The sequence below is a fragment of the Acomys minous genome (assembly GCF_964271855.1).
Source record: "Acomys minous genome assembly, chromosome: 5".
NCBI classification, from domain to species: domain Eukaryota; kingdom Metazoa; phylum Chordata; class Mammalia; order Rodentia; family Muridae; genus Acomys; species Acomys minous.
The window spans coordinates 29471529-29543617 of record NC_140494.1 but is presented as its reverse complement, the minus strand read 5'-3'; positions in this window follow the sequence as shown (position 1 = coordinate 29543617).

Here is a 72089-nt window from a genome sequence, read left to right as displayed (position 1 = left end):
TGTGTTACATATACATATCGCATACAACTCTCACACTGCCACTCCCGGGTGCAGAACAAATAGGCTGTGCGTGTACTCAGTAAAGCCAAACAGTGCCCAAGGAGGAGAAAGGCACTAGGAAGTGCCGGTGCTGGTCTGCCAGGGGCTTTGGAAGCAGAATCCAAGCTATTTCTTTATTGGAGTTGGATATCTTGAGGGATTAAAGATAAAAGGTTTATACCTCCAGCTTCTCCAGCTTAAATCAACTGAAAGCACTGGTGCCTTCAAAAAGAGAGAGAGTGAGAGAGAGACTGTGCTGTCCTAATACTTAAAGTTATTATTCGTCAGAAAAAGCATGCTTATTGCTCTGCTCAATGCCAGCCTTTGTGTGGGTGCACGCATAATAGGATAGGTGTCTGAGAAGTGAAGAGCACACAAAGCTGCTTTTGAATTGGGGATTACTCAGGAACATCCATAATCCCAACTTACTAGACCCATGTCTGTACTAACAGCAACAGGAAATCTTTATCTGCACTGTTTGTCTTTAAATAAACGAGGTGTATAAGCAATGTCGTCGTTTGATTTCTTATGAGAGTATTTAATTTTATTTTCACTGACTAATAACTGTGACTTTATGGGCACCATAGGATGTTTTAGTGTGTGTTTACCACGAGAAATGAGTGGTTCGGCTTAATAACCAATTCCATTAGCTCACACTTGGTAGAATGGCTGTTGTGGAGAGTGAGTGAGTGGTAGTGAAGATGAGGAAAAAGGAAGTTTGTGCACTGCCTGGAAGACAATGTGGAGGTTTCTTAAAAGACAAAGCACAAGACTCCTGTGTGAAACATCAGTTGGCCTTTTGAGTGTACCTGAGGGAGTGCGAGTCAGTAATTCACCTTTTTTGCACACACACACACACACACACACACACACACACACACACACACACACACAAAAACCCGGATATGAATCATCATGCACTCTTCCTCCAAACCGAATATTAAATGACTTATCTGTCTGTATACTTGACATTTCTGCCTACCTTGTTCTTGACCTGTCAACCTGTCAACCAAGTTATTAAATGTATAAGCAATTAACAGAAGTCTAAAAACAATGAGGAATTTTCTGCTGTTCTGGTCAACTCAGAGAATGGGGTCTTTTCATCATTTCTTTGGGATGTTGGCTCCCATACTTTCTTTAACTACTTCCTGTCTCCAATTGTCCACCTTCTCAGTGTTTTTCTTCCAGTATATATTGAATAATAGGTTTATAGCTTAGTATTTTATAAATTTTACTTTTGATGCTATTGTTTTATTTCTTCATAATACTAATGAATAAAAAATAATTAGCCTGTATTTAAGAAAAAGTTCATAAATGTGTATAAAGTCAATATAACAAGGCTCAATTACTCTACCATAATATTTGGAGGGGCAAATTGAATGACTGGAAAATATGAGCGTGGGCTAAAAAGGTTTCATATTATTTATTTTTGTTGCACTCTGCATCTTAAGGTGGTAACAAGATAGTGCCTTGCTGTTGTAGCATGGCTGCTTCCTCTGTACCATGACCATCCCATTGCCACTATGGTGTAGAGATAACCTTGGCCCTGGTGGCTGACGCAGCCAAAGCAGAGTAACAAAAGTAGGTAGGGCTATGGTGTGATGGTGCCAGAGCTGGTAACACTGGGGAGGGCAGGGTTCTTCTTGGTCCTATCAGGTGCAAGGACATGTAAGAAGTCCAAGATTAACTAAGAAGAAGGGCTCCATAGTGCGATTTCCATGAGGTTGGAATCCACAATAGGGTGGGACTTAGTGGTGACACAGCTGATTTGTACTCTTTATGTAAGCATTATCCGCATCCCTATGAGTAGTCCCAACTCAGGCTTGTACGTAAGTGTATTAATTTGCTTTCTATTGCTAAAACACCATGACCAAAAGCAACTTGGGGGAAGAAACACGTTATTTCACCTTGTAGTTTATATCATAAAGAAAAGTCAAGACAATTACTTGATGCAGGAACTGAATCAGAGGTCAAAGAAGATCACTACTTGCTGCCTTTACTCTCTATGGCTTTCTAAGCTGCTGTCCTATATCATCCACGATTAACTACCCTGTAGCGCCATCACTATTATGATGGTCCCTCCCATGTCGATCATAAATTTAAAAATTTTTAAATGCCCTACAGACATTCCCACAGGGAAATTATGGGATTTTTTCCCCTCGATTGTGGTTCTTCTTCCCAGATAATTCTAGTGTGTATCAAGTTGACAAAAATCCAACAAAGACAGTAAGCTACATTGGAATTGAATGGAATCCTTACTTTGATCTGACCTCAGTACGCTATGTGAAGTGAGGCATTTGTTCATATCCTCCCAAGAAAACATAGCCCACCACAATGGGAATACCATTTTTGAGGAAAAGAGAATATTTTGTGATACAGCAGAGCACTGGGCCCCCATAGGCTTGAAAATAATCTCTTGGAAATTTTCAGCATTAATGAGCATCACTACCTTGACCTTAGTTCTGTTGCTGAAATTTTTCTATATAGCTGCATAGAAGCCGCAAAGAAAAAAACATTATTTTTCAAATGGGTGGTAACATTTTCATGTTTAATTATCTTCAGGGAAAAAATAAAAGGAAATACAATAATCAGAAACAAGAAATTTTAGAAGTGGAAAGTAATTCACAGATCAGTGGTCAAGAAACCCTTCATTTCTTCTTCTGTGTATGATGTGTGCATACGTGTGTGTGTGTGTGTGTGTGTGTGTGTGTGTGTGTGTGTGTGTGTACATGGTTGTATGAGTGTGAATGCAGGTATGTGTGACAAAGCATGGAGTATGTAAGTCAGAGGACACAATATGTTAGTGCTAATCTGCCATATCTTCTGAGAAAGGCTATTTCTTTTTGTTGTTGGTTGCTGGAGAGGAGATTATAGGTTCTATGTTACTCACATGTAATTCCATGTCAGCTTAGCTGGCCTGAGTTTCTGGAATTCTTATTTCTCTCACCCTCCCATAAGAAGATTGAGATTATAGATGTGCAATGCCACACCCTGCTTTACATGGCTTCTGGTGATTAAACTAAGGTATTTGGATATACAAGGTCAAGTGGCTTACCAAAAATTACACATTTAATGAATGTAGTATCTCAAAGCAAAACCACAGACTCTGGACTGGGGAAAAGAATACTCTGGAAAGCAGCAGTTTCCTCAGGTGACTATTGACCCCTGATAAGAAGAAGGCCCCGAGAAATTGCTATTATTCTTCCTCCAGCTGCACTGGGGGCTAGAGGGTCCCTTGGGAACCCACAATAAGCTTTAGAAATCACATGGCTGTCTTCCTTTCTAATGCATTTTGAAGAAAACACCTGAAGCTAGAATTTGTAAACGAATGTGCTGTGTTCTGAGGTTTGCTCTAGTTCTTTTTGCATTGCTGAAAAGAAGTAAAATCCTTCCAGATATTAGTCTCTCAGGTGCATTTAAATATTGTTATTTCTAAATTCGGCAGAGCAATCACTCAGACTTCTATGACTTTGTCATCTGAATGTTAGTCACATGATTATGAGCAGGAATTGACTTGGCTCAGCTGAGGTAAATGAGTGGACTCCCTGAATAAAACACAGTTGTGTATTAGTACCTCAACAAAATAAGTTGATCAGGCTGAGCAAACAAATATATCCCAGTACTAAAAGCAGGATTGAACATGTGTCTGTTTTCAATAATAGAGGAAAACAGAAGCTTTGCTTCTGAAATTGTTGATCTCAGCCAAAAGGCGATTGGCCTGCTTCTCCCATACACTTCTTTCCAGCTGCTGTGGAATGGCCTTTCCTGCCTTGCCACCGACCATGTGCCTGCACCAGTTCATGCACAACTCTGTGCAGTGCTTTTCCTTCCCCGATTCTTATCTATAGCTACAGTGACTTTGTTAATTATGTAAATCTGGTCATGAGCCCTCTAAGATTAAACTCTTCTTAGTTTGGGGTTTTATTGCTCCAAGGAAACACTGTGACCAAAAGGCAAGTTGGAAAGGAGAGGATTTCTTTAACTTATACGTCCACACTGTAGTCTATCATTGAAGGAAACCAGGACATGAAGTCAGATAGGGCAGAACCCTGGAGGCAGGAGTTAATGCCGAGGCCATGGAGGGGTACTGCTTACAAGCGTGTTTACCATTGCTTGCTCAGCCTGCATTCTTACAGAACTCAGGACCACCAGCTTATGGATGGCACCATAACAAGCAATACTTCCCCCCCTCCCCCCCGTGAATTACTATTTAAGGAAATGCCCTACATACAGACTTACCTACAGCCCAATCTTATGGGGGCATTTTCTTAATTGAGGCCCCTTCCTCTTAGATGGCTTTAGCTTGTGTGGAGTTTACATAAAATTATTCAGCACAGACTCTTCAAACTCATGACACATAAATTCACTATAAATTGTTTCTCTCTTCAGATACATCTTCCTTTTATTTTTGCCTCATTTAGTAAGGTTGAATTCAGTTGTACAAACCTATCATGTATTCTTCTTCCTTGAAAGCCAGCGATGAGCATCTGCTTTACTTTGTCTTGCCAGTTCCCGCTCACTTGCCAGTTGCAGATTCTTTGTCACTTTTGAGGGAGGATTTTCTTGTTAATCTTGTTCACTTGTGTATTATCCTTTAGTTCTCCTTCATGGCACCTGTGCATTTGTTTAACCATTTAACCAGTTTGGGTTAAACAGATTGCTACAGACAGCTAAAAACAACTTCTCTCTTTTTGACCAAATAATTTTAATGTCAAACACATCATACATTCCCAATAATCCTTCTCTGAAAGTTGACTTACAACAAGTCCAAAGAATGAGAACAGCACATGAGAACTTAACAATACAGGTACATTCAGGACGCCTGGCCTAGCTTAGTCCTTCTTGTGACTTGAATGTGAAATATCTCCTCATACTCATGTATCTAAACATGTGGCTCCCAGATTGCGGTGCTGTTTTAGAGGGTTGTAGAACATTTAAGGAAAAGAGTCTTCCTGGAGAAAATGGTTAATTGGGGATGTCCCACTTCCTGACTGCTTTATGCTTTCTGACTGTGGAAGAAATGCAACCAGTCACTTCTTAGTCTCACCACAGTTCCTTCTCTGCCACGATAGACTGCATCTCTTTGAACTGGGAATCAGACTGAGTCACCTTTCAGGAGGGTTGTATCTTGACAAGAATTTGCATTCAACAAAATGTATACTATGGTTTCTGAAGCAATCCTAGAGCTTAAAAAGATCATCTGTTTCCTAGACTGGAATTCTACTAATTGCACTGAGACTAGCCCCCTGAGGATCCATCCAGCACAAATTGTTTGGAAAACAAAAAGTATAAACTTTCAAAATTAGAGAAATACAAATCTGGTTTCGTATTTTTTTTCCATTCAATACCAATCCAGTCAAAATTTGCAAATTTCATATCCATGATTATAAAGAAGACCAGATGTTAAGATATAACTGAATAACTATATTATACAATAATAATTAAATCCATGACATAAACACAGTCTGAATTATGTCATAATTGATGCATATCAAAATGTAGTTATCACACAGAGATACACTATCTAGAATGTGTTCCATTTAGATCCAGTTTAATACTCATGTGATATGTGCTGTTGATATGTTATCCATGAATTGATACACAGCACTTCTTATGGAATGTTCATTAATTAAAGTATACTTCAATCTAAGTCACTAGTGTGCGGAATGGCACATGATCAACTTTCTTTATTTCTTTCTTTTTAGTTATTTGTTGTTACTATGGTGCTGAGGACCAAATCCAAGGTGTGTGTGTGTGTGTGTGTGTGTGTGTGTGTGTGTGTGTGTGTGTGTGTTCAGGCATGCATGAGTTATAGAGCACATATGTGTTAGTCAGAGGACCAATTCAGGGAGTCAGTTCCTACTTCCCACTTTTCTAAGTCAGACGTCTCTGGTTTCTGCAGATGTGATGCAGCCACCAGGTTGTGAGGCTCTGAGTGATGCTCTTGCCTCTACCTCCCATCTTGTTGCAGCAGCTATTGGCTTACAGATAAGTCTCATTGCAACCAGCTTCTTTACATGAATTCTGGGGATTAAGCTCAGGTCATCAAGTGCTTTTACCTACTGGGATATGTCCCTAAAACACAGATATAATATTATTTTCAAGTATATTGACCAACGCTGTCAATGAAACAACTCAATTAAAGAATTGAACCACTTAAACAATCTCCTTAAGCTTGATGAAATGAAACTGGAACTCACAAACAGGAATGTCTTCAAGTACTTGAATTTCAACAATACTTATTAAAATTTATTTTTAATTTATATATTCACTGTACATCCTGATCGTATCCCCCCTCCCTCCTTTCCTTCTGGTCCCTCCATCCCACCTTCTCCCTCCTATCCCCGCCCCCCTTGCCCGCAGAAAAGGTGAGCCACTCCACCAACCCACCCCAGCATATCAAGTCACATCAGGACTGAACTCATCCTCATCCACTGAGGCCAGACAAGGTAACACAGTTATAGCGAAGTGATCAAAACAGGCCACAGCATCGATGTCATAGACAGCACCTGCTCAACTTACTAGGGAACTCACAGGAGAAACAAACTGCCCACTGGTTACATATGTATAGGGAGTCTAGGTCCAGTGCATGCATGCTCTTTGGTTGGTGCTTCCACCTCTGTAAGCCCCCATGAGTCTAGGTTAGTTGACTCTGTTGGTCTCCTTGCAGTGGTCTTGTCCCCTCTTGGTCCTTCTATCATTCCCTCCCACTCTTCCACAGGACTCTGTGGGTTCTGCCTAATCCTTGCTTGTGAGTCTCAGCATTGAATTCAGTCAGCTGCTGAGTGGGGCCTCTCAGAGAATGGTTAAGTGAGGCTCCTGTCTGTGAACATAGCAGAGCATCGTCAATGATGTCAAGGATTGGCGCTATTCCACAGGGAGGGTCTCAGGTTGGGCCAGGCATTGGTTGGTCATTCCCTCAATCTCTCTCTGTCTTTATCTTTGCACCATCTTGTAGGCAGGACAAATTTTGGTTTGAAGGTTTTGTAGGTGTGCCACTCCTAACACTATAGGGCCTGACTGGCTGGAAGGTGGCCTCGTCAGTCTCTTATGCCATGTAGCTAGAAGGTCCAACTAGATCTGCATATTCTCTCTGTAGCCTGTCCTGTCGCAGGTCTCCAGTTATGTCATGGCTTTCAGTTTCCAAGCCCTCACACCTCACCTCCCCACTGTCCCCACTGTCCCCACATCTAATCCACCCTTCCCAATTTCCCTCCCTCCAGGCTCTCCTCTATAGTTCCCTCTCTACTTGTTCTTCCACTGTCTTTTCTATTTCTCCATACAAGTGAGATTCAAAGAGGGATTCTTTGGGTCCATAATTTTTAGTCTGATTATCCTGTATTATATGGCTAATATCCACTTATAAATGAATACATACCATGTATGTCTTTCTGGGTCTGGGTGATTTTGCCCAAGATGATCCTTTCTAGTTCTGTCTACTAGCCTGCAAATGTCATGACTGTCCTGTTTTTAATAGCTGTGTGGTATTCAGTTGTGTAAATGTACCATATTTTCCTCATCTATTTTTGGTTGAGGGACATCTAGGTCATTTCCAGTTTCTGGCTATTGTGAATAAAGCTGCTATGAACATAGTTGAGCAAATGTGGAGCATCTCTTGCCCAGAAGTGCTATAGCTAGGTCTTAAGGTAGTACTATTTCCAATTTACCGAGGAAATGCCAGATTGATTTCCAAAGTGGTTGTACAAGTTTGCACTCCCACCAGCAGTGAAGAAGAGTTCCCCTCCCTCCATATCCTCACAAGAATGTGATGTTATTTGAGTTTTTTATATTAGGTATATAAAATGGAATATGAGTCATTTTGATTTTCATTTCCCTGATGACTAATGATGTTTAGCATTTCTCTAAGTGTTTCTCACTCATTCAACAGTCCTCTGTTGAGAATTTTCTGTTTGACTTCTCTTTTAAAGTGGATTATTTGGTTTGGTGATATTTAATTTCTTGAGTTCGTCTTTATATATTTTGGATATTAGGCCTTTGTCAGAGATAGAGTTAGTGAGATCTTTCCCCAATATGTAGGCTGCTATTTTATTCTGTTGACAGTGTCCTTTGCCTTACAGAAGCTTTTCAGTTTTGTGGGGTCTTATTCATTAATTGTTGATTTTAGAGCCTTAGCTGTTGGTATTCTATTCAGGAAGTTTTCTCCTGAGCCAGTGATAAGGCTGGTTCCCACTTTCTCTTCTAATGTATTTAGTGCTTTGAATTTTATGTTGAGGTCTTTGATCCACTTGGACTTGAATTTTATGCAGCCTGATAAATAAGGGTCTATTTGCATTTTTCTACATGTAGACATCCAGTTAGACCAGCATCATTTGTTGACCATGCTTTTTTTTTTCATTGTACGGTTTTAGCTTCTTTATCAAAAACCAAATGATCATAGGTATATGGGGTTTATTTTTGGGTCTTTGATTCTATTCTGTTGATCAACTAGTATGTTTCTATGGTAATACCATGCAGTTTTTATCACTATTGCTTTAAAGTACAGCTTAAAATCAGGCATGAAGATATGTCCAGAAGCTCTTTTATTGTATAGGATTATTTTAGCTATTCTGGATTTTTTTTTGTATTTCCATATGAAGTTTAGAATTGTTCTTTCAAGGTCGGCAAAGAATTGTGTTAGTGTTTTGATGTGGATTGCATTGAATCTGTACGTTGCTTTTGGTAAAATGGCCATTTTGACAATGTGAATTTTAGCAATCCATGAGCATGGGTGATCTTTCCATCTTCTGATATATTCTTCAATTTCTTTTTCTTAGAGACTTAGTATTCTTGTCATACAGGTCTTTCACTTGTTTTGTTAGAGTTACACCAAGATATTTTGTATTATTTGTGGCTATTGTGAGTGGTTTTGTTTCTCTAATTTCCTTCTCAGCCCATTTATCATTTGTATACAAGAAGGCTATTGATTTTTTTAAATTAAATTTTATATCCTGCCACTTGGCTTACAATGTTTATCAGGTGTAGGGGTTGATTCTGTGGTAGAATTTTGGGGGTAGCTTATGTATAGTATCATATCATCTGCGAATAGGAATACTTTGATTTTTTCCTTTCCTATTTGTATCCCCTTGATCTCCTTTAGTTGTCTTATTTCTCTAGCCAGAACTTTAAGTACTATACTGAAGACATATGGAGACAGGGGGTTGCCTTGTCTTATCCCTGATTTTAGTGGAATTCCTTAGAGTGTCTCTCCATTTAATTTGATGTTGCTATTGGCTTGCTGTATATAGCCTTTATTTTGTTTCAGTATGGACCTTGTATCCCTGATCTCTTCAAGACCTTTATCATGAAGGGGTGTTGTATTTTGTCAAAGACATTTTTTTGTATCTGATGAAACAATCATGTAATTTTTTTTCTTTCAGTTTGTTTATATGTTTGATTATATTGATGGATTTCTGTATCCCAAACCATCCCTGCATCCTTGGGATGAAGCATGTATTTGATGTGCGCTTGGATTCAGTTTATAAGTTTATAATGAATATTTTTGCATCAGTATTCATAAAAGAGAATTAAATTTCTTTTCTTTGCTGAGTCTTTGTGTGGTTTAAGTATCAGGGTGACTATGGGTTCATAGAATGAGTTTAACAATGTTCCTTCTGTTTTTATTTTGTGGAATAGCTTGAGGAGTATTGATATTAGTTCTTCTTTGAAAGTCAGGCAGAATTCTGCGTCAAAATAATATGGCCTGGGACTTTTATTTGTTAGGAGACTTTTGATAACTGCTTATGTTTCTTTATTTATTTATTTTTAATTTACAGAAGTCAGTGCACATTACTTGTATTTTTAATAGCCATGTTTCTGCTGAAGTTATAAACAAACATATTGTTCTGTATACATTCACTAAAAATATATTTTTAAATTCTGAACAGAAATAGTGGATAACGGCTTTGCTGTTTGCATGCAGACTTAATTAAAGTGCTGCTTGAGTCATTCGGTAAACAGCTGCATTATTTGGCTCTGGATCACAATCAGTGGAATTTTTTATTATATTTCTTTCTTAAATATACATTTATATTATTATACATAAATAAAATAAACTACATACAGCAGGGAGAACCATTAAACAATCAGAAATGATATAAATGTTATATTCATAGTGATTTGGCTATTTGTATTTGTCAAACTAGAAGAAAACATCTTTCCTATCTTCGTGAGCCTAAAATTCTGAATAAAAATCAATATCTATCATATCTCATCTCTACTAACTTAAAATATATATCAACCCTGATGGGGTTGAAGACAAAATAGTTTAGTCAGCTTTTTTTTCTTTAGGGGTTATAGGATTTTTAAAGTGTTTGCCTAATCTTGACTTAACTTTGATAAGTGAAATTTATCAAGAAAGTTGCCCATTTTCTTTTTCTTTTTCTTTTTTTTTTTTTTTCAATTTTGTAAAATACAGCCTTTTGAAGTAAGACCTAATGAATCTTTGGATTTCCTTGATGTCTGTTGTTATTTCCCTTTTCATTTCTGATTTTGTTAATTTGAATACTATCTCTTTGCTTTTTATTAGCTAAGGGTTTGTCTATCTTATTGATTTTCTCAAAAAGCTAGTTCTTGGTTTTATTGATTCTTTTATTGTTCTGTTTGTTTCTAAATTACTGATTTCAGCCTTGAGTTTATTTTTTACTGTCTACCCCTCTTGAATGTGTTTGCTTTCTTTTGTTCTAGAACTTTTAAGTGAGCTGTTAATTTACTAGTATGAGATCTCTCTGATTTGTTTATGAAGGAACTTAGTGCAATGAACTTTCCCCTTACCACTGCTGTCATTGTGTCCCATAAGTTTGGATTATGGATATGTTGTGCCTTCATTTTCATTGAATTTTGGGAAGTCTTTAATTTCTTTCTTTATTCCTTCCCTGACACCATGGTTGTTGAGTAGAGAGTATTTCAGTGTCCATGGGTGTGTAGGTCTTCTCTTCTTTCTATCATTGTTAAAATCTAACTTTAATCCATGGTGGTCTAATAAGATACAAGGGGTTATTTCAATTTTCTTGTATGTGTTGTGGATTTCTTTGTGACCAATATATGGTTACTTTTGGCAAAGGTTCCATGAGGTGCCGAGGAGGCTGTGTATTCCTTTCAATTTGTATGAAATGTTCTTTAGATATGTGTTAGGTCCATTTGATTCATGGTCCACTTAGAGTCTCTGTTAAGAAGTCAAGTATGATTCTCATAGGTTTGCCTTTATATTCTACTTGGTCTTTTCCTCCTGCATATTTAAATATTTTTTCTTTGTTCTGTACATTTAGTGTTTTGGTTATTATGTGGAAGGAGGAATTTCTTTTCTGTTCTAATCTATCTGGTGTCCTATAGACCTCTTGTATATTTACAAGCATCTCTTTCTGTAGGTTGGGGAAATTATCTTCTATGATTTTGTTGAAAATATTTCCTGGGCCTTGGAGTTGGGAATCTTCTGTTTCTTCTATTCCTATTATTCTTGGGTTTCATCGTCTCATAGTATCCTCAATTTCTTGGACTGTTTTTATGTCAGGAATTTTTTAGATTTAACATTTTCCTTGACAGATGTATTGATTTCATTGATTGTATCTATACCTGAGATGCCTTTCTCCATCTCTTGTACTCTGTTGGTGGTGCTTTCCTATGTAGTTCCTGTTTTCCATCGCATTAATTTTCTTCACCTGTTCGTATTTTCCTGTATTTCTTTAAGTGATTTATTCATTTTCTCTTTAAGGACATCTATCTGTTTTATTGTATGTTTTTTTTTCTTCAAGGGATTTATTCATTTCCTGTTTAAAGGTCTCTATCATCTTCAAACACCTAGACTTAAGGTCATTTTCTTGTTTTTCAGCTATTTTGGGGTATCCAGGGCTGCTTGTATTTGGTTAACTGGGTTCTGGAGGTTCCATCTTTCCCTAATTTTTGTAGATTGGGTTTTTACACTAACTTTTAGCCATCTGGTTGTCTCTAGTGTTGGCAGATTATTTGGTGTCCCTGGAAGAGCCCTGGGCAGGAGGTTGGATCTTCCTTGAGCAGCCAGGGTGATGGGTATGGATGTGGACTGGCTGCTAGATCTTAGGAATAGCCCACCATTCTTCAAGGTGGTTGTGTCCCAATTAGACCTATAGACAGGGGATTGGAGTGGGACTGTCAAACCTGTATGATTCTGAGGACCAGCAGCTCTCTCAGGAACCCAGCATCCCTCCTCTTGCCTGGGGAACTTTCAGAATCAGCAGTCCTGTCAGTCACTGATTAGTTGTGTGGTCTCTGAGTTCAAGCTTCTTAGACACCATTAATGCTAGATGCCACCATTTTATAGCAAGATCCTGTACACTCCTGAGGTCTGACTGGTCTCCTCTGGGGAGATGGGTAGGGCTGTGGACTGGAGGCTGGGACTGTGGCTCAGAACCTGGTAGTTGGGTGGCTGCAAGCTGGAACCATGTCCCCTGGAGCCTGGGGACTTTCCTCAGGAAGGTGGGAATACCTGGATGACTAGAGGCTGGAACTACTTATTTTTGGCACCTGTGTGCTCTCCTCTCACCTGAGAAATACAGATACTGGCATTTTGGAGTCAGCAGGATGGCCTCTCATTTTCTCTGCAGTCACTGCAGTCCTGCTACCTAGAAACTGTGCACATTGGGCACTGCCATCTTGGATCTCCCCTAAACAGCATTTTTTAAACAACTCATGGAGGGAAAATGACATTATGTTTTAAATTTTGGTTCCTATAAGTTCTTTGTTTTAAGTGATAGATGAAAAACAAGTGTAAAACGTGAGTGTAAGGAATAAACATTTAGTAAGAATGAAGAAAATGTTTTAAAAATGAGCGTAGGTGGAAGCAATGAATAATTCAGGGCCATTTCTGTATCTCCTATAGTCATTAAATGATTGAATGCACAATTTTAAAAATCTACAAACACTACAGTCACAAATCAACTTAAATGAAATCAATCAATTCTTTGAAAATTTAAAGTTACCAAACTAAATAAAAATAGAAACCAACCCAATGACCATCATTAAATGAGTTCAGTTTGAAACTCAAAATTTTAAAGCAAACTATGGTCATTTTGAGATGCCTTTCCTGGGGAATTCTAGCCTTAAGAATCCCCAACACTAATCTCATATAAACATTTTTTGGGTGGGAATAAACACTTGTAAGATTGTTGAATGAAACCTGACCAGACTCAAAGATATTCTGCAAAACTACAGAAGCAGCTCTCATAAGTGAAGTAAGGCAGATAATAGCAAATTTAATCTGAACATGTCCAAGAGGGATTATACATTACAAATAAGTGTGGTTTATGTCAGTTACTTTGACATTCTTACAAAAATGTTAACACTTGCCTCAACAATAGGCTAAGTAAAAAAAAATCACACAATTATGCCAATGTATGCAGAGAAAGCTTTGACAATTTCCAACTATAATTACTAAAAAAAAAACAGAAACAAACAAGCAAAATCAATTTTAATTAAACCAAGAAAGAGAGCATCATCATAATAATAAAGAGCAGCCCACCTAATTCCCAAAATAAATCAGCACAAAATACAGATAACAAATAGAAACTATAATAGAGGCTTAGCTAATTGCAATAAATAATTACAATAAAAAGTATGTTTCAATAAAAAAATGAACTAATAGATGTACTGCTTAGGACGGAAAAAATAAGCTGTTTGGAGAAGGTATGACTATTTATATAGAAAATCGACAACAATAATACATTCTTGGAAGTAAAATGACAATTACAGCAAAATGGAGAATGCAAGATGAATATAGGAGACAATTCTTTTCCTATATTCTACCAATGACTGTAGTTCAAATTTAAAAGCATATTATTATATATTCTTGGAACAATAAAAATTAACAGTTACAGTTAAATCTAATAAAATGTGCACAATATAGACAAGAATAAAACTGAGATTTTTAAACTGATTAAAATATTAACTATCAAGCGTCAGTTCTTGTTGACCTGACCTTTTGATTCAGAAGAGCACATTCCTAGCAAGTTACTATGTGGAGATTGTACTCATTATAAGGTTTACAAGGAAAGACAAAAAGTACCAGTCAACTCAATATTGAAAAAGGAAAAAATCCAGAGAATGGAAACTTACCAACTATAAAGTTGCAAGTATCTAAACAGCAGGGTATTACTGATGGCAGAAATGTACAAAGAAAATCAAACAGAGACCCTGTAAATAGACTCAATAATGTATCGACTCATCTTTGACAAAGGAGCAAAATCAATAGAGAAAAGATAAGGTTTTAGCCAATCATCATGAACCTGGACTTCTACAGAGATGATCTTACACCCTTCACAACTTTCACTCAAAGTAAGGCATGATCTTCAATGTAGAGAGCAAAAAACATGAAAGTCGGAAAAGGGGCAAAGTGCTTGACTGGCGTAATGTAATAACACAGTTTCCATTGCAGCACTGCACATGCTGAGCACGGAGGCGCATGCCCATAATGCAAGCCCTTGGAAAGTGGAAACAAGAGGGACCGAGTTCAAGGCCATCACCTACTGCACATGTAGTCTGAGGCCAGGCTAAGGTACATAAGACTCTGTTTAAAAAAGCAAAGTAAAGCAGAACAAAAACCTCTTGATAGATAACAACATGGGTAAGTTCTAAGTGACATTAGATATAGTATTTAGAGATATTTTTAAAAAGAACATTTATAGAAGAAATAAAACAATAAATTGGATTGTGAAAAAGACATAGACGAATACATCGTTAATATATGTGCTACATTTCACGATTCCAACTATATGAGATCCTAGAAACGGTAGAACTGTGGTGACAGTAGGAGGAACATTGTGGCCAGGGGCCAGGGGAGGAGAACGGGTCACCAGGCAGAGCGCAGCAGTTTGTGGCGCAGGGAAATGATTGTCCTGTGTTGGCACGGCGGGTAACTACGGAACCTATTCCCACAGTCAATGACGACCGAGTGTGGACTTCAGATGGCCACAGTGCATTAATGCCAGTCTGTTGTTGCCAACATGGGAACCCCTCTGGTGCAGGAGGCTGACGGCTGAGAGGCTCTGAATATGTATTACTGCGTTTTTGCTGTAAATTTAAAACTGCTCTTAAAAATGAAATTTATTAGTTATTTAAAAAAAAAAGCACAATTACACATCCAACAGAATGGCAAATAGCAGTGTTGACAGTAAACGCTGGCAGAAATCAGAACCTCCCATGCACCGTGCTGGGAATGTGGGAGGGGTAAGGTGGTCTGGGAGAAGTGCAGCAGAAGCTTTAGCAGAGAGACTGCACACACAGCTGCCATGCTACCCCACGGCCCCAGTCCTTGCTTTCCTAGACAAGAGGGAATTAATGTTCATACAAACTCATATGCACTGATGCCCTTAATAGCTTTAGTCATTATAGTAAAACTGGAAAGAACCAACGTGTCTCACTTGAAGAATGGTTTGATAAACCGAAGCTCATTCTTATAAAGTATTGCTCAGCAATAAAGAGGCACACACTTGAAACAGAACCCAGTGTACACAGGTTACCAATGAATTGTGCTTGGGAAGACGTCCATTAGAAATCTTTGCACAAAGTCTGATTTCATTGATATAATAACATCTGACAAGTGACAGGACAGAAATGGAGGAGGGATGGATTGGCAGATTAGTGCTGGCTGAGGCCGGAGGGAACCATGTGGCAGGGGGAAAGAACTAAGTGGTGGCTTGAGGGGAAGATTGTCAGTATAGTGGTTGCCGTGCAAGCCAACAGACCTGAGCTCAGTCATTAGAATCCACATTAAAAAGCAAAAAAGCCAAGCATGTTTGGCGAGTGCTTGTGATCCCCGCTGGGGAAGGGGAGGCAAAAAAAATCTCTGGCTCACAGCAAACCCAATTTTACCTAATCTTTAAGTTCCAGGCCAAGTGAGAGATTCTGTTTCAAAATACAAAGTAGTCAGCACCCAAAGAACATTTGAGATTATTTTCTGGACTCCAAGTGCCCATGTACCAACAACATACACACACACACACACACACACACACACACACACACACACACACAATTAGCCAAACAAGATAGCCTCTATATTAGCAAGTTGTTTATGAGTGATTACCACAAAATTCAAATTTTATTATTGACAGATGTAGATTTGATTCAATGTAGTGCTTTTAAGTGCATCGTAAGTAATCAGACTTTGAGGCATTTACAGCCTGCTTACTTTCTATAGCCCATGAAACTGCATCTGATCTGTTAGGAGTGAAAAAGATAAGCCCGTGCATTGTGAAGATCACAGGCCACTGCTGCCTTGGAGGGATCTGTGACTACGAGACTCTTGTCTGTTTTACAGATGGATTTTATCCCAAGACCTAGGCAGTGAGCATTCCATTCTTCCCCAGCAGTCTTGTGCCACCCTCCATTTCTCTGGCCACACCATGCCCTAGTTTCTGCGCATGTTGGATCAGCTTGCTGCACAGGGCTTACCTATGCCCAATAAAGCCTCTAAGGGCAACCTGCCTGTGACCTTGGCTTTTTTCTTGGGCAACCACAGGATCAATCTGTGTCTCTCTGCCTTCTTCCAAGGTCTCTTGTAGCCCAGGCTGTTCTCAAATTCAAAATGTAGCTAATGATGACTTTGAACTTCTGATCCTCATGCCTTCACCCCCGAGTACTGGGGTCACAGGTGCACACCACCACACCCAGCTTATATAGTGCTGGTGGTGGAACTCTGGGCTTCCTAGACACAAGGGGACACTCTACCAACTGAGCCAAAACTGTAGCTCAGTCCCTAGCTTCCTTATGTATCCTTGAGTGTAGTCAGAAAAAGAAAAGGTCACCAGGAATCTACTTTGAGTCTTGACTATGGAGGTGGTAAAACTTATAAAACTATTAAAATTATATGGAACTGAATAAGCCCAAGACTGAGTGTGTCAAGGGCTGAATAGGTCAGAGCAGGTTGTGGGGCCTGAGCTATAGTGCACTGACAATTGTAATAGTACACATTTCACAGTGCTATTTACCAAACTACACAAGGAAGGCATAGGTTTTCCATTGCTGTGTTTGGTTTTTGTTTGTTTGGGGTTTTTTTTTTACATGTGCTGGTAAATGCACAATTAGGTCAAAATTAAAGTTTCATTTTTAAACGTTGCTATAAGGAAGCTCTGGAAATACTCTGTATAGTTTGTGTTAGCTTAACTTTGAGGAACATATGTTGGGAATCCTACAATGCTTTCAGGATTTTAGGCTATCTAAATGTCCTGATTCGGTACTGGGATGCGTAAACAATACCTTAGAAAGTGGGGGAGAAAGAAGTATATATACAATCCAGGGGCTCTGCCCCAGTGGCCCAGATGCAACAGTTAGCAGATCCTCGGAGCAGGTGGAGCGGCCACTTCCAGTCTCTGGAAGACTCCAACATTCAAGAATTCTTCTTTTCCCTTCTTGTCATTTCTCTTTCTTTTCTTGTCCACTATTGTGGTCATGATCTCTTTCTCCTTTGTGCCTGCCCTAGAGTTTTCCAGAATTAGATGAAACTTCTTGTCATTTTAAAAGCAGTCCCACCATCCCCTCTTTGCAGCAGTCTCAGACTAAATTTGTGTGTCATTTTTCACGTGACAGGCTCTGAGACAGTCATTTCTCTGGTCTTCAGTCCCTCGGCCTCACACCTGCCTCCCCAGAAGGCTCATAAAGTCAGAATGCCCATTTGGCTTTCTGAGCTGAACCCTTAGAAGACACCCCATCATTCTCTTAGTAGAGAGAAAGCAATGCACATCTACACAGAAAGATCCCTGTCAGTGAGCTGAGGTGTTTTCAGGAGAAGACAAATAAGGAAGTCTTGATTACATAATGTGCAACCATAGAAATGTCTAAAATCAGTGGCACAGCAAATGCTAGCAAAGTGGCATTTCAGTGGGAGCGTTAAATACTATGGCTACTTAACATCTACGCTAGAAATGTGAGGACTATCTTCTAAGACAAAGCAGAGAATGAACAGTAAACAAGGAAGAAAGAGCTGCATTGGTAGCCAGGCAGCAAATGCAGGACCAGTGTGCATGTGGAATCAGGACGAGAGTAAGCCAGACAAAGTACTAAGGACACAAGGTAGAAGACCTCACAGCCAGTGCTGACTTATGCCCACTGCCTGGAGAGAGAGAGTGACATAAGTGGGGATGAAGGTGGTGAGGGAGAGAGAGTGCCCAATTTGCACCTAGGGACTGCTTCTCAAAGGGGACTGAGGGACTAGCTAACATTGCAGGAAGCAGCCTAGCAGTGAAATTCTTGCCTTTTCATTCTATGCTCTGAGTATCCCAGCTTTTCTGTTCCAGTGGCAGCCATGGGTCAGAACAGAATTAATCTGTGGCTTTCAAGAAGGAGACAAAGCCAGTGTGCCTACAGAATAAGAAACTACCGCTGAGTTGAGGCAGGAGCCAGACTAAATATGAGCTTGTAGTTCAAAGAAAAGAGTTTGTGCTTTATTTCATTTGTGGTATGAATTTACTGGCAGGGTTTAGGCAAGGATAAATCAGGATCTAGTTCATACATTTACACTAGGGCCAAGAATAGTGGGTTATGACTGTAATCCCAGTGTACAGACTGAGCCTGGAAGGTGGTCAACTCCAGACCAGCTTGAACTGCATAAGGAGATGCAAGGAGAAGAAAGGAGAGGGGAGGGGAGGGGAGGGGAGGAGAAGGGAGGAGAAGGGAGGGGAGGGGAGGGGAGGAGAAGGGAGGAGAAAGGAAGAGAGGGGAGGGGAGGAGAGGGGAGGAGAGAAGAGAGGGAGAGAGGGGAGGGTAGGAAAGATGAGGGAAGGGGAGGAGAGGGGAGGGGAGGGGAAAGGAAGAGAGGAGAGGGGAGGAGAGAAGAAGAGAGAGAGAGAACAAAAAAGAAAAAACCAACAACATAAGTATAACTGTAGAAACCCAGCAGAGAACAAACTTGTTACCAAAAGTAACTTGGAAGTAAACATACAACGGACATTCGACATCATGTCACCACAGAAATGCAAATTAAAACATTGGAGAGGACTCAGTTGTCAGAGTGCCTGCCTAGCACATTAGAAGGCCTGGGTTCAGTTCCCAGCACTCCATACAAGCATGGTGGCACAGGCCCGTAATGCTAGCACTCAGCGTGCAAACTCAGGAGGCTCAGCAGATGAAAGTCACTCTCTGCTGTACACTTCTTAAGCAGTTACAACTTGTAACACTGATGGAAACTAAATGCTGCAGAGGAGGCAGAGCAGCCAGTTATGGAGAATGGTTATTTACAAAACCAAAGCAACTTCTTACTACTGTACAGCCCATTAACTCTGCTGTGTTATATGGCTGGTCTACCCAGGAACACTCAATCCATTAAGATCAAACTGATTTTTTCCTTGACAGCAGCTACTGATTGCAAATAGTTTCATAACTTCTTTGAGGGGAGACTTCATGTCCACTTCCCTCTTTCAGTCCTGGTAGCACATATGGCTTGAACTTGTTCAGGTATTGTGTGTGTTGTCGTCATTTCTGTGACTACACGTGTGCATCAGTGCTATTGTAGCTGACAGGCACTGTTCTCTTAGAGTCACTCACCAGCTTCGGTTATTACACTTTTTCTGCTTCCTCTTCCACATAGATGCCTGATCTTTGGAGGAGAGGGGTTTGGTGAAGACATCCCATTTAGAACTGAGTGGTCCTAAATATTTCACTCTCTGCCGATTTTATAATTGTAGGTCTCTGTGTTAATTTGCCTGTGCTGCTGAGGCAAAGACAAGCACACAGGAGGATCTTCAGAGCCTACTGGCCAGCCAGTATACATGCTTGACAATCCCCAGGCAAGTGAGAGATGTCTGAAAACAAAAGCAAAAACAAAAACAAGGTATGCATATTCTGAGGAGCAACTGCCAAGGTTTTTCTCTGGCCTTCTTATATACTTGGACATGTATATACACACATCTACACACACACACACACACACACACACACACACACACACACACACACACGATATCAAGACAATAAAACAGTAAAAGCCGGAGCAACCTTAAATTGCTAGGTGAAAGAATCCAAGCTGAAAAGACCATGTGTCTTAGTTAAGGTTTTCATTGCTGTGAAGAGACACCAAGACCACAGCAACCCTTATAACATCTCATTGGGGCTGGCTTACAGCTTCAGAGGCTTAGTTCATTGTCATCATGGCAGGAAGCGTGACAGAATCCAGACAGATATGGTGCTGGAGGAGGCGAGAATTCTGCCTCTTGATCCAAAGACAGCCAGGAGGAGGCTGTCTTCTGTAGGCAGAGAGAAGAAGGTTCCCACTCCACATGGGGTGTGGCGGAACATGCGCATAGGAAACCTCAAAGCCCACCGACATAGTGACACACTTCCTCGAAGGCTACACCTACTCCAGCAAGGCCACGCGTCCTAATACTGCAACTCACTGTGGGCCAAGAAGACACACCCAGGGGTCAAACATATTCAGTCCATCACATCCTGCCACAAAAGATCAACCTTACACAGGGGACATAGCACAGGATGACCTCATCTTCCTAAGGTCAAGGCATCCTGATTCACTCTAGTCAGTGATAGTGAGAAGCAATGATAGGATGGAAATAGAGAGGCTCTAGGGCCATTAGTCCCTGTGAAGTATGTGTTACTTGTCTGACCCCATGCAATGTAGACACCAAAGATAAACCCAAAGGCAATCTACAGACAAGACATGTAGACAAAATATGGTTTCAGGTGTTGTAATCAATACCACACTCTGGTTATGGATCTTGACAATGGGAACTACACCCATGACAGAGGGTAGTTAGTAAGTCTCTATACCTTCTTCATGATTTGGGTACAAAGCTAAAAATTTCCCCAAAATATTTTTAAATGCACAGTTCTGTGGCTTTTACAGAAAATGTAGAAATGGCTGGAGAGAGGCTTGGTGGTTTCCAGTCTTTGCTGCTGTTGCAGAGGACCTAGTCTTCTCAGCACTCACACGAAGGCTCTCCACTGCTGATAGCTCCAGTTCTAAAGGAGCCTATGCCTTCTTCTGGCCTCTGAAGCTCCTTAGATATACATGGTGGGAATAAACTTAGGCAGGCAAACACACACACACATTTAATGAACAAGTAAAGCTTTAAAAAAAATAAGAAAAGAAATAGCTGAGATCTTGTCAGTAGTTTCCAAGTAGAAGTTGAGTGTAGACCATGTGATACATGAGATGGAAAAAAAAATAAGAAAAGAAATAGCTGAGATCTTGTCAGTAGTTTCCAAGTAGAAGTTGAGTGTAGACCATGTGATACATGAGATGGAGAAAAACGTAAAGATTAAAAAATGAATTGGGATGAGGTACAGGTCTGTGACAAGAGTGCTTGCTTAACATGTACAGGCCCAAGCATTAATACCAAGATCAAACAAAAGAAAGAGAGAGAAAGATGCAGAGGGCGGGAAGGAGGGAAGGAGTGACGGAGGGAGGGTTAGAAGAAAGGGGTGGGGTTGGCTGTACTTAGATTTTACAAGAGACTCTAGGTGGTAGGTGTGAATTGTATGAATTGAGGTGTACAGCACAGAGGCAGAAAGATCAGGAGCAGCACAAATACATGAGCTCTGTGTAGAAGCCCCTGCGTGATTAAGACAGTTCCTCTTGAGGAAGAGGTTAGCAGTGTCTCGGGGTCATGTGCTTCTTTCAGTCCCTTTAGAAACGGCAAAGTTGTTCTGCAAAGTGCCTGGCCTGTTACCATCCCAGAAGAATGAGCTGCAAAGACAACGCACTTGGGCCCCGCTGTTCCGAACAGCCCTCTCTCAGAGCCGTCCCTTGATCACAGGCTACACTGGCTAGATTGGAACCTTGATTACAGGGAGACTTTACATGTAACTTAATGACCTGGCCCAGGTTCACTCCCCTCACTTGGGAAATTTAACAAATTCAAAAGCATTAGTGTCTCTGCTTTTAGGGGTAAGGAGTGAATGTGAGACACGTGAGCACTTAGAGAATTGCAAGCCACTTAGGTAAGTGCTTAAGAAATCATTATTGGGTCACAGGGGGGAATGAATGTTTGATTATAAACTTCCTTAATCTCTGAGCGTAAGTGCGCTGTGCTCACTTATTTAGTTCTCCTTCTTTATGTACTCACTGGAGTAGCTCCTACGTCCCTCTACCTCTGTCTGGTCCCCACCTGGCCAGACCCCTTGGAGCTTCTCTTCTGCATCTATTGATCCTTTTAACTCATGTTTGTCCTGCTTTGTTCTCCTAGTGGCCAACGAAACCAACTTACTTTTGCTTTAGTTTTGCTCTTCCATTCTTTCCTTAGGCCTAGTATGAGACACTTTGGCAATCATGTTTGTTTCCTAAGAGGTCATATATGTATTTAGTGGGTTTTAAGTACTATATTTGGAGTTACGATGTATTCTAGCAAGATGTATGTAGATTATCTGACCCCCCCAAACTCAAAGGGTTAGCCCCTTTTGTAGTTTGCTCTGCTGTTGCTATAATAAAACACTCTGAACAAAATCAACTCAGAGGAAAGAGTTTATTTGGCTTACACCCCCAGATCATCATTCAAACACATTGGAGCAGGAACTCACGGTAGGAACTTGAAGCAGAGCAGACTGATTACTGGTCTGCTGGCTTGCTTATGCTGAACTCCTTTTCTTATATAGCTAAGACCATCTGCCTAGAGATGGCATGTCCCACAGTGACATATCAATCAGCAGTCAAGGTCTTCTCTCACAGACATGGCCACAGGCCAGTTTGATTAAAGTGAATTCTTCAGTTAAAGTTCCCTCTCCCCAGGTGACTGGAGGTTGAGTCAAAACAACAGTACAACCTAAGGAAGATTTGTTCAAGGCAGAAACTTCTCCTAAGCTACCCTTAGATAATCAGGATCCCGCCCCACCCCCCACTCCCGGAACTGCTGACCCAGAATCTGCACTAGAGCAACATGCCAGGCAACTCATGTGCAGCGAGCACTGTGAACATGAAAGAATAGTCTTCTCTGATGGTTCCGTCTGATCATGACTGGATCCTAGTCCACATGCTGCCGTGTGTGCAACAGGAAGCTATATTTGTATGTCCTGGCTAGTATTGCGTCAATTTGATACACTCTAGCATCATTTGGGAAGAGGGAATTTCAATTGAGAAAATGCCTCATTAAGACTGGCTTGTAGTGAATTTTCTTGGCTAACAATTGATGTGAGAAGCCCCAGCCTACTGTGGGCAGTGGCACAGCTGGGCAGTGGTTATGGATGGGATAAGAAAGCAGGATGAACAAGCTATGGGTAGCAAGCTAGGAAACAGTACTCCTCCATGGCCTCTGCTTTGGTTCTTGCCTCCAGGTTCCTGACTTGAGTTCCTGTCCTGACTTCCTTCATTGATGGTTGGAGATCTGAGAGTTATAAGAATAAATCCCTTCCTTTCTGAAGTTGCTTTTTTGCCATGATGTTTTATCACATCCATAGAAGCCCTAACTAAGACACCGCAACTAAGATACCATGGTATTGTGAGTGGCCTCTGTCCCTCTAGACTCTGCCTTTGGAAAAAAAATGTCCCTGCTATGGAAACCATGTGCCCCATAGTACAGTGTTCTGTACAACTGTGTGGTACAAATCTCTTTCCCCCCAGTTGACTACAGGACAGAAACCATCTTTCCTCTAGCACACTGTAGTCATGTGGTAGTCATGTGCTCATTTCTTAAATCAACGACCAAAGGAACACCCTAGTTAGCTAGAAAATACAGGAATAGGGAAAATTAACTATTGAATATGTACTCAAATTAGCTAATATTTGTGGGTGATAGTGTATCTATTTTGTGTTCCATTCCACCCTATAACGATATTAAGAGCAACACTCTATATAATATTGCCTTAATGAGTAGCTAATAAAAACAAGTTGAATGGTATTTTGAGGATAAGCATCTTTGAAAGGATAGGAAGGATGCAAGGCTTAGAGTAATGCTGTTTCCAAACAATGACTTGGTGTAGGCTGGTGGATGTGGGGACGGTTTAACAAGAGGGGTGGGAAGGCCACAAAATCCTGGCTCAGAGACATTCTAGCTTTGCCCGCATGTGGCTAGGGGGTCACCATCCAGAACAGATGTTTCCAAGTTCTTGATATCTTTTTCAGAGAACTGAAGAAGTACACCCAGATTGGCAGGGAGCAGTGCAGAGCAGAATCAGTTCAAAACAGGAGTGGCTCGGTGAGTTAGTTGGCTTGAGGGACATGGTTAGTGCTCGGGGCCACTTTTATGGGATCTGATCTGAGAGGAAGAGGAGATCATTGCTCGGAGTGGACAATAGATGGTCTTCCTGTGTTGATTATGTGCGCCTTAGCTCACTGAGTTCTCCTTCCTGTGGTGCAACTGATTTTGATTATGCATAAGCATAAAGTGATAAATAGATAATTTCCCCTATAAGTTCACCTATAAAACAGTTTACTTTACTGCACATATACCCAGGCTCAGTTGGGCCCTGTGCCTCCCATTCCCTTATTGAAACATATTTTATCGAACTTGAGTACTGCCATTGTTTGCAGTGGGGTGTATGCAGATACAGCTCTATACAGCTGAGAGTCCAAGGGGTCACATGCATTGTAGGTCACAACTGCAGCTAAATACTCCTGAGCAGCTAAGCTTTGCCACATTTCCATGAAAAGGTCCCGTGTGTGCAGTAAGGGTCTCCAAGCTATCTTCCCCAGTACTGTGTTCTCTGAAGCAACAAACCTTCATCCTTCCTTCCCTGTCTCCCTTCCTCACTCCATCTTTTCCCTTCCTTTCTCCCTACATTCTTTCCTCTTCCCTTCTCTACCTCCTTCCCCTCCTTCATTTGCTCTCTCTCTCTCTCTCTCTCTCTCTCTCTCCCCTAGTTCCCTCCCTCCTTGTGCCCCTCGTCCCCTCCTTCCTTCCATTCTGTCCCTCCTGGTTTTCTTGCCATCCCTCCTTCCTTCCTTCCATCTCTCTTCCCCCTTCTCTCCATCCACCCATTCTTCCTTTCTCTCTCCACCATTTTCCTTCCAACTTTTTTTTCCTCTGTGATCTCTCTCCCTTCCTCTACCCGCTTCCTGCCTTCCTGTCTCACTTTAAAATACTCAAAATTCTCCCAAACACCCTCCTCCCAGGATTGTACTATAATCTGTTTCTGCGTTGAACATATTATTCATTTTTATTTTAACTTTCACTGTAAGTGAACTCAGACACTGCTGACCATGGGTTTGTCATCTGCAGTGCACCCCATTATGTTTTAATGGCTGCTTTGCCATGAGGTAATATCCCTGTTTTCCTCCTCTGGGGAGACACATTATGGAAGAGTCTGGGAGCTCGGCCTTCTCAGAGTATTTTTCTTCCTCCTGTTACCCTCATCGTCTCACCGTATTTTCAGTCATCTGCTCAGTGTTCTGACTCTACGTGCCAAGGTAAATAAATAATGCTTCGGAAAATTTGACACCCCAGCTGAATAACCACAGTCACCAAATGAGAGAAATGCTAGCTATTTCCCAGACACAGAGACGCGTGTTTTCTTCCCTTTCTTTAATTTCCGTAGGTCTTTGGCAGTTCAGTCTGGAAAAGTAAAAGTTCTTTACCCAGAAGACACTCAGTAATTTAAAACTCCCCTTTCAGAAGGTCTCCAGTGGGAGAAGGGAGGGAGTGGGAGGTAGGGAGGGCTCCCACTCCAGCTGTTAACAGCAATCTTGGCTTGCTGGCAGGCCTGTAATCCAAGCACAGCTCACTGAAAGGCTGGAGCACCAATGTCTACGAAGCAATTCCGCAGCCGCTGAAACGCATGCTGCCCAGACTTGAGGCTAGTTCTCGTTCTTGTTTCTCTGGCAAGGGGCTCCAAGAAAGGTTTGGAATTTATGCAATCTGACACACTGTGGGCAATGGCTGGGCTGTCCCTCTACTTTCCATTCCCTGCCTCCTGCAGGCAGCAGCCCTCAGCCCCGAAAGCCGGGACCCACTGGAAACTCTCGCATTTAAGCAACTCTATTTTTCACTTTTCTTCTTTCCACTGTGCTGTCAAGAACCAGGCAGGCTTTGTGGGAGGTGCCCAAGGGGTTGCTGATCCTGCTTATTATTTTCTAGAAACAGAAGCCAATGTCAGGCCACCCCTGCCAAAACCTGAATAGTTAGCACATTGTATTCTCTAAAAGCTCAGGTTAACGTCTAAAAAATATATTTTTTAAAAACCCACATAATTAGAGTGTTTGGGCAGTAAGTCCTTGAGTTTCACTGTCTGTTTCTTCTAGCAGCTGCTTTCCAACTCCTCTGTGATAGCCAACACTGCTAAGGGGAGTCTCCAGGGCGCAGCTAGGATCCAGAGGAATAGCTGCTTTGACAGAGATCCAGGAGACCTTGGCATCATCCAGGGGAAATGCATTTTTTTTTTCAGATAACTGCAGCCAGCACAGATGGAAAGTGCATCCCTTCCCTCAAGGGTCTGACAGAACAGCACACATCCAGGAGCTGCACTTTTTCCCAGCTCCACCCAAGCAGCCTTACTTGTTCATACACACACACACAGAGAGAGAGAGAGAGAGAGAGAGAGAGAGAGAGAGAGAGAGAGAGACAGAGAGAGACAGAGAGAGAGAGACACAAAGAGAGAGACACAGAGATGGAGACACAGAGACGGACAGACAGACAGACAACAGACAGACAGGCAGAGACAGAGAGACAGAGAGGCAATAAAGAGTAGAATATCTTTCCCATGCAATCCCTGCAGTGTCTCTGACAAAAGAGAGAGAGCTCAAGCACTGGTACCAGGAACAGACAGAAGCAAAGAAATGAAAAGCTGTGTGGAAAATTCTGCCTAGTCCCAGAGGTTGTTGACAATAGAGTCTCTGGGATGACAAAGACTGGGATCCAGGATCCAGGACTGACAATCAAACATTTGTTCTTGGCTGCACAGCAGATGTTTGCCTTCTGTGCTTGCCTCATATAGGCTTCAAAAACTCAAGGTGATTATCCTATGTAATTTGTGCACTCTTTCTCTCCTCTTTCTCTCTCTCTCCTCTGTTTGCATCTGTATCTGTCTCTCTCTATCTCTTTTTCCCTCCTGCCATCCCTCTCTTTCAACTTCAAGCAGCTCATCTTCCATAGGATGGACTTGAACACTTGGTGTCTCTGTTCCCACCTTCAGGTTGCTGGGGTGGTGGGTATGTTCTAGAAAGTGAATTTGTGGATTTCTGTACTCAACCAACTGAGTTGTACCCCTAATCCTGAATGACATTCTGTTAAATAATTTTAAGTGTTTAACCAAAGTCATAAAATATTCATCTAGCTAGGCCAATATCAAATCTGAGTCAGCTCCACTTGATCATCAGACGTTGCTCCTGGAGGCAGAAGTGAGCCTTCCCATTTTTAAGCAAATGTAATGATAAATCTTCTTAAAAATTGTCCTTAAATCAATTCACTATAGTCTTGTATTGTTTTTTATAAGCACTATGAAACATGAATGGGGTGATGCCATACACGTGTGTAGGGAGGCAGGCTTGATAGGAAAGGATGTGTCCGTGATTCTTTGACCCCATATTTACCCACACAGCAACAGGAGCCCATACCACAGATATTGCTAAGATCCAGGGAAGAAAAGGCAGTGAGGAGTAATTTTTCAATTCCAGTTACTACACTTACAAAATACAAAGCTAATGTTCTCCTCTCTGTCCATTGTCCCGCCAAGTAGCTCTTAACCAGACTTCAGTTTGACAGCTTTAAAACTCTGTCTCATTTCTTGCCCCCTGAAGCCGAGGCAACTAATGAGCAGAAAAATGGCCAGAGAAGAAAAAAAAAAAGAAGAAAATCTAACTAAAGGGATGATGTCAGAGACTGTGACACACAACCTACGATGTGGAGACACTGGACTGCCCAGGGAGTTTCGCCAAGAACTAGAGGAGACTTGATTATTATTTTAGAAGGTTTTCATTTGCAGGACCTTTTCCAACAAGGAGGGGGGCAGTCAAATTGACCATTTTACCCATTAATGTCAGAGAATTAAAAATCAGAAGGGAGAAAGGAAAGAGGAAAAGAAGGAAAAAGGGAGAGAAAAGAGGAGGGAGGAAGGAAAAAGAGGGAGGGAAAAAGGAGGAAGGAAGGAAAGAGAGGGAGGGAAAAAGGAGGGAGGGAGAATGGGAGAGAGGAAAACAGAACACATAAAGAAATTTCTGGGCATTTTCTGCATAGACAATGGGTGGTGAGGAAAAGAATGTCTCTAAGCCTTGAGTGCTTGCAAGGCAGGGTGTCTCAATGTGAGCTTCATATGCTACCTTTCATGCTGGCCTCACTGAGCATCCCCTGTGGTTTCTGTCTGTCTCTCCTCTGCTGTGGTATCTCCTAACATCTGTGGGATCAGCTTGTATACTATTAGAAGGTGAGAGGACCTTTAAGAGACCAGACCTAAAAGAAAAATCTTAGGTCATTGAGTGTACCCTCAAAAGGAACTGTGGGAGCTCAGTGCTTCCCTCTTTTCCGCCTTTGCTTTTGGCCATGGGATAAGTGACTCTACCCCACCACAGCTTGTTACCATGCCTCCCTTGCCACAGGCCATTGCCTCAACTGGGAGCCAAAATCAACCTTTCCCTGTTGGAAGTTGATCAGCTCAGACACTGTGATAGTCATGGAAAACTGGCCAGCACAGCATGTCTCTCTGAGCATAGCCTTTGTCAGAAGATGAAGGACTCACATTCTGGAGACCTTTTTCTTATTCTTATGACCAAACACTTGATAAAAGGCAACTTTGGAGCAATGATTTACTCTATCTTGTAGTTTAAGAAGGAATCCCATCCAGCCTGGTGAAGAAGGCAACGTAGCAGTAGGAATAGCGTACCTGTAGTTAAAGAGAGATCTGTGCAGCCAATGGGATGTGACACCATGTTGGGGTGAAGGAAGCCATGAGTGACTGTGTAAGGAGTTCATGGAATTTTGAGTGAATATGTACAATTGCAAGGACTCTAAGGCCTCAGACCCATAGCAATTGGCATTGTCTTCCCTTGGTCTGTGTGAGGATGTTAACAGTGCAAAAGCAAGCAACCTCAGTCTCCTCCTCCCACAGGATTGAAACCTGAGACTGCTCGCTACAGAGACCACCCACTGAAAGGAGCTAATCTGTCTCCTTATGCTGGCTGAACATAAACACACTGCCTTTTGTTTCTAGGTTGCTTTTTGGTAAGTACAACTCCAGCAGTCAGCACAACCCACCCCCATCCCTGCTTTTCTGTGTGTCTACTCTTTCTCTGTTCCTATCACCTTAGTCAGGTTTCTAGGACGAAGCCATGCAGAACATGCCACACCCACACTTAAGAGTGTGTCTTCTTTGCTCCATTAAAGCTTTTGGAAACACTCTCTCAGACTGACTCAGTGTGTGTTTCCATGTAATTCAAATCCAATCAAGCTGACAGTGAATATGGACCATTGCAGATGGTCTTTGAAGGATCTGTATGGGGTTTATGATGCAATAATGCACTACCCCCTTTGCCCTTACTCTGCTGCTCACAGAAATGACCCCCTCACCAATTGCCACAGAAAAATCATTTAAGGTCACTGAAACTTGTACACTCATGGCAATGACAAATTAGAGTGGCCGATTTGCCTAATGGTTTTGGGTTACGTCACCATTTCTCCACTTCACACCTTTATGAAATCCGTCTGTGCATGTCCACAGATTGAACTTAGCGTGTGGGATGATGTGTAAAGACTGAGTGGGGTTGGAATTCACTGGGGGAAGACTTAGGTGAAAGCAGCACCTTTCGTTTTTACATAATCCTCTTCCCTGGATCAAGGATAAGACCCGGAAGCAAGTCCAAGGAGTGCAAACAGTGCCCACATCCCGAGATAACACCTAGGAAGACGCTAAAGTATGGCTGCATGTGTGCGTACGCACATGTGTGTGTAAGCGTGATGGGTGCACTTTCCCATACAGACATGACGTCTTCTTCTATTGCTCTATGCCTTAAGTTTTGAGACAAGATCTCTCATTGAGCTTCGGTTCACTATTTCAGTGACTGGCTAGCCAGTGAGGCCGGTGTGGGGCGGCGCACCTCTCTTGCCCACCCCCAGGGTGGGACTGCAAGCATTTAGCCACCATGCCTGGTTTTTATGTGAGTTCTGTGAATCTGAACTTAATCCTCATTCTCGAGCAGCAAGTGCTTTACTTTAGAGCCAACTCCCCAGCCCATGAAGGGTGTTTTTTTTTTTTTTATAGCCCCTTTTCAGTCTCAGGAGTTTATTGACTGTACTTACCATACCTTGCTAAGAGCTTTTACTTTGATGAATGATAGTGCTCAGATTCATAAGCAGAGTTTATGGGATTGACCACAGGGATTCTAACTTATTCCACTGTCTCTGATTTATTCATCATCATCTAAAAATTGCACAGCAGATATGAAATTGATCGTGAACAATGGGAGGATATCTGTGTGAGTTTAGGGTCACAGTGTTTTGGAGTGGTGCTAGCTAAACCCAGTGACAAAGATTAGAAAGGACCTTCTTCTCCCAGAAACCAATGCCACATTTTATATGTGGAATAAAGCAAGAATATGTGGCATTTTCATATCTAAGCAGTGGTTACAAGTGACAACCCTGGATAGAACTCAGATACACAGGAGTACACCCTATATCTACCTATGGTTCACTCCCGACAGCATATAGATCCCTAATTGAACTGAAAATCCTCTTTTTCATAGAAAGGCTTTTGTTGGCAGATTTATCTATATGATCTTGTACCTCTTACTGTCATGGACACATATGTTGGCATGCAGTGAAATTCCAGCAATCAGACTAGCAAAGCTAGTGAGGGACTTCTAGGGAACTTTTCCTCACATAGCCACACAAGATGGAGGAGGCACTTTTTTTTTCCCACTCTGGATACTGGTAGAAGGCAAGTACAGAGCCTTCAAGAGCTGCAGCTAGGCTCTTGGATGAACACAATTAGAAGGAAATTAAGTAACCCAGCAGCATTTAAATTTGTGGATGGACTAACCAAAATGATGTGTTGTTATTTTGAACTACTTCCAGCAGACAGGAAAGGAAAGGTCTAGGTGGTTGAATTGTCAAAATGTTGGGTGAGTGTGACAGTAGATATAAACATGTCACGATATAATCTACTGTCCCATCCTCACAATGTAGAATACAAATTTTTAATGTGCAAATGATAGGAGGGAAACTTGGCTTAGAGGTATTAAAAGAGTTATCCAAGCTGAAACTGCTACTGTGCTGCCTAACACATTCAAGTCCGTGTTGCCTGGTACAAAATCTAATGTATTCTTTGGTTTCTTTGAACCACTTAGAGATAGCTATGTACAAATAGTGATGTATAAATAGTAATGAACTGCTTTCATTACAACAGTTCAAATGGTAACTCAGTTGCAGAGGATGCTTTACAGAGCACAACTCTGGAGTCTTAACATGAGAGGGAAGGTAGGGGCTGTTACCCTATTGGTAGAATACTTTCTTAGCATGGAGGATGCTCTGGGTTCAATGTGCAGCAGAGCTGTTCATGAAACAGCACACCTGTCACTGTAGTTACCGCTGTAACTGGCAGCATAAATCTGGGAGTGTAGAGCCTAAAAATGAAGTAGACTTAAGTCTCATGCAATAGCCAATGCTATTAAGGGCATCAGTCACTTATATTCTGCAGTTATTTCTGATGTCTAAGCAAGGTCACATGAGCAAAGTTCACATGAGTTCAAGCTTTATACAGTCATGAGGGCAAGGAGTGTTCACCTAAGTTTTAGCTAGTATACAGTCATGAGGACAAATCATGCTTGGGTGCATCATCTGAATAGTAAGATAACCCGAAGCCCACTCCTACTTGCTACTGACTTTGAAGGTGCATGAAAGCACATTCCCAGAACAGCCCTATGCTTGGAAGGCAGAGGTCACAGGACTCTTGTCCTGTTTTCCTAGAGTTCTGACGCAAGCTCTCAGAATTCTCCTCACACAGCTCCATTCATGGACCATGTTCTAATGGTCATGGAATCTCATATATTTGAGATTAACCTGGAGTACATAAGACTCTTTCTCAAGAAATAACAAACAAGAGCCAGAGTGATAGCCTAGTCAATACAGTCCAACCATGAAGACCTGAGTCAGGTCTCCCTGCACTCACATTTTTTCTTTTTATATCTTTTTTATTAATTTACTAATTTATTCATATTGCATCTCGATTGTTAGCCCTTCCCTTGTTTCCTCCTATTCCTCCCTCCCTCCCACTTGCCCCATTCTCCCCTCCCCTACGTCTGTGATTGAGGGAGACCTCCTCCCCCTATATATGCTCTTAGAGTATCGAGTCTCTTCTTGGTAACTTGCTATCCTTCCTCTGAGTGCCACCAGGCCTCCCCATGCAGGGGATGTGGTTAGAAAAGGGGCATCTCCACTCACCAATGGAGAATATCCTGTCCATTGGCTAGGTCTTGGTAAGGGTTCGAAGTTTACTGCCTATATTCTCCTTGGCTGGTGCCTTAGTTTGAGGAGGACCCCAGGACCTAGATCTGCCTGTCATAAAGTTCTTCTTGTAGGTTTCCAGGACCCTGTAAGTGGCCACTCGTAGGTGGTTTATGCTCCAGTGGATGACGCTACGTCAGTGAACACTCAGAACTAATTGGATGCAATGGGAAAGAAGAAAGTAAGAAAGGAAGGAAGAAAAGAAGGAAGAAAGAAGGATAGTTGGTAGATTTATTGAATATAGACATAGTTGGAGGGTAGATGTGGAGCACAGATATGATTATATAATACATGTCTTTAGAAACCAAGCATGGCTGCATCCATCCACTTGTAAGCTCCCTGTGTCAGGAAGGCAGAAACAGGTCAATATCTGGGGCTCACTGGCTAGCCAGTCTAGGCTATATGGCACTGATAGACTCAATCTTAAAAAGTAAAACAAAACACAACAACAACCAAAAACAAGAAAACAAGGTAGATGGATCCTGAAGAATGACTCTCAAAGTTGGCCCTTGCCCTCCAAAGAGCACAGGCACACATGTATAAACATAGAAACTACATACATACATACACACACACACACACACACACACACATACACACACACACAATGAAAAACAATTTCTCTGTCAAGTGATTAGCCCAAAGTTCAGCAACAGCGGTAGCTAGGACAGCTTCAAAACCTAGCATCTGCTGGGGAAATGAGATTGCCAAGCAGGTCAGGACTGAAAGCCACTGATTAGCTGTCTCAGGATGAATGGGAAGCAAGGTGCCCCTTTGTATAGCTAAGGGGAGCACCCTAGATCTCCTATGAAATAGATCTCCTAAGAAATAGAAACACAAGTACAACGCTAAAACCTGTCCCCTCTCTTCTCTTTATAGCAGAATGCATTTCTGTTCACTCCCATAACACAACCATCTGGAATTAAAGGAGACAATGATTTAGGGGGTTGGGGTGACTCTGGGTGGGAAGCTGATGGCTGCAGCAGGCCATGGAGCTGGCAGAGCAGCCTAGGGGCTCTGATCCTCCTGCTTATCAACCATCAGAATGGCAGAGCCGGAGGGACACTCTGCCCTGAAAAATTGGAATAAAAAAGAAAACAAAACAGAGAGAAAACACAGAAAAAGCAGGCTGTTAAAAAAAAAAAAAAAGCTGGCCTCCAGGAGTGGCTTCTACCTGCCCTATTTCACCACAACCCTGGGAGACTTTTAATTACTTGGCTCTTTTACAAACAGGGCTGACTATTTTGTCAGAGGGTCAAAGATAACAGCGGGATTTGCCCTTTCCTTATGCTTAAAGGGACACCAACCCCACCCCCCACACAGTTTCAGGGAAACCCAACCTAGAATGGCTTGTCAAGAAGGGCAGGCATTTCATTCCTCCCACTCCCCAAGTCTCACTGGTTCAAAAAAAAAAAATACACCTCTCTTGGAGGCTGGGCTTTCTCAGTCTAGGAGAAATCAGCAGGATCAGACACCATGGAAAAAAGCCAGAATAAGACTTTGTCTGAGGTGCAGGTTTGGTGCTCACACTGAGCAGTTCTGGAGAACAGAGATGGAGAACACAAAAAGAAACCCATGAACAAATGCTCATCATTAAAAAGGACTGAATTTGAGGATGGTGGGGAGAATGAGACAGGAGGTGCTCTTTTGTGCTTATTCCTCTCAATTTAGGAACCACATCCTCTTTCAGGATGGTGTAGACTGCACCTTGCTCAGGCTCACATATAATTAAGCAGTCACTGACAAGCACCAGTAACATTTTCCACTGGAGGAATTTAAAAGCTAATTGACAAGATTACCTCCAGTGGAAGATCTTGGTCTCTACATTGTGGTTAAATATGGTGACCAGGACTAGAGAGATGTCACAGTCAACAAAGTACCTAGAACCAGAGCTTGAGACCTGAGTTCGATCTCCAGCACCTACCAGAAAGCAAGAAGCTAGGGCTTGTGCCTGTAATTTCAGCATGGGGGGGAGGGGGGGAGGTGCAAATCAGAGGATCCCTGGAGTACAGTGGCAGCCAGCCTAGTCAATCAGTTCTAGAAGGGAGAGTGGCTTTCCTACTTAGGGCTTGTCTTTAAACTTTCATATTTTGCTTGTCTCCTTGACTGCAAATCTTTAGCAGTGCAGGACTCCAATCACAAAAAAATAAAAAAGCCAATCCAGAGTCAGTACCACAGAAGAATATCACTGGCTGAGGCCCCAGATTTTTCTGTATCTCTGGTGAGTTGCTTTGTAAAACTTCCAGGAAGTTCAGAGAAGCTGCCTTGACATCACTGAGAAACCTTGGAGAAGCATCACCAAGGGAAAGACATGTTCTGGGTGCTGAAGCTAAGATATTTGTAGCCTCTCTCGGTATTGATGGATGTTACAGTCCTTCTTTGAGCTTTCTCCTTGTATGCCGTCACTTTAATGAAGGCATTTAACAGCTTAACCCACCTTGCTTTATCTTTCCTCTGAGTTTTCTCCACTCGCTCAATTTCTTTATCTTTATTCAGATAAACCCTTGTTGGAACAAATAATACATAGTTAAGACATGGGGAAACAACTGAACTAAAGATTTGGCTTTACTTCCCAAACAATACATGCTGTCATATCATGTAACCAACCCAAGTGATAGATTTGGATACAGAATGACAATGACTTGTTTTTCATGCTTAAAATTATTATGATTTAGGTGGCTCCCCTATCCTACTGTAAGGCAAAGTTGTTTCAAATAGTTCATTTAATCACATTCACTTCTTTCCTTTGTTTGCATTTTGAAGAATATGGACATTCACCTGACCAGAACTCCAGGAGTTTTTAAATAATATTAAAGACATATTTGAATAGCAAATGGCAATCAAAAATATTTTTTCTGACAGAAAACAGACACCCTCCTTTCAAATGTTAGCTGGAGTATGTAGTCCTAGACAGTTTTATGTCAACCTGACACAAGCTAAAGGCATCTGAGAAGACAACTTCAATTAAGAAAACATCTTCATTAAATAGAGCTGTAGGCAAGCTGTAAGGGCATTTGCTTAATTAGTGATTGATCAGGGAGGGCTCAGCTCATTGCGGGTGGTGTCATCCCTGAACTGATGGTCCTAAGTTCTATAAGAAAGCAGGCTGTGATCCAGCTGGGGCATAGCCAGCAGAGGTGAGCTGCTCGTTGTCTCTGACCCCCATTGTGTACCATTCCAAAGAGGACTATGGATGGCCCCAGCAACATTCAGCAGAGGACCCTCTCTGCCTATTCCCTACCAACCTGATTCACCTGAGCTACACTTAGTTGGTGTAATCTACACGCTGTCCCCGACTCCCATTGCCCACCATCACAAGAAAGCCTAAGGGGGAAGGAAGAAGAAAGACTCAGCATGGAGCCCTCACTGCATACTATCTACCTACCCGATCCACTTGGGGTACACACAACAAAGGTTTGAGGGATCCCAGGAACATTCACGTCCACCAAGACACAGCTACCAGAGGAAAGCAACTGGCTATTCCCTAGGTTCATTTACAGGCTAAAGGCTTTCCATGAGAAGTCCTGCATTAGGAACATTTACACAACACCAAAGATAACCAGATGGCCAGCATAGAAACAAATCAACAAAAGCCATGGCAGTATGGAACCACCAAGTCCAGCTATTCTAACACATAGGTAACCTAACACAGCTGAAGCACAAAAAGATGACCCCAGATCCAACCTTATAAAGATGATAGGTGCAAGTAAATAGGAAATGAATAAATCCCTTAAAGAAATAGAGGAAAATACAATCAAACAGGTAGAGGTCTTTAAAGAGGAAATAAATAAATTCCTTAAAGAAATACAAAAAAACACAATTAAATAGGTTAAGGAAAAGAATAAAACTGTTCAAGACCTCAAAATAAGAGTAAAAGAAATGAAGAAAACACAGACTGAGGGAATCCCAAAATGAAAAATCCAGGGAACAGAACAGGAACAATATACTCAAGCATTACCAACAGAATTCAAGACATTAAAAAATAAAAGAATCTCAGGCATAGAAGATACAATAGAAGAAATTGACACAACAATCAAAGAAAATGTTAAATCTAAAAAATTCCTGACACAAAATATTCAGAACATCTGGGATACTATGAAAAGATTCAAGCTAAGAATAATAGGAATAGAAGAAGGTAAAGAGTTGCAGCTCCAAGGACTGGAAAATATTTTCAACAAAATCTTAGAAGAAAATTTCCCCAACCTAAAGAAAGAGATGCCCATAAACAAGCAAGAAGCATACAAAACATTAATTAGATTGGACCAGAAATGAAAATCCTCCTGCCACATAATAATTAAAATACTAAATCTACAAAACAAAGAAAGAATATGAAAAGCTATAAGGGGAAAAAGCCAGGTAACATACAATGGCAGAACTATGAGAATTACACATGACTTCTCAATAGAGGCTCTAAAAGATATGAAGAACTGGACAGATTTCTTGCAACCTCTAAGAGGCATGAGATGCCATCCCAGACTAATATACCCAGTGAAACTCTCAGTTATCACAGATGGAGAAAACAAGATATTCCAAAAGAAAACCAAATTTAAACCCAGTCCTGTAGAAAATACTAGAAGAAAAACTCCAAACTAAGGAGGTTAACTACATCCAAGAAAACACAGAAAGAATTTCACAGTAGCAAAATAAAGATTTGAAAGCACACACACAATAATATCATCAACATCAAAATAACAGAAATAACAATAATCATTAACATCTCTCAACATAATTGGCCTCAATACCCCAAGAAGAAGACACTGACTAACAGAATGGATACAAAACAAAATCCATCATTCTGCTGCATACAAGAAACACACCTCAGCAACAAAGACGGATACAATCTCAGAGTAAAAGGCTAGAAAATGGCTTTCCAAGCAACTAGACCAAAGAAGCAAGTTGGAGTAGTCATTCTAATATCTAATAAGATAGACTAGCAACCAAAATTAATTTAAAAAGATGGGGAGGGGCACTTCATACTTATTAAAGAAAAAATCCACCACTCTGAACATCTATGCCCCAAAATACAAAGGTACCCACATTCTTAAAAAGAAACATTACTAAAGCTTAAATCACACATGGAACCACACACATTAATTATAGAATACTTCAAAATCTCGCTCTCACCAAAGGTCATATAGACAGAAACTAAATAAAGAAACAACGAAACTAACAGACATCATGAATTACATGGCCTTAACTGATATCTACAAAACATTCCATTCAAACACAAAAGAATATAACTTCTTCACAGCACTTCAATGAATCTTCTCCAAAATTAACAACACAGGAGGCCATAATACAAGATACAAGATACAAGAAAACTGGAATAAATAATTCTATCTTATCAGATCACAGTGAATGATGAAGGACTGCAATCGCAGCAGAAAAATCATAAAGCCTATAAATTCATGGAAACAAAGCAAGTATCCACTCAATGACTTAGTCAGAGAGGAAATAAAGAAATTTAACTCTTTCTAGAATTCAATTAAAATGAAGACACCATATACCCAAACTCATGGGACACAATAAAAGCAGTGCTAAGAGGGAAGTTCATAGCACTAAGTGCCTTGATAAAGAAATTGGAGAGATCTCATACTAGCAACTTAAAAGCTCACCTGAAAGCTCTAGGACAAAAAGAACAAACATACAGCAAAGGAGTAAAAGACAGGAAATAAATCAATAAATTAGAAACAAAGAGAATAATGCAAGGAATCAACAAAACCAAGAGCTTGTTCTTTGAGAAAATCAACATGACAGAAAAATCTTTACCAAAACTAACTAAAAGACAGAAAGACAGTACCCAAATTAACAAAGGAATCATGGAGATCAGGCCTGGGAGTAACAGGGTAGGAAGACAGAAGGCTCGTAGAGAGAACACAACACATGGGTAGGGGCATCACTGTGACAAGCTTGAGAGCTAAAACAGGGTAGGCTAGTGGAAGAATATGAGGGGGACTCCAGCTGAGAATCCTAGTATCAGGGGTCATGAAGACTGAAGAGGCAACCCTCTAACTAGTGAATAGTGCAAATGGAGGGAAGAGAACACTACCTTACCCACGAAAACTTACTTATCCTACCTATAAGATGTGCAGGGATTAAAAAAAAAAAAAGAGCAGATAGAACAGAGACTAAGGAAATGTCTAATCAACGCCTGGCCCAACCTGAGATGCACCCCATGAGAGAAAGCCAACCCTTGACACTATTAAGGATACTCTGCTTTGCTTGTAGACAGGACCCTAGCATAGCTGTCCCCTGAGAGGCTCACTCAGCAATGCCTCAAAACAGGTGCTAAGACTCACAGCCAAACATTGGGCGGAGTGTAGGTTGTCTTGTGGAAAAATGCAGGAAAGGATAGAAGGACCTAGAAGTAACAGCAACTCCACAAGACCAACACAGCCATCTAAACATGGCCCAGAGGGGCTTGTGAAGACTGAATCACCCAACCGAAGACCATGCATGGACTAGTAGGCCCCCTACACAGATATAGCTGATGGACTGCTTGGCCTTTATGTAGGTCCCCTAGTAAGAGGATCAGGAGCCATCTCTAACAAGGACTCTGTTGCCTGTTTTTTTTTTTTTGTTTTTTTTGTTTTTTTTACCTTCCCCAGGCAGAGCTACCATGCCAGAAGAGGTTGTGCTCAGTAACTTGATAAGCTGGGTTTGGTTGGTAGTGTAGGGCTCCCCTTTTCAGAGGCTCATTTGGGTGGGTCTGTGTCTGCTTTGTGAGAAGCCAGTAATGAAAGCTCACTTGCAGTTCTGAATCTGAGAGAGGTAGAGGCAGGAGCTCAGTTTTGTTCTGGTGGACAAAAGTGACTACTTCAAGAATAGCCAGCTGCTTGCTGCTGCAGATGGGCACTGCAGTAGGCAGAGCAGAGCTATAAAGATGGTGGCAGTAGTCCTCATTGACAGGCCAGTGAATGGTAGAAGCTCAAGGAGGCCAGCAGCATGCAGCTGTCTGAGAAACAGTTAAGCCCAAGTCCAGCAATAAATTCTTGAAGGAAGAGGAGAGCCCTTCCTTCTCCAGAATAAAGGATGAGTTTCAGATGATCATGGTGAAATAGACGATGTTGTTCCCCCTTTAATGTGTATGAAACAGGGATTTATAAATCTTGGGCAGGGAGAGGCATTTTAAGGATGAATGTGCTTGATCAGCTGGGGCTAGGGTGCCAGGGATAATTCATTTACATGCAATAGCTCAATCATCTCACAAGAAGGGGGACACAGTACTGAATTATCCTATGGGTGCAGGAAGAACCCCAAGTAGGGTTCATGGTCATTTGCTGAAAGCTAAGGTCTCATTAGCATAAGGTGGGGGTATTTCCAGGAATTCCCCAGGTGTTTGCTGAACAAGTTCTACAAGGAGATAGGGATTTGAACATGTTTTTCCCTTAAGGCTTAAGTGACATTCCTCAGGTAGAGGCTGTGGGGATTTCGGGCTCCCCAGATCAGGCAGAGAAGAGGGAGCCCTGCTGACAAAGGAAGTCCATCACTTTTGCACCAAGATCAGGAGCTGTCTGCTAATGCCAGGTTTTCTCCTTTACGGCAGAGTCCCACAGCTATGTACTCATTTATAAGTGGATATTAGCCACAATGTACAGGATAAACATGTTACAATCCACAGGCCCAAAGAAACCCAGGAGGGCCCAAAGAGGAGGGCCCAAGGATGACTCTCACTCAGAAGAAGAAATAAAATAGACATCCGAAGTAGATGAATGGAGGGGACTGGGTTGGAAAGCGGGTGGAGAGGGTAACAGTGTGGGGATCACGTGTGGAAAGAGCTGAGGGGTGGGGGGGTCAAGGACTGGGATAGAGATGGAAATCAGTGAGGGGAGGGGCTGCAATCTGTGGGACATAGGAGGCTCCCAGGAATCTCTAGGAGTGACCCCAGCTGAGATTCCTAGCAGGGAGGGTTAAAGAGCCTGAAGTCACCACCTCCTGTAGCCAGGTGAAACTTCCAGGGAAGGGAGTGGGACACCAACCCACCTATAAAACCTTCAACCCAAAATTCGTCTTACCTAGAAGAAGTGTAAGTATTAAGACGGATCAGAGATTGAGAGAATGACAATGCCTGCCCCAACTTGAGATGTACCCCATGAGAAAGAGCCAACCCCTGTCACTATTAGTGATACTCTGCTATGCTTGCCAACAGGTGCCCAGAATAACTGACTTCGGAGAGACTACATCCAGCAACTGATGGAAACAGATGCAGAGACCCATAGCCGAACAGTAAGCAGAACTTGGGAGTTCCGTGGAAAGAGTAGGAGAAAGGATAGAAGGAGTAGGAGGAGTCAAGGGCACCACAAGAAGACGTACAGTGTAAACTAACCCGGGCCCATGGGGGCTCACAGAGACTGAACCACCACCCAAAGAGCAAACATGGGCTGGACCTAGGCCCCCTACACGTAGGTACAGATGTGAAGCCTGGTCAACATGTGGGTCCCCTAAGAGTGGGATTCTATTGCCTGGATTCCTTTTCCCCTAGCTGGGCTGCCTATCAGGCCCCAGTGGGAGAGGATGCAGTTAGTCCTACCGTGACTTGAGGTGAGAAGGAGAGGTGGAAATCACAGAAGGGATGCTTGGAGGTGGGATTGGGAGGAAAGGTGGGAGGAGGCTGGGATCAGGTTGTAAAGTGATTAAATTTAAAACATTCAACAAAAAAAAGGAAGTAAGAAAGAAAAAAAGAAAGAAAAGGAAAAGAATAAAGAAAGCAGGCTAGTAAGCCACTATGAGAAAGCCAGTAAGCAGCTTCCATGGCTTCTTCATCAGTTCCTGACTCCAGGTTCCTTCCCTGACTCCCTTCAATGATGGACTGTGGTAAGTGTATGCCAAGTAAACCCTCTCCTACCCAGCTTGGTTTTGGTTATGATGTTCCTCATAGTAATAGTAACCATCACTAGGACATATGTGCTGTGTTTATAAAAATTATATAAACTTAAAAAAAAACAGAATAATGGACTGGTGAGATGGCTTAGCAGGTGAAGCTTACTGGTCTGATTTTGATCCTCCTTTCTCCACAAGCATGCTATGGATACTTGCATACTCGTACACACACACACACACACACACACACACACACACACACACACACACACGCACACACACGCTAAATATACAAAAATACAATTTTTAAATTAAAAGAATGTCAAGCATTTGCTTGTTAGAGTTTTTAATTGTAATTGAATTTTTAAAGATTTTTATTTCTACCGCTTTTGTAGGAAAGTGTCATAGATCACAAATTCAATCACCTGAAGCATGGAATTCAACGTATTTCTTCATCTTCATGTATGAGGTATGGCCAGCCATCATCTGGGCCAGGCATAGGGCATTTCCATATTCTCACTGAGAAAGCTAGTACCTCCTAGCTAACTCCCTTCTCATCAGCTCTCAACCCTTGGGAAACAATCAACCGTCTGTCCCTATATTTTTCTCAGCTCTGGACATTTACTTTGAATGAACTCAGGTAACAGATGAGGTGTGTGTGTGAGTGTGTGGTGTGTGGTGTGTGTGTGTGTGTGTGTGTGTGTGTGTGTGTGTGTGTGTGTGTGTGTGTGTGTGTGTGTGTGTGTGTGTGTGTGTGTGTGTATCTTCTTTCACTTAGTGTGATATTTTCAAGTTTACCATTGGTCAGCATGCACTTCATGCCCTTTTAAGACTGAAGAAAAGACATAGTTTTCTAAGTTTAAGTATTTATGTTTTCTATTAACTGGCTTAAATGGGATTCTAATAGTCATCATTTTATCTTGGTGCAGAGTGACTTTTCTTAAAAAAAAAAAAAAAAAAAAAAAAAAGCTCCAGGCATGGTGGTACACACCTTTAATCCCAGCATTCGGGAGGCAGAGGCAGGAGGATCGCTGTGAGTTCGAGGCCAGCCTGGTCTCAAAGAAAGTCCAGGACAGTCAAGGTTACACAGAGAACCCCTATGTCAAAACAAACAAACAAACAAAAACCCGAACCAAAACAAAAACAAATATCAAAGTCTTCTAAATGCCCAAATGTTTGTGTTATTTCATATGTCCCAATCTTTTCCTTAAAAGATTGATGTAAATTATCTTATTCTATAGATATTTAGGTCCATTTACAAGTAGTCACTGGAGTTTTGAAGAATTAATCATAAACCCTTGCCCACCTATCTACCGTGTTGGTTTTACAACTGATTTCAAAACTTGTTAAAAACATAGTGAGTACACTTGGCCCAAACACACTATTCTGTGTGCCAGTCAAGGTTGCTGTGAGAGTTCCAAGCCTGGATACTGTGGATTGAAGCCATTCAAGCATCTACATGGAAGTGCTCAGAACTGCAGCTGCCGGACACTGTGGAAACTGCTATGCATGCTCCTGTTTATTAACCCACTGTGCATCTATCTCACCATCAACAGATCACAATTCAAAGTCTCTGCCAGTTAACACTTAGGAAGAAAGAAGCTGTGGACAAGAATATCCAGGATGCGCCTCTGGTGTGGGGTGGGGGATAGTGGGGGGTGGGGGATAGTGGGAGGGTGGGGGATGGGGGTGGGAGAAGTTGCTCTGATGTGCTGTGTATTCAGATGCTAATTTCTGTGCTCATCTCCCACATGTGCATTGTCATTTCTATGAAGAATCTCATGTATCAGTAATGTAGACACTGCTCCCCAATTATCTCTGATTGGTTAATAAAGAACCTGAGAGCCAATGACTGAGCAGAAAGGACAGTGAGGCTAGACTTCAATTCTCAGTCTTGGGGGCTCTCAGAGAGAGAAAGAAGGAGGAGGAACAGGGAGATCAAAGATGTACCTGAGGGGCTGGCCTTAAGGACTGACCTGGTGGAGCAGAAGCAGCCCAGGCTGGACCAATAGGGCAAATATTTCAGGGTGTGAGGCTGAGAAGTGGCCAGAATAGCACAGAGGGTATAATAGATCATATCTGCCAAGCCCCAGTGCTTTAAACCTCACTGAATAAACCTAACAGGCCTCCATCTCATTATTGGAGAGCTAGAGAAGAGAGCTAGAAAAAGCCCTCCAAAACGTACCATATTTTTATCCTCTAGATTCCACAAGGACAAAGTGAGAGCCTACTTCCTAACCTTAGTTTCAAAAGATGAGCTTAACTCTTGTTCTCCAAGTGTAAGTATAAAAATTCTCCCACACCTGCAAACACTGTACGGTGCAAAATGCCGCATCAATCTAGATTCCCTCAGTACATATTGTTTACGTTATTGTTTATCTATTTACCAAACCCTTCCCCACCTATCACCCTATGTTAATTCTACAATTGATTTGAAAGTTTGTTACAAATGTAGTACACTTTCCCAAAGCACACATTCTGCATACCATAAAACTTTAGCGTGGTTTTGTAGGCTTTTGTTTCTGTTTTTGTTTTCATTTCAGGTAAAATTTACAATAAAAAATGTCTAACTCCTTTGAGTACCAAGAAATGCATACATTATAGGCCTGAGGTTCATGAGAGAACCATACTTATGATGTCTGACCTCATAAAGTAAAAAATTTTACCTACATGAAGTAAAAATTTATTCTTGTGATTTGAAACTCCTAATTAGACAATTGAAGATGTCCCACAGATGAGAACTTTAGAACTGCCATTACAGAACCTTGAAAGATGGGGCTGGCATTCTTTTATAGCCAGAATCTCAGATCAGACAATTCACCTGAATACAGCAGCATTTATACAAAGATAAATGTCATAATTTTCTTTCTGCTGCTGTGATAAACTCCATGACCAAACAAGTTGGGGAGGAAAGAGTACACTTTGTCTCGCAGGAACTGAACTAGAGACCACGGAGAAGCACTGGCTTGCTCCTCATGACTTTCTTAGCCTGCTTTTTAAATACAAATCAGGACCACCTCCCCAGGAGTGGCACTGCCCACACTGAGTTATACCCTCACACATCAATCATTAATCAATGAAATGCACTGCAGGCTTGCCACAGGCAGCCTGATGGAGACATGTTCTCCATTGAGTCCTCTTCCCAGATAACTCTAGTTTTTATCAGGCTGACTGGCTAACCAGAACAATGAAGGAAGATGATTATTAAGAGCAGCACTGAAGCCCTAGCCCAGGCTCCACTGTCACAGCTTGAAGCATAGCTCACTACCTCTCACTTGTTTTCTTCTGTCTCAGGCCAGTCCTCAGCTCCTCGCCTGTAAAGCTGAGACAACAGTACCACCACAGAATGTAAACCTGGGCACAGTACTCTGGACTTCATTATCATGCATCTTATAATCTAGTTTTGCTTCTATGAACCTGAGTTATGATGTAACCAGAAAAGCTCATCAACAGTTGTGTGAGACTTTCCAATATAGTCTGTAAGCATCCTCCTAGAAAACTGTTCGTTGAAGACATTTGCCCTAGACTACTGCAGCTGGGATGCCATGTGGAGCCAGCACAGCTGAGGCCGTTCTGGGCCATCAGCCCTTGGCCAGCAACTGACCACAGACTCCCCAGGGAGCTCAGATGAGCCATGGACGTATCCAGATTGAATTACTAACTCACATAGCATCAGGAACTAAACTAATGTCATTGTTTTATGCCAGTGAATTTTGGGGTTCACAGCAATAGAAAACACATACATGTACAAGTATGTGGCTGTGTGACGGTTTAAGAAGATACTACATACGAAGTGTTTCGAACTGTCCCAGCTACTAGAAATTATTAAGAAGAATCAACTGCCCTCACGGCCACCATCTTCTTCATCACAATTAAGGCACAGAGTGCTATGGTTTCTGCCATCTACCTTTCTCTCCCAGTTTAATGTCTGCCCCTTTTCTTCCCAGAGCATATTCACAGTGTAGCTCAAATGACGTCCTCATCGAGAAGCCTTCTAAGACTCTCCTGTTTCAAAGCTTTATTATTCCCAGTCTCTTTCTCCTTCTCAGAGTGTGCATGTGCACGTGTGTGTGCATGTGTGCGTGCGTGCCTACGTGTGTGTCTGTGTGTGTGTGTGCGTGTGTAGGTATCACAAAATGTTTCGACATGAAGCGTTCAGCACTGTTTCCACCAAGAGGACATCTGTCAGCATTCACAGCACAGTCAGAAGCCAGAACGTGTCTCACACGCTGACGTCGGCAATTGCGCAGGACTCGTCTGCTATTTATTTAATAAATAAGTAAAAATTGGCCTGCCACATTTTCTATCAGGAGCACAAACAGCACACTTGTTTTGGTGTCCTGTTTTGTTCATTTCAGAATTGCCTTCACTGGTTTAGTTCTACTTGTTTTCAAAGCAAATCTCGTTTTCAAAATCATGGCATGGGAATTCTACATCTGTGCTTGCAACTCTGCTTTCTTAAAACCACCTCAGCCCACCTAAAAATCCACATCAGTTCTACTCCTGCTTTAAGTCACCTTAGTTACTTTCCTTGCAATATTTATTATGCAAACTATGTCCTCCACAGTCTTATGGCACCAATATTCTCATATGGATTTTCTTGAAGCTAAGCATGGCAGAAGGAAGGCTCTAAGGCAGGTTCCCGCTCCCAGGTTGGCTAATTGCATCTGTGGTTTCACGTCACACCTCTTAGTCATCTAGCTATTCTTGCTTATCCTTTGGGATTTGTCTGGATTTTATATCTTCCCAAGAAAACCATCTTCCAATTCTTCTGGGTCAAACCAGCCTATCTCCCAGCACCCTCTGCTTGGGTCCAATGACACTCTAATTGTCTCCTTTTAGAAAAATAAGCATTTGGAGGTAGATGAAGATTGTTTCCTAAGCTGAGTCAGGGGAGGGTCCACAGTGTCTCTACCTGGCCCTGGGGAATGCAAGCTTGGTTGGGACAAATGACACACTCAGCTATACAGTCATATTGCTTCGCGTAGCAGCTGTCCTTGCTGATGTTGACCCGTTGCCTTGCTAAAGGACTTATTGTTCAAATCTAACTGTGGCAGGAGCTAGTAGACATTTACTATAACGTTTTAGAAGATATTTAAACGTAACGAGTCCTAAAACTCTAATTAGGAACTGGAGTTTTTGTTTAAATGTACAAATTAATTATTTAACGTGACTCACTTTATTTTTAATGTAGGTTATTGACTGGTGAGTCAGTCAATGAGGTCAATACTATTGCTGTAGGTGGCAGAATCTCTGGGTCAATATGCAGCTCTGATTTGCAATTTACCCAGAAAGTGGACATACAGCATTGCTTGCTAGAGAGCAAGACAAAAGAAGCGTGTATGTGAACATTCCTTTTGTTTCTTTTTCACTTGTCAACCTTTCTTTGACACTGTTTAAATTATCTTTAGCTTCAAACCCTTTTGCATTAAGGACAACCATAGTCCTGTGAAACTATCACCACTAAGCATGCAAGGAACCTTTTCATCGTTCTGAGCTGAAGTTAGGTTCATGTTGAATTAATTCCCCAGTCCCTCTTCTCTTCTCACTATGGCAGTCATCATTCTATTTGGTCCTGATGAAACTGTATACTCTAGCTGCCTTATATAAGTAAGAGGGATGCTACAATATTTGTCCCTTTGTGTGTGGCTTATTTAATGTAGTGTGGTGTCTTCACACTTTAGAGGTGGTATAGTATGAACCAGAATTCCAAGTATTTGAGCACTGGTAATTGCCCTGTTGTTCACATTTAAATTTGGTATCATCTACGATTGAACACTTGTGTTGTTCATGCCTCTAGGCTATCAGGAATAATCTGCTTTAAAAATTGGTGGAGAAGTATCTGTTTGAATTGTTACTTTCAATGATTTATGGTGATAACTCACTGTGATTTTGAGTTGTGTTTCCCTGTGATTATGATTATGAATATTTTTTGTTTGTTTGAATTGGTCATTTGAAGGTCTTCTTTGTGGAAATACCCATTCAATTCCTTTGCCTGATACTTTAATTAATTAATTAAAAATAAATGATTAAAAAGTAATTGAATTTATTTATTTACTTTACGTCCTGATTGGAGCTTCCCCTCCCTCCTCTTCTCCCAGTCCCTTTCAGCTCCTCTCCTCTCCTTCTTTGCATCTTCCCTTTCTCCTTAGAAAAGGGGAGGCTTCCCTTGGATACCGCCCCCCCTGGGCATGTCAAGTTGCAGTAAGGATAGGTGTATCTTATCATTCTGTGGCTAGTCAAGGCAGCCCAGTTTAGGGGAAAGGAATCCAAAGACTGCCAACAGCATCAGATACCACTCCTGTCCTTGCTGTTAGAAGTCCCACATGATGATTGAGCTGCACAACTGTTACGTATGTGGAGGGGGGCCTATGTCCCTCCCATGCATGTTATTTGGTGGCTCAGTCTCTTTTGGCCACTATGGGCCCAGGTTAGAGCTGATTCTGTAGGTTTCCTGTGGTGTCCTTGACCTCTCTGGCTCCTTCAATCCTCTCTTCCTATCTTCTACAGGATTCACCAAGCTCTGCCTAATGTTTGCCTGTGGGTCTCTGCATCTGTTTCCATCCGTTGCTGGGTGAAGCCTCTCAGATGACAGTTATGCTAGGCACCTGTCAGCAAGTATAGCAGATATCATTAATAGTGTCAAGGGTGGGTACTTTTTCACAGCATGGGGCTCAAGCTGGGCCAGTCATTGTCTGACCATTTCCTAAATTTCTGTTCCATCTTTACTCCTGCACATCATGTATTTTTGTGTGATTTTTAACTGGGTTCTTCATTTTGCTGTTGAGTCATATGGGTTCTTTATATGTCCTAGAAAACAAATGCTTTATCAAATTTATGATTTACAACTATTCAGTTCTGCAGATTGCTTTTCATCTTCTTCATCTTTTCTTTGATGTATAAAATTATAAATTTATGTAAAGTCCAGTTTTTTTTCAATTTGATGATGTTGGTATTTTTAGTGTCATATTTAAGAAATTATTGTCAAGTCCAATATCAAACTGTTTTCTCCCAAGATATTTTCTAAGTTTTGTAGTTCTGGTCTTTATGTTTGGATGCATGTTTGATCCATTTTGGATACGGAAGGAGGTTAGGGCCTGTCTTCATTCTTCTGCATGCAGACATCCTGTTTTCACAGTACCATTTGCAAAAAAAAAAACCCACCATTTCCTCATTGAATCACATGTTACCATCATCAAAATGTTTTTTTAAAATAAACTCTCCTATAAAAATGCTTGCATTGATATAATAATACCAGTTACCAAAATTATTTGACTATACAGTAGTTTACTTACATGCTCCCTGAACTCATCTGAATCTCTTGTTCTCACTGCTGCTTAGGATCTACACGTGCTGCCGTTATGCACTGTACAAAAGAGAAGAACAAAGAAAGAAAATTTAGAAAGTAAAAACGTATAAGCCTGATAAAACCTGAGAAGAAAATACAGTTACTTCTCGTTGTTCAGAAATCCCAGAGCAGAAGCAGCCCTCCTGTGAAGCCGGAAGCTGTGGAGATGGCATCTCACTGAAAACAGGAGTCTCTCAGCGTCCACCTGGAACTGCTAAGTCCCCAGGGCTTGGAGCATAGCCTTCGGTTCTGCTATGTTACATTTCCATTTTCTCTCACATATCCACCCACAAATATTCTCTTGTTCACTTCCATCATTTGCAAACTATATTTTTTCTGCATCATCGCAAGAAATCTTGTGGCTGGGGTGGTAGAGCTTGCCTGGCATAAACAGGGCCAGGGATATGATCCCTGGGATGGTATAAACCCAGAGTTTGGAGATAGAGTGCAAAGAGTGAGAAGTTCAAGGTCATCCTTAGCTACATTGTAAGTCTGAGGATACCCCTGGTTACATGACAACCTACCAACACAAAATAAGATTGAGAGGCAGAGGGAAAGCACAGAACAAAAGAAGAGGGAGAGGAAAAGAGAGAGATCAACTCACCATTGATTATTAGCATTTCAAAAGTAATGAGATACACATGAAGGCAATGTCTTCGTTACTTTTATATTGCTGTGATAAAACACCTTGACCAGGCAACTTACAAAAGAAATTGGTTAATTTAAGTTATAGTTCAAGGTTTGTAGTCCATGATGTCAGACAGTAACAGCTGAGAAATCACATTTTGATTCACAGCCATGAAGCAGAGAGGAGTCATTTGAAACTACAAAGGCCATGCCCAGTGATATACCTTCTCCAACAAAGCAAAATCTCCTAAACCTTCCCAAACAATTCCACTAACTGTGGACCAAATATTCTAATATATTAGCTACAAGGGGAATTCTCATCCAAACCACCACATTCCATTCCATGGCCCCAATAAGCTTGTGACCATATCATAATATATTTTGCCCAACTTCAAATGTCCTCATAGCCTTTCACAGTTTCAACGCAGTTTAAAAGTGCAAAGTCTCTGCTCAACTGAAGGCAATCTCTTAGTTGTAACTCCCTGTTATAATCAAAAGAAAAAAAGAAAAGTACATATTTCCAACATAGAACCCTGCAGAATACACATTACCATTTAAAAAGGGAAACATCTCACAGACTAGCAAAGAAATATTAGAACAAAGCAAGACCAAAACCCAGCAGCTCCATGTCCTACAGCAAAGGGCTTATATGTATCTGCTTTGTCAGTTTTGCTGACTGCAACACATTTCTCTCTTTTAGGGTGTTTCTACCTCCTGTGTTCAGCTCTTCTTGGCAAATATCCCATGGCTGGCACCTCTAATATCTTGGGGTCTCCAGTGTAATCCAGGCTTCGCTTTCACAGCTCCACACAATGGCTTCTCAGGGTCTCCATGTAGGAAGCCCCTGGCCACATGCATGACTTCAGTAGTTTCCCTTAAGCATGCAGGAAGATCCCACTAACACCTTTACTTATGTCTTCTTCATGACTCTAAAGCCACACTACATGGATAGCACTGCCACGTTTGACTACGAACTTGGGGTACATGCTAGAACCCTTGAATCACATCCATGGTAGCTTTGTTTGTTGTTGCTTTTTTAGGAACTAAAAATTCCTGAAGCCATTTCATTTCACAAGCTGGCAGCTGAGCTGAGTAGGGTCTTGACCTTTATTCCAATTTGGATAAGGCTTCCCTTTAATCTTAATTCTTTCATCACAAGCCCTGCTTTAACAGTAAATTTCTTGGTGCTATTTTCCTCCTCAAACTACATATGTTGTAGGGTGTTTTTTTCCTTTTGCTATTTTCTCTTTTTCATGGTATACCCAAATAAGAGTGATTACTAATAAAAGCACAACAGAGTCACTATTAGGCTGTCTTGAAATCCCTTCTACAAAGAAAATTAGCCCACTACTTTTCAATTTACCATCAGGCAGGTATTTTTTTTAGAACAAAGGCAGAAAGCAGCCATGTTCTCTGCCCAAATATCCTAAGAATTATCTCTAGCCCAGATGTTGACATTGGTTCCCTCTTAAACATCTTGAGATAAATCCTCCACAGTCTACATAGCTCTCAGTGCTATTGTCTTCCAAGACTCTACTAGGATGTCCCATTATGCCCTGATTACAGCACCTTCCTAGTTCAAAGCCCCAAAGTTTTCCACATTCCTCCAAAAGCCAGAACAAGTTATAAAAGAAGGGGCTTAATTTTGCTTATAGTTTCAGAAGGGGAGTGTTCATGATAGCAGAACAGAAGAATAGCTCAGAGCTCCTATCTTATGCAACAACTAAGAGGCTGAGGAGAGATAGAGATGGAGATAGAGATGGGTAGGTAGGTACATACATACATACATACATACATACGTACATACATACATGCATACATACATACATACATACGTACATACATACACACACACATACACACACACACACACACACACACACACACACACACACACACATACACAGGGCATGCACTGGGAATCCCGTTAGTCTTTTGAAATCTTAAAATCTGCCCCCAGTAACATATCTCCTCTAACAAGCCCAAACCTCCTAATCTTTCACGAATAGTTACACCAACCAGGGACCAAGTATTCAAATGTGTGTACCACTGGGGCCCATTCTCATTCAAGTCATCCTGAGTCCTATAGAAGACTAACCTCCCTGTACACATCTTTACATCCCTTCCCAGTGTTGAGATGCTTGGCCATCGTATACCTTTGGGTATAACCATGCAGATGAAAAGGTCAAAGTTCATTCTATTGGCTATAGCTCCACTGCATGGAATCCCAAGTCTGAGATTTGAGAAAAGGGCAGAATTCCTCAGAGTTCCCCTCCATGGGAAACTGCTAATTCTTTCCCATCCTGTGCCTGTATGGATGCCACCCTGTGGGAGCTGTGGTCAATGTCACTAGGGTCACTCCCTCACAGTTTCACCAGAAGGTCTTCCCTGTTATGTTCCACTTCCTAAGCACAGGTAACTTAAGCGGCCAGCTCTCCCCATGAGCCTGGTTAATGTTTTAACTTCTCACACTCACTTTAACCTTCGAGAGTAAGAGCTGTTTCTCAACGGTTCCTGGCATTTCTGTCAACACTTTGGTGTAAGACCACTGTCTGAGGCAGGTGTCTCGGCATGTGCTTTCCAGGGCAACTCTACCCTCCACGGACCACTCCCCCCACCATACACACACATCTGGGCTAGTCCTGGACAGCAAACACCTCAAGGCAGGGATGGTGTTTACTTTGGCACAGTTTCATTCATTGTAAATGGTCCTCAGTGTTTCTTCTCCTGTAACTATCAACCCATGATAAGAAAATGTCATCCTTTCCCTTGAGTTTATCTTCCTTTCTTCTCTTCTTCTTCTTCTTCTTCTTCTTCTTTTGAGACAGGGTTTCTCTCTGTAGCCTTGCCTGTCCTGGACTCACTTTGTAGACCAGGCTGGCCTCGAACTCACGAAGATCCTCCTGCTTCTGCCTTCCGAGTGCTGGGACTACAGGTGCCCAGCTCATCTTCCTTTCATTTTTTTATATTGCCACTGAATCCTGAAACTTCCGAAGTAACTAAGAGACTTGGAATTGAATCTTCTAATTAAATCTCACTTGTTGTTTTGGGAGCCTTAAAGGACAAAGAAAAGAAACGATTGAAAAGGGAGCTAACACTGGCTGACCATGTGGCTGGCTTGCAGAGCTCTTGCACAGCGTGCTCAGAGCCCTGGATTTAGTCCCAGCACCACACACACCAGGCATGTGCCTGTTAATCCAAGCAGTGGGAGGCAGAGGCAGAAGGAGCAAAAGTTGAAGAACTTCATCCTCAACCACTCCATAGCAACTTCAAGGCCAGCCTGGGATACAGGAGACCCTGTATGGGGAAAAGTAAATAAATAAACTCCGGGAGCCTTCTTTTCCCATAAGTCTTATGTGGAGGCTAATGGGGCACGCGGGGGGGGGGGGGCGGGGGGGGAGGGACGTGAGTGTTACGAGGTGCCACATCTTCCTGCCTGCGGAAGATTTATTTATTGGAAATTATATTGCAAGGAAAAAGTCTAAATAAATGAAATCTCCAGTCGTTATGTCACATGTAGACGCACTATGGAATAGAGTCACGATTCTGCAGCTATGTAAACGAAGCTGTCAAGAACTTGTTATTTTAAAGCTGGAAGCAGGCAGCTCCCCTGTGGGCCTCGCGGTCCCTCCTCCCAGCCTGATTCATGGCCAGCGCTGAGACACAGGAAGTTCATGTCTGCAGTAATCTAAACACCGTGAAAATGGAGCCTAAGGAGTGCACAGAAAGGTAAAAATAGGCTAAGCCCCATAACCCAGACAAGAATCATGCAGCTCAGCGGGACGGCAAGAAAGAAAAATTAAACTCCAGTTTACAGACCATTACCGAGTTTTTGCACAAGGAGAACAGAATTTCTATGGTCAAAATTTCTTAAAAACTTTAAGACAGGGAGAATAGATCGCTAAAGTAAGTGTGGACACAAGTCTTTCTAAGCGTGGAGATGCGTGTGCCTACCCGGGCCCCACAGTCGAGACACTGGTTCTTTAAAACAGCCGAGGGGCTAGTGGTGTAGGGTAGCTCAATAGGCAGATTGCTGGCCTAGCATGATATGGGAATTCCTTGGCTGCACCTGCAGCCTATGATAGCCGGAGGGAGGGAGGAACGGGAGGATACAAGGGATGGGATAACAACTGAGATGTACACTGAATAAAAAAATATTTTTTCATATATATATATATATGTGTGTGTGTGTGTGTGTGTGTGTATTGAAAGTTGGAGGTAGATGCTTGTAATCCCAAAAATAGGGAGATGGAGGCAAGAGAATGAGGAATTGAGGTCATCCTCAACTATAGGTTTGAAGCGACCCTGGGTATTTGAGACCAGATGAGGATATGTGCAGTAGTGAACCTCAGCGGCCTCAGCTAGAAACCATCCATTCATCTTGCATGAATTTTGGAACAGCACTGTGAATTAAGTGGTAGGATGTGCAGGTATTTGCTGTTAACGTCTGAGGTAGTTTTGTATGTGACTATAAAGCAAAGTTGGGGTCAGGGCAAATGCTTCCGGTTCAGCTCAAGCAGTATGGGCTGTGCAGCTCTGAAGCCTGGGCTCTTTGTTTAGCCGCGAGTCAGTGCAGTTACAGTTCCAGGACAGCCACTGGGGGAAGAGTGCTTAAAACATGGCACGAGTATGTTCTAGTGCTGTGTCTTTTCCTGCCCTTAATAAAGATGAGCAATAATTTATTTCCAATTATGCAACAATGTAAATTTAGCTGTCCCTCTTTCGCTAAGAGGAAACCAAAATGTCCTCTTTTTTTCTATATTTAAGCAACAATAAAAGAAAAACAAAAAAAAAGTAGTCTTTATTTAAAAAACAAGGGTTTAGAGTGAAGAACAAGTGACTCCTAGAAGTAGATGATTTGACTAGTAAGTTTCTCCTGTGGTAAATGAAAAAAAAAATTTAGTGTCCTAAAGCCCTGGCTTAGGGGGTCTCTGTTCAGCTTGTCTTGGGGCCATCGTGGCCCACGGGAATCTGCTAGGAATGATCCTCTGACTGGCCAGACATGGAGAGCTATTCTGCTCAAATGAGGAGTAATGAAACCTAGCTGTTCTCATTAAAACAAAATACAATAAAACCACCCCCGTGCCTGCTGCTGGTGGGTGGAGTTAAATGAACACAGGTAAACTTCAATTTCAAGGGGCAAGTGTTAAATTATTACCTTCTAAGCTGGCCGCCGAAGCTGCAGGAAACCTCGTCCCATTTTAATAATTCGCCTTTTGTTTGCAGCAGAAACAGAAACAGCGCGTTATGATTTGGAAGGGGATTTTATGTGCAATTAAGAGTGCCAAGAACCCCGACGTAACACATTCAGGTTCCCTAATTGGGCCAAGAGGAAACCATCATTTCTGAAGTGACTTGGGCACCTTAACCTCAGTTTAACTTCTCTGAAATACTTGGAATTATTTTGGTCGTGCCTGCTTATTTTCAGCATTTCATTTAATGTTAAGGCTGTGTGTTTTCTAGCTGTGAGTTTCTGTTATGGGAACAGTGATAATGACCAGTTTCTTACATTACATTCTGAAACTGTCAAGAAAATTGTCCTTTGTAAATGATTCTGTGTGACGGTTCTTAAGAAATTATTTTCAATGTAACCTTACTACAACCCCACTCCCTGCCAAAACGCAGAGCCAAATTAATATCAATAGTGAAATAATTTCTGTCCAGACTACCAGTAAAATGCTGAGTATTTAGGAAAAGCATTTTCTGAAACTATAATAAAAATCTCATAGGTTTTTACATGCAGCTCTCAAATGAGTCTCTAATAATTAGTCTCGAATATTCTCATAATTTTTGCATAACTCCAACCGCTGAAGTCAAATGTTAAATAAAACAACTCTAAATGAAGAAAGCAGAGAAAATCGCTTAAGTTTGTTTTAATCAATATTTTATTTCTTGCAAAGCACTATGGCTGCTTCTGGAAATCAATGGTACAGTGCGGCCTTTGTAGTTCAATTGACTTTCTGCTCCAGACCGTCAGCGTGGCTATTAACGCAAAGTGGAATTAAGATGGAGAGCCGCACACTCAGACCTGAATAATCCATACACGTTTACGACATACCCCAGGGTCTCCGAACATACTGTGCTGGGGAAGAACGGGCCTGACATCCTCCATATACTATTGACTTGTTGAAACCCAAATTCTTTAATCTGAATAAAAATAGCATTTTTCAATCTGACTGGCATTGGAGAGGTCCAGCTACAACCAAATCAATAACTCCTTAGAGACAGAAGACTGCCCATCAGCTACACAGAACGACGCGTGCACTGGCCAAGATGAGGAAGAAAAGAAAGCTTCATTTATATAACTATGTACCGTTACACATGGATTTATATTTATGTGTGATAAAATCTAGAAAGCTAGGATTAAATTTATGGAAACTTTGCCAGAGAAAGAAGAAAATCCAGTAAGGCTTGGGAGAGGAGGAAAGGAAAATTCTGGAATCTGCTGACTCGAGAAAAATGTGCGAGAGGAGCGAGTGTAGCAACAAGGAGCATGTGTGCCAGCAATGAAAATCTTGTCCGGCTGTAGTTTGAAACTGTGAACAAAAATGTTAATGGTTCAAGTATATACTGGGACATTCTGTTGAATAGAAAGTTTCCCCTTAAACAATTTTCACTGTCTCTTTTGCTTGGTTTATTGTGGTATCCTTGACAAGTTAAAATGTGCATATATTTACACCATACAAAGGGGTACAGTGTGGATGGAATCCACAATCAAGCCTGCACACCCACATCATCCTATGGTTAAGTTTTTTGTGTGTAAATGCATGAGGACATATGATATCCCCTTACAATAACTCAGCTGTGTGAGACAATCTCTTTAACCAAAGGCACTGGCTTACACACTGAATCTCTAAAATTTGTCCCTCAGATGTGACTTACCCCATTGGGTAATTTGATCACTAGCTCTCCCAATATCTTAGGTCCTGGTGTTAAGACTTATTTTTTTTTTTAATATACTGCACCTAACAATGATCATATAGCATTTGTTGTTCGATGACCAGCTTATTTCATTCAGTACAGCCATATTTTTCCAAATAAAAAAGTTTTTCTCTTTTCTCTTTCCTTCCTTCCTTCCTTTCCTTTTTTAAATGTTTTTCTGTGTTTATTCACTTTACATGCTAGGTGTAGCTCCATCACACCTCTCCTCCCAGATCCATCTTCCCTCTCTCTCCCTTATACCAACCCCCCCGTCCTATTCCTCAGAAAAGAGGAGCCCCCCTTCCCATCTACCCCAGGTCACCAAATCGCATCAGGACTGAGCCTGCCCTCTTCCCCTGTGGCCTGACAAGTCGTCCCCACCAGGGAGAAGTGGTCAAAAAGCTGGCAACAGAGTTCATGTCACAGAGAACCCCGGCTCCTATTACTAGAAGACCCACATGAAGCCTGGGCCATCAGCTACATCTGTGTAGAGGCTAGGTCCAGTCCATGAACGGTCCTTGGTTGGTGCTTCAGTCTCAGCAAGCCCCTCTGGTCTCTGGCTAGTTGGCTCTGTTGGTCTTCATGTCTTGTCACCTCCAGGTCCTTTTTTCCTTTCCCCCACTTTTCCAGAAGACTCCCTGTGCATCACCCAATGTTCGCCTGTGAGTCTCAGCATCTGTTTAGAGGTGCTGGTAGGTGGAGCCTCTCAAAGGACAACTCTGCTAGGCTACTGTCTGCAAGCATAGCAGAGTATCCTTGATAGTGTTAGGGTTTGGCCCTCTGCCCTGGAGTGGGTCTCACATTGGGTCTGGCATTGATTGGACATTCCTTCAATCTCTGCTCTATCTATCTTTATTCCTGCATGTCTTGTAGGCAGGGTAAATTTGGGGACTAAGTTTTTGTGGATGGGTTTGTGTTCCCGTCCCTCTTCTAGGAGTCAAGTCTAATTAGAGGGAGTCCTCTTCAATCTCTACGGCCCTGCTGCTAGGCATCTCAGCTAGAGTCATCTTCATAACCTCCCAGGAACCTACCCTAACTTAACTATCCAGATCATCACAGAGATGCCCCTGCCCATGTTTTCTCTTCTCTCTACAGGCCTTCAGTCTCCGCCCACCCCCCACCCCCTGACCTCCCACCCCTGTTGCCCCGGCTCCCCAGGTTTGATTTCTACCCTCATATCTCTCTGCACTCCCTCTCCTACCTCATTCCCTTTCTTCAACTACTACCTCTGTCTATATTTTCCCTTTCTGAATGAGATTTAAGCATCCTTCCTTGGATCCTCCTTGTTACTTATCTTCTTTGGGTCTGTGCATTGTAGTACGTTAATCCTGTATTATATGGCTAAAACCCACTTTTAAGTTAGTTCATAGCATGTGTGTCTTCCTGGGTCTGGGTTACCTCACTCAGGATGATCTTCTCTAGTTCCATCCATTTGCCTGTAAATTTCATGGTTTCGATCTTTTTAATAGCTAAATAGTGTTCTATTATGTTAATACACCACAGTTTCTTTATCCGTCCTTTGGTTGAAGGACATCTGTGTTGTTTTCATATTCTGGCTATTGTGAGTAAAGCTGCAGTGAACATAGTTGAACAAGTGTCCTTGTTGTGTGGTGGAGAATCTTTAGGGGATACACCCAGGAGCGATCTAGCTAGGTCTTGAGGTAGAGCTGTTCCCAATTTTCTGAGAAACCACTGGACTGATTTCTAAAGGGGTTGTACAAGCTTGTACTCTATGAACAATGGAGTGCTGTTCTCCTTTCTTCATATCCTTGTTGGCATGTGCTGTCACTTGAGTTTTTGATCTTAGCCATTCTGACAGGTGTAAGATGGAATCTCTGAGTCGTTTTGATTTGCATTTTCCTGATGACTAAGGACTTTGAGCATTTCTTTTTTTCCTTTTTTAAATATAATTTTTATTAATTTATTAATATTACATCTCAATTGTTATCCCATCCCTTGTATCCTCCCAGTCCTCCCTCCTTCCCATTTCCCCTTACTCCCCTCCCCTATGACTGTGACTGAGGGGGGACCTCCTCCCCCTGTATATGCTCATAGGGTATCAAGTTGGAAGGATAGCAGGCTACTTTGAGCATTTCTTTACGTGCTTCTCTGCTATTAGAGACTCCTCAGTTGAGAATTCTCTGCTTAGCTCTGTACCCCATTTTTTAATTCAGTTATTTTGTTTGATGGTGTTTAATTTTTGAGTTCTATATATATTTTGGATATTAGCCCTTTGTCAGATGAAAGGTTGGTGAAGATCTTTTCCAGAAGCTGTAGACTGCCATTTTATTTTATTGATAGTCTACTTGGCATTACAGAAGCTTTTCAATTTCACATGATACAGTTTACTGATTATTGATCTTAGGGCCTGAGCTGTTGGTGTTCTGTTCAGGAAGTTGTTTCCTATGACAATGAGTTCAATGTTCTGCCCTACTTTCTCTTCTAATAGATATACTGTATCTGGCTTTATGTTGAGGTCTTTGATCCACTTGAATTTGAGTTTTGTGCAGGGTGATAAATATGTATCCATTTGCATTTTTTTAAATGTAGACATCCAGTTAGACCAATACCATTTTTTGAAGATGCTTTCTTGTTTCCCTTGTATAGTTTTGGCTCCTTTGTCTATAGTCAAATTTCTGTAGATGTATTGGTTTATTTCTGGGTCTTGTCTTGATTCCATTGTTCCACCAATCTATTTCCATGCCAGTACCATGCAGTTTTTATTACTATTGCTCTGTAGTATAGCTTGAAGTCAGGTTTGGAGAAACTTCCAGCAGTCCTATTATTGTATAAGATTGTTTTAGCTGTTCTATTTTGTTTTGTTTTGATTTTGCCATATGAAGTTTAGAATTGTTTTTTCAAGGTTTGTTTAAAAAAAAAAGGCATTGGTATTTTGGTGGGGATTGCATTGAATTTGTAGATTGCTTTTGGTAAGATGACCATTTTTACTATGTTAACACTACCAATCCATGCACATGGAAGATCTTTCCATCTTCTGATATGTTCTTCAATTTTCTTTCTTCAGAGACTTGAAGTTTTTGTCAAAAAGGTCTTTGTCTTCCTTGGTTAGAGTTACACCAAGATACTTTATGTTATTTTTGGCTATTGTTTATATTTATTTTTATTTTTTATTTTTGGTTTTTAGAGACAGAGTTTCTCTGTGTATCTTTATCTGTCCTGGACTCACTTTGTAGACCAGGATGGCTTTTAACTCACAGTGATCACCTGCTTCTGCCTCCCAAGTGCTGGGATTAAAAGGGTGTGCCACTATGCCAAGCTATTTTTGATTATTGTTAAGATTGTCGTTTCCTTAATATCTTTCTCAGCCCATTTGTCTTTTGTATACAGTTAAGCTATTGATTTTATAGACATATATTATTATTGTATCATCTGCAAATAGCAATAGTTTGACTTCTTCCTTTCCACTTTGTATTTCCTTGATCTCATTTAGCTGTCTTATTGCTCTAGCTAGAACTTCTAATACCATATTAAAGAGATATAGATAGAGTGCATAGCCAGATTTTAGTGGGATTGCTTTGAGTTTCTCTCCATTTAATTTGTTCTCAACTATTGGCTTGCTGTATATAGCCTTTATTGTGTTTAGGTATGTGCCTAGTATCAGTGATCTCTCCAAGACCTTTATCATAAAGGAATGTTGAATTTTGTTAAAGACTGTTTCTGCAACTAGTAAGATGATCATATGATTATTTTCTTGCAGTTTATTTATATGGTGGATTACACTGATGGATTTTTTTAATGCTGAACCATCCCTGAATTACAGGGCAGGTACTGATAGCCCCAGACCATGTGCAGACCTGCAAGTGTGAATCCCCAGCTCCAGTGATATATCCTCCAGTCTGTGAAACATAGGTGTTGGTGTTTTGGTGTCAGCTTCCAGGTTACTCACCTCATCTGTAGTCTCTGACTTTCTGCCACTCAGATATGGTACAGTCTGGCCACCGCCATCTTGGATGCTCTAGACTTAAATTTCTTAAGTACACCAGTGCCACAGTAGGTCACTGCTAAATGTCAGGGTCCTTCTCCAGACCTGGAGCTCACCTGATCTCCACTCACAGCACCCAGCAGCAATGCTCAGAGCACATCATCTTCTAAGCCTGCTCAACAATGTGTGCGAGTGCATACACACATGTGTGCATGTGTGTATGTGGTCAGGCTCATATGTCTGCAAGTGTGTGTGCTGGTGGACTTATGGGTTAGAATTCTATCTTGAGTGGTATTCCTCAAGAACTATTCCTCTTTCTTTCTTTTTCTTCTTTTGTATTGATTGCGAATGTTCTTTGATAATGTTCATACCTGTATATATAGTACATTTTGTTAAGTCTCATTGCCCTTGCTGACTCATATCTCACTCTCACGCAACACCATGCCCATTCCTATTGGCCCATTTCCCACATTCTTGACTCTTCTTCTTCTTCTTCTTCTTCTTCTTCTTCTTCTTCTTCTTCTTCTTCTTCTTCTTCTTCTTCTCTTCTTACTCCTCCTCCTCCTCCTTCTTTGTGACCCACTAATTTAGTCAGGAATGCCTCTATGACCACAGGTGTGGAACTATTCATTAGAGCCTGAGGGTCTCACTGCTGAGTGCACAACTGAAGGCAATGACTATCCATTCCCCAGAATCCACTAACAGTCTAGTGGGGATGAGAAGGCCTTCATGAGTACCTATTGGTCCATAATAGTCTGTTGACAGGCCCAGTCTTGTGTAGGGGCCTCAGAAAAGGTCTTAGAGTTGCTATAAGAGCATATTTGCTATGGTTGTGTGACATTCTGAATACATCATTTTCTTCTTATCTCTGGCTCTTGCATTCTTTCCTCTCTGCTCTCTTCACCTGACCCTTAGAGTGAGTAGCATAAGTGTCCCTGAGCCTTAGTTATATCCTCTGAGCACTGTCATTTCCTCTAAGTATTACAAATAGCCACAATCTGCATTCACTCCCTTTCACTGCAGAGATCATATTCTAATTAAGGATAAGAGTAATATTTGTCCATAGGTATAAACATAAACACTTCAATTATAGTTTTGTGTCATGTCAATTTAGATAAATAACAGTAGTGAGCTCCTTCCTAGGGTTTATGACTTTCGCTAGCTTTGGCTTTGGGGCCAGGTTTACAGTTCCACATCTTGTTTCTTAAAATAGTGGCATTTGCTAGACCAGAGCTTGTGAACTAGGCCATGTCGCATGACCAGTAAGCCTTGTTTCTGCCTTCCCAGTGCTGGGATTGGAAATTATGGCCAGGTTTTTTTTTACATGAGTCTGTAGATGAAGCCCAGGTCCTCATATTTGTGTAGAAAGCACTTTACTGACTGAACCATTTTCCTGCCCTTTGCCATGTTTTCGTGATCTAATCACCTGTTAACGGACAGTAAGGTGTTCTCTTGCGTTGACTAGTATGAACAATGCATCAAGAAACTGAACACTGATGTGAACATCTCTTTAAAACACTAATTTTTATATTCTGAGGTTGTACATCCGAGTGAGATAGTATGTCATATGGAATGGAAAAAGTGTTTGTCAATCATATATATCTTAAAGAAGTATATCCTAATTTTCTTCTTTCTTGCTGTAATAGAACCAAAACCTGCTTGGAGGGAAAGGGTTTATTTGGCATCCAGGTTAATTCCACCATCAAGGAAAGTCGAGACAGGAAGTCAAGCCAGAAAGGTCAAAGTAGGAGCAGAAACAAAGACAAGGAAGAAATATTGCTTGCTGGCTGTTCAGCTATTACCTGGGTTATCCCAGGACCCCCTGCACAGGCATGGCACTGACTACCATGGGCTAGGCCTTCCAACATTAATCAGCAATTAAGAAGGTACTCCTACACACACGGCCACAACCCTGTCCAGTAGAGCAAGTCCTTAGCCAAGGGGCTCTCTTCCAAGGTAGTTCAAGTTCACAAATGAAGCTAATTATAATATCCAAAATTCCCAAGGAACTTAAAACCCAAAGACTTAAAACTCAGAGTTTTAAAAATTTTTGTTAAGGGGTTGTAGAGATGTGTAGGGGGTAAAACACTTGCTGATCTTCCAGCGTACCTAAATATTTTCCCCAGAGCCCTTGTTGGCTGTCTCACAATCACCTGTAACCTCAACTCCAGGGAATCAGACCCCCTCTTCTGCCTCCACCCATGCACCTCAACTTACCTGCACATGCCCACAACACAGAGACCTACGCACATGCATATAAATAAACTGAAGTTAAGAATTAGACATTGTAAAAACTATGATTATGTCTGAAGCAGATATTTCTCAAAAGAAACCCTTGGAGTGGTCCACAGCTTTATGAAAACATACTCAGCAGCACCACTGTCACCTTTACATCAAAACTACAATGAAACGCCATGCCACGGCAGACCTGTTCGAAGAGGTAATTTCCAAAGACCAATTACAAGTGTTGGCAAGGATGTAAAGAGCTTCACATGGCTGTGGGAATGTAAATCAGTATAGCCACATTGGAAATACAGAAGCTCTTTAAATTTTACATATATGATGATCTTCACTGCTTTGGTTTCAAGAAATTCCATAATAAAAGCTTAGAATGATCAGATCCTGTTTAGTTCAACTCCTATATTCCCCAAGTTGACGTACTCTCTATTCTTCAGCTTATCATCATAAGATTCAGAGAGCATAGATACAAGCACACATGCACATACACACGCATACACACACACACACACACACACACACACACACACACACACAAGCATACATATAACTATATTTATACCTATATGACATATGTATATAGCTATATGAAAAACTAATACATTTGCTCAATATTGAAATAGTAGACTAGTGATTATATTATATGTGTGAATAATGGTATTTGTGGATACTAATGTGAATTCATATACAGCCAGTGTCCATCAAGACTCCTGGTAGTTGTAAAGATTGCTCAATGGTCAGTGGTCCAGAGCATTTGCCACACAATGATGAGGGTCCAAGTTCAAATCCTATCACCCACAGATCAAGCCAGAAATACTAGAAATGGCTATGACTTGAGATCTGAAGGTTCCAACTCCTTATGGCCTCCACATTTGTACTGGCATGAAAATTCTCTCTCTCTCTCTTTCTCTCTCTCTCTCTCTCTCTCTCTCTCTCTCTCTCTCTCTCTCTCTCTCCCTCTCTCTCCATCTCTATCTCTCACACACACACACACATACCATATGCTTACACCATGTGTGTCATATATACACCCACATAAGCTAAATATGATACTATACCATGTCTATATTAGTCACATTATTTGGATATTTCAAAGTAAATAGATACTAGACAAATCTTAGGAATAGTAAAAGTAGCCAAAGTTAGGGGATACACTGTTAAATTCTGTTAATATGTGTGCTTTAAAACATTCACAGGATGATGATAAATGTAAGGGATTATAGGCTAATGTTTATTATTGTTTTTTTCTCCTTCTTATTTATTTGTGCTTACTGTTTTTTTCTCATTAGCAATAGAAAACACAATTTTCACTGCAGGTGATGGTTCTTAGTGTATAATCTGATAATACTTGACAGCTGATGTCATTGATGTATTTTGTTAATGTCACCAATTCCATCTGCATAAGATGAGTCTCCATTGTTGTATGATATTTATGAATTTATTTTGAGCACCAATATTGTACAAAAAGAATGATATATTTCAGTTATTTAACCAAATGTTATTTAATCTATGGTTCAAGCAAGTGTAAAACAAAGCATTATGTTATACAGTTCTAAGAAAAAAAAACCCATGAACTAAATATTGAAATGCTCTCCTATCCTTTTATTTTATGTTAAATTTTATCCTTTAAAAGCTCTTTCAAGAAGCACTGACATATAACATGTTTATATGTAAACATAAACAAGATTAATTGGTTACAGTACCCCTAAATTGTCTCAACTCCTAATCTGATTAAGAGTTATTGATAGGTTTCTAGCTCGTCCAGGCGCTCTGCATATATGTAACAGTTGTGCATCTGGGTCTTCATGTGGCACTCCTCAAGTGGGAGCCTGCCTGCCTTGGGATCCTTTTTCCCTAACTAGGTTGCCTTTTCTAGCCTCAGTAGAAGATGGGTCTAGTCTTACTGCAACTTGAAATGCCAAGGCTGGCTGGTATCCACGGGAGACCTCCCCTTTTTTGAGAAGGGGAGAAAGGGTGGAGTGGTGGTGGGAGGGAGGGAAGAGGGAGGTACTGGGAGGAGAGGAAGGAGGGGATGCTGTGATAGGGATTTAAAGTAAGCAAATAACTTAATAATTAAAAAAAGTTGTTGATAGCCAGGAGAGGTGGTATGGATGGTCCCAGCTCCTTAAAAGACTGAGACAGGACTATGGTTAGCCAGGAGACTGAAGCAACACACAGTACGATCCCATCTTTAAAAAAAAAAAAAAAAGATGTCTGTGACTCTATGTATGGCACCAACTTCTGCCCATGAATTGCCTTTGTCATTGTGACACAGAGTATGCCCACTGTCTACATAAGATTTTCCTTCAAATTGCTGGCATCTGTTTTTCAAGTTGGTATCATGTAATTGGGCATCTTCTGTGTGTATAGTATTACTTTTACCTAGCTTTTTAATGTTGAAGATTATTGAGTCTATGGGAAAATGAAAAGAACTTATGAGCTGAGTATCTGTGAGTCCTGATAGTTTATCTGTGCTCTCTTGGCATCTCTACTTGGACGAGCCATTTGAAAATACATCAAAGACAACATAACCCATCACCCTACATACTTTGGTATGTATCTCTTCTGATGAGAACATAACAAACAACTATGCCTTACCCTAGTCAAAAGCAATTACATAAACTAAGCCATCTATTGAGTCTATGTTTAAACTCCTCCAGTTTTCCTAAAAGGGCTTTATATTTTTCCGCTCCTGTGATCCAGGTGCTAATCAAGTTGCTTATTACAGTGCTAGCTGGCATTGGCCTTGTTGGGAAGCCCAGGTCTGCTTGTTTGCTTGCTTGCTTTTATCTATCTTTCATACTTTCTCCCTTTCTTTTAAATTTATTTGTCTTAATTTTGTATATTATGTATTTTGTGTGTGTGTGTGTGTGTGTGTGTGTGTGTGTTTGTGTGTGTGTGTGTATGTGTGTGTGTGTGTGTGTGTGTGTGTGTGTATACCTGTGTATGCCTGTGTGGGTGCATATGTACAGAGGTGCGTATGGACTACAGAGATCCCCATGCGATGTTTCATCTATCATTTCCACTTCATCCTTTGTTTGAGACAAGGTCCTTCACTGACCCTGGAGCTCAGCATTTCAGCTCTCCTACATGGTCATACAAACTAAGAGGATTCTTCTGTCCTCGTTTCCCATGCTCAACTTGCAGGTATGTGCCACCAACAAAACCAGCTTAAAAAAATAAATGAATAAGGACGTTGGACATGTGAAACCAGGTTCTCATGGTTGCACGGCACGTACTTGACCTGCTGAGCCACCTCCCCAGCTCCTCAAGCCTGCCTTCTTATAGAATATCCCATATTGTGATGTTTTTTTGAAGATTTCTTTGTGATTATATTTGACTTAATTACTTTTTGGCAAAATGCCACATAGTTGCTATTGTATATGTCTGATTATATCACTCCAGGAGGCAAACAGCATTAGTTTCCTCTACGGTGCCCAGGCTTAACTGCCTAGTTAATCATACGGCTGATACATTTCACTTATAAAGGTAATGCCTACCTTACAATTAACAATCTAATAAATAACACTTTAAGACCTTATCAGTGTCCTCTTCCCCTGAAAACTGCTACTCAGTGGTTTCAGTTTTCATTCCTGACCTCTGTTCAAGCAACTTATTAAATTAGAAATTTAAAATCACTCCTTAATTGTTGATTCTGGTAGTTTCTTGGTCTTACTTAAAAATAGTCGCAAAGGTATACAATGTGTAGATAAGAATCACATTGCTTGCAATAATCTCTTGCCAACACTTAGATTAGATGTTTTGAGTTGTCCAGCTGACCATGAAGAATTACAATGTTAGGACCTGGGACGGGGCAGTTAGCAAAGTGCTGGCTTCTGCAAGCCTGAAGATCTGAGTTTGGAACCAGGAACCCATGTAAAATCTCAATGATGAGACAGAGAGATCCGTCTAGCCAAATTGAGCTTCTGGATCAATGAGGGGACTGTATCAAAGTGACTAAGGAAGACACACAATATCAGTATCTGACACACACACAAACACACACACACACACACACACACACACACACACACACACACACACTCCACCTGCATGCATATGGGCATACACACGAGAAAAAGCACATACCCAAACATGTATACACACATATAGTATACACATGGAGAAACACACAAACAGGGAATGACTGACAATAGCAGCAGCAAGGCTGACTGTTTTGATCAAGGCACATGTTGAGACATATAGTCAATTGTAAAATACATCTTCACAGCATAGATAGAATCTCATGAAAACAAAAGTTTGTCTCAGAGCGAGCAGAGTGGACCAACTTTTACTGCAGCCACAGCACACAGTTGCTAAAAAAGTATGATATAACTTTATATTAAAAAAAAAGAAGTTCTGTGAATTAACAACTCACTATTTAATTTCCTTTGAATGTGGATTCCTGGTACCAGTTTATGAGTCTGAGGAATTTGTCAAGTCGGATATCTCACCCATGGTAGGTTGTCAAGTTTCATAAACTGTGTTAATTAGGTTTCCAGAACCAAGTTCTATTTAAGTGTTGTGAGTATTCACAAAATGTCATTACTTTGAGAAAATAAAAGTCTAATTAAACAAAGAAGTCCAAATGTAGACTGCTTCTAGTTTTATTGGTGACCCATACTGCATGTATTCAGTGAATAACACTTCTAATGTGCCACAGGCTGCATAAACTCTAAAGTATGAATATACATAAGAATTAAGTTGGACAAAATGGATAGAACTAAACAAATAAGTCAACAATGACAAAACAGCCGCATCACTACTGTGATGCCATTGGGTGTGTATCAGAGGGCGAAGCCACCTTAGTCCACCTGGCTACCTACTGGTGGCCTTCCAGGTACTAAACATCTAAATTAATTAGGCCTTGAGATTGAGATCAGAGCATTTGTAGATAATTATTATTTATTAGGCACTTACTGTGTACCAGAAAATACCCACTTATTTTACATCAGAAAATATCCAAAAACTTCATCCTGAAATAGTAATAACAGGAAGAGTCTTGTTGTAAGAGATCAGTCCTGGAAAGACTGATTTGACGTCACAGAACGGGGATAGACTCTGTGCTGTAAACGAGAGTGTTGTCACTAAGGTAGTGCCAGCTGTGCCCACGAAAGGGAGTTTTTAAAAACTTCTGCTGTTCAAACTAGACCACAGTTGGTGCTCAATTAGCAGAAATGGGCAAGCCACTAATTCCAGAAGCCCAGCTGACTCACAGGCTCCTGGGATGCAAAACCAAACACACAAGGGAACTCACCTGATGACATGAGTACCAGAGACTTTGTAAGGAACATGAACCTTTCAAATATAAAATAGGATGTAGTAAGAAGAGCAGAGTTCACACACAATATAAACCTAGGTCTTCTAACAGCATTTAAATTTGAGCCAGATTCTGATTTCCACCACTTAATTTTCAGCACTGTTCAGTTCGTCATAAAGAACACTTTCTTTCTTTCCAAATCTCCTCCCTTTTTAAAGTATATTTCATAATATTAAGTTTTTCTGACCAAACTTCATCCCATAGGTATTGTCTTGTATTTTTTTGGTTGTGAGCCTAGCCTTTAATGACTGAGCCATCTCTACAGCCCAGGTATCATCTGTTGACGTGAAACACACTTTCCCGAACCTAGCCATTTTATCAGCACAGGTGTGGAGTGTTATACTTGCTTATGTGAGTCATGAACTTGGAAGCAAGTTGCCAAGTGTCCTGGCTCACGTGCTCATCAAACTGCCCTCACATGTTGGCCAGAGCTGCTATCAGCAGAGGCCAAGTTTTCTTCTCATGTCTTACTCACATGGATGTTGGCAGGCCTCTGTTTGCCATAGGAGACTTCCCTCCTTCCTTCTTCCCTCTGTCCCACTCTTCCTTTCCAGTTTCCTTCTCTCTTTTTCCTCTCTGTCCCTCCCTCACTTCCTCCACACCTTTCTCTCTCTCTCTCTCTCTCTCTCTCTCTATATATATATATATATATATATATATATATATATATATATATACACACACACACACACACACACACACACGTATACACATATATATGTAAGGTGTGTATGTGTGTGTGTACGTATGTATGTAAGGTGTGTGTGTGTGTGTGTACGTATGTATGTAAGGTGTGTGTGTGTGTGTGTGTGTGTGTGTGTGTGTGTGTGTGTGTGTGTGCATGTGCATGTGGAGGCCAGAGGCAATGTTGAGTGTCTTCCTCATTCCTCTCCACCTCAGTTTTTCAGCCAAGGTTTCTCACTGAAGCTTATTAATTTAACAAGACTGTTCAGCAAGCCCAGGGATCCACCTGTCTGCCTCCCCAGCACTGGGATCACAAGTGCTGCATGCTGTCAATTCTGTTTGTTATATGAGCTTGTGTTTTATAATGTGAGCTCCAAGGACAGCACTCAGGTCTTTATGCATACAACACAAGCACATTCTCAACTGAGACCTCTCACCAGCCCTGCACAAGCTTTTTTTAAAATACCAGAAATCTGTCTTACTTTTCTGGAGAACTGGAGAGAGTCTAATAATTCTCTGCAAACTGAGTTGCCAAAGCTGTGCCAGGATTTCAATGTTACCATTAATAAAAGATGTCTACCCAAGGGAGGCATGGGTCTGTGATCTCAGGACCCTGACTTCAGGGCCAGGGAAAACTGCCTCACATCTATCTGCATGGTGGTTAAACTATAGTTTCTGGACCTGGGACTGTAGGGCAATTCAGACAGATTCATCAGTGTCAGACACTGGCTCTGTGGGCTCTGGCCCTTCTTGCTTGTCAATATGCCACACAGCTTCAGTACAGAAGAGGAGCAGAGGTGGGTCTCAGGACCACTTAACTAACCCTTTGCTTCCTGAGACCAAAATGCAAAGTCTGAAAAAAAGATACACCATGACAGCCAAGCCTAAACAGAGGATCCAAGAGGAGAACTAGAGGTGTTTTTAGAGACGAACAGGTACAGGTGTTAAGAATAAATAATGGTCCTGGACACCACAGAAAGGACACCCTGAAAATACAGTCCCAAGTACTCACAAAGACCCAGACCTTCTCGCTCCATAAACCTCTGCTTTGCCTTTCCGCAGAACTCCTCAGTTCATGCAAGTCATTTGTATAAACACGCAGTTGGGCTTAGCAGTGAAAGAGCATTTGCTCCTGTGGTTCCCAGAACCCACATCAGGAAGCTCACATTAGCCCTTAGCTTCAACTCTAAGGGGCCCTACGCCCTCTCCTAGTTTCCAAAGGCACCTGAAAGCATGTGCATCTACCATTCCTGCCCCCATCTCCGCCCCCACAATAAAAAAGTCTTTAAGTATTAGTAAATCTCTCTATTAATATCTTTCTCTTGTTTTCTCTATAGTAGGTTGCAAATCAAAGAAATAATAACCCATTGGATATTGAGCTTTGCCTGAGGTTTCTATTGCAGTAATAAAGGCATCATAATCAAAAGTAATTTGAGGAATAGAAGGTTTATTTTGGCGTACAGCTCTCAGGTCACACTGCACCACTAATAGAAGTCAGGTAGGAGCCCGTAGCAGGAACTCAAAGGCAGGGGCTGAGGCAGAAGCCATAAAAAGCAATGCTGATTACTGGCCATGTTCTTCTGGCCTACTCAGCTGGCTTAATTATACAACTCAGGACCAGATGCCCAAGGGCGACACATAAATCATTAATCAAGAGAATGTTTTACAGAGGTGTAGTGGAAGCTTTGGGTTTGTGTGTGTGTGTGTGTGTGTGTGTGTGTGTGTGTGTGTGTGTGTGTGTGTGTGTGTGTTTTGGTTTGGTTTCCAAGTATTGGATGTGTGTTTTCCCACTGCTAAAGGCAGCCTCATGACCTTTGTTAGCAGAAAACAGACCCATGAGAGGGTATGTGATGTTTTGCTGAAAACAGACATGTGAGAGGGCATGTGATGCTTAGAAAGAATATAAATAGGACCTCGCAGACAGTGAGACTACACTTTTGCATTGCTACACCATGAAGCAGTTTACATCACTTTGCTGGTCTTCACTAGTCTTTGCTTCACAGAGAGAAAGGCTTCAGAGAATTTTTCATGGGACTCTGGCTGAGTCTGGCCACTTCGCCGGACTAGTGCTTATTTAGCATTTAGCGAGGCCTTTCTCCTGAATCATGACACCACTGCTGTTTTTTGTTGCTTGCTGTTTGGTGTTTGCTAGTGGACTGGGCTGCTATGTCCTGACAATGCAGAGTGGAACTGGCCCAAGGAACTATGTCTGCAAAGGTCCACATTCCCTACCCCTATTGTCCTTCATTCTCTCCACTCTCTGGTCAGTGAGTTGGGTGGGAGGTAGAAGCATTTAAGAGCCATAAATAGAGTAGGTTTTTGACAAATTTAAACCTAGATAGAGGCATTTTCTCAGCTGAGGTTCCTCTTCCCAGTAAATTGACAGCAAAACAAAACAAAAACCCCCCAAGAAAATTGACCACATGTCAAGTTGACACACAAACATAACTATTAAGCCATATCCATTCAGTTCTTGTCCCAAAAATTGCATGCTAATATTAATATGACAATATAAAACTCCAATTTCTGAAGCTCACACAGTCTTTACATTTTTAAATAGTTTAAAAGTTTGTATTTAAAAAAACATCTGGTCTCTCTCAACGTTCAAAGTCTCTATAGAATACACATAGTTTCTTAACTCCTATAAAATGGACTCCTGAAAAATAAATTTCCATTTTTTCTCTCATAGGGAAAAAACAGGGTCACACTGAGACAAGAGCAAAACCTGCGTCACACAGTGTCACACGTCTAACACTCACCATCTTCCAGTATCCAAAGGGCTTGCCACTGCACACATAGTATCTCTCATAGACTCACAAACAGCACATGTAGTACGCCTCACATGCTCAGGTGTAAGCTCCACTCCAAAGCTGCCACTGTCCTTGGTGTTGCTCACTCCCCAGGATATTGGCATCTCCAAAATGGTCTCCACTGAAACTGGGCTGCACTTTCACTGATAGCTGAACCTGGGCTCTCTGCAGGTACTCTGGCCCTGCCACATGATGACATGCCTCTAGTCTACACATGATTCTTTCCATCTTGATGCTTTTAGTGTAACTGGGGCTGCATTTTCATTAATGGCCTTTCCCAGACTCTCCTTAGGTACTCCTGTCACATAGTGTTAAACCTTACTTACTTTCCATTAATCCATTCTTGCCTTCAAAGTCAGTACTACTTGGGAGACTTTCCCATATTACCAAGTCAATCTTCCCAGGGCAATATACAGTTTTCTCCCCATAGCTTCTGTGTGCTGACCTCAAGGAAACATTTCCCATACAATCTCAACTCAATGATGTTGGTCTCCTCTTAGTCAGAGCTGCTTTCTCAGATCCAGCTACCCCACATCAATTGTCTCAGCAGAGCAAAGGTTTCAAGTTAGTGTTTCTGGATGCTTGTCAATGGCTCCACATATGAAAATCCATTAATGTAATCCACCATATAAACAAGCTGAAAGAAAAAACCCACATGATCATCTCATTAGATGCTGAAAAATACTTTGGCAAAATCCTACACCCCTTCGTGATAAAAGTCTTGGAGAGATCAGGGATACAAGGCCCATAACTAAATATTATAAAGGCAATAAACAGCAAGAAGGTAGCTAACATCAAATTAAATGGAGAAGAACTTAAAACAATCACACTAAAATCAGGGACAGGGCAAGGCTACCCACTCTCTCCATATCTATTCAACATTGTTCTTGAGGCTCTTGCTAGAGAAACAAGACAACTAAAGGAGATCAAGGGGCTACAAAGTGGAAAGGAAGAATTCAAAATATCTCTGTTCACAGATGATAAGATAGTATACGTGAGTGACCCCCAA